The sequence below is a fragment of the Diabrotica virgifera genome, chromosome 3, assembly GCF_917563875.1.
Source record: "Diabrotica virgifera virgifera chromosome 3, PGI_DIABVI_V3a".
NCBI lineage: Eukaryota > Metazoa > Arthropoda > Insecta > Coleoptera > Chrysomelidae > Diabrotica > Diabrotica virgifera.
Genome location: NC_065445.1, coordinates 200,044,706 through 200,105,653, shown reverse-complemented (window position 1 = coordinate 200,105,653; position 60,948 = coordinate 200,044,706). Strand labels below are relative to the sequence as shown.

At 33.2% G+C, this 60,948-nt stretch overlaps 1 protein-coding gene across 2 annotated transcripts; it reads left to right on the top strand.

Annotated features, from left to right (window-relative positions):
- The first annotated feature begins 681 nt into the window (after positions 1 to 681).
- LOC126882294 (zinc finger protein 239-like) lies at positions 682 to 22,316 on the top strand. 2 transcript variants are annotated; one of them, XM_050647157.1, is made up of 3 exons: positions 682 to 814; positions 948 to 1,164; positions 21,104 to 22,316. In XM_050647157.1, exons 1-3 carry the CDS (start codon positions 722 to 724, stop codon positions 21,841 to 21,843), a joined length of 1,050 nt encoding a protein of 349 aa, XP_050503114.1. In that variant the 5' UTR covers positions 682 to 721; the 3' UTR covers positions 21,844 to 22,316. The 2 variants fall into 2 exon arrangements, with proteins under 2 accessions (XP_050503114.1, XP_050503115.1); XM_050647158.1 differs by having other exon boundaries at positions 682 to 1,164.
- Positions 22,317 to 60,948: the final 38,632 nt, after the last annotated feature.

Here is a 60,948-nt window from a genome sequence, read left to right as displayed (position 1 = left end):
CAATTATTTGATCAAACTTGACAGTCAAACTTGACTAGTGACACAAACTATACATACTAACTGTCACTTTGTGTCACTAACTGTCAAGTTTGATCAAATAACTGTCAATTATTTGATGGTGAGACGGGGCCTTAAAGTTTGAACTTAGGTTTCATGGTGCATAATTTTTTAATAGATGAAAATACAATAGTTCCTAATTTGGATCAAACTGAAGATAATTCTAATGCAAATATTTTAGCACAAATATCAAAACAAAATAAAAACACAAATAATCAACCTCAGTCAACGTAAAATTCTGGTTAACATTAAAATGTTAATTATATAAAAGTTTATAAATTTTATAAAATATTTAAAATCAGCTGTGTCTGTAGATGCAGTACATACTACTATAACGTGACACAGGGTGACAAACAAAATTTCGACCAATCACGTGCCGAATTTCATACAATTTTCGATACAAGAACTTGCATAGTGTCATACAGGGCACAAATGTAGGTACAAGAAATGATACAAGAAAATGTATACAAGAAACGATATCAGAAACGATATTAGAAATGATACAAGAAAATGCATAGTGTCATACAGCCTTTAACAACAAAAGAATCGCCGTTCGTGTCGGTTCTTCGCAAAGTGTAGTATCGTGAGAAACAGTGTAGACACGGCTTAACACATGTAGACATGGCTTAACACATGTGACAGCCGTCAGCCGTTGGACTTCTTTATGGTGGTTTCACGTTTCAATTTCAATGTTTTTGTTTTGTTTGCTTGGTTCTTGTTCTTGGTCTTCTTGTCTTGCATACTCCGGTCTACTCCGGTAATACTATATATTATTTATCTATATATGGTCTTCTTGGTTCCCTGATAGGCAAAAAGGCAAATTTTGTACTTTGTAGTGATTTCACGTTTTTTTTTTATGTAAAATTATCATTGGAATACATAAAATAAAGTGTAATCAAATGGAAGTCAAACAAGAAATTAGCGAGGAAACGTGTAAAATAGAAATAGAGTATAATGATTTGGATGATACTCTTTTGGATAGCTTTAAATGTGAAATTCAGGATGAGTCTAAAAGGGCAAGTACTCCTGGCACCTATGATTCTTTACACTTTGAAGAAAACTACATTGCAACAAACCTATTTGAAGAAAATCAAAAAACTGAAAAAGGTTAGTAATAACAAAATATTTAGTAGTACTATAAGTAGTATAAATAAGAATAACTTTCAGTTTCACAATGCTTTTGGGTTTTTTGTTGATTTAAATGTGTTGAGAGGGAGGCATTAACAGACAATAGCATTGACTATTATTTACCTAAGTATTATATGTATATCATTTCCTTACTTCTGCTGTCTCAACCTATTATAGGCCAGCGTCATATTTATAGGATACTAAAAATTTAATTTTTTTCAACCATTAAAATTTATTTAAATTGTAAGAAAAAATTTACCCTCTATATTTTATGATGTAGTAAACTGATTAATACATAACAAGTATTTCAAATGTTAGCTGAAATATATAGTCTCCCACAGTTTCGCCCAACATTACCAAAATTTCATATCAGCACTTTTTTGTCTCTCAATGGGTTATTATTGTTGAGTAAGGTTTATTACATCAGATAGTCATAAATAAATCTCGTAAAAATACATTGCTGAACATTAACTCTATAAAGTTTGTTTTATCCTCCTAGAAGTAGGATGCTGGTACTTAGCGATATCAAAATATGGAACAATTTTAGTATTGAATTTATCTAAATCTGCACCGAAATCGTTGGGGATTTTTAAATTTTGTTTATTGCAATTTGCATAAAAGTTTTGTATTTAATCATATTTGGGGAAGATATAAATTTTGAACTGTGCCGAAGTAGGGTATATTGTTATAATTTTGACTTTTATACTGGAAAAACAATCGGTAAAAATTATCATGAAGATGTAACCTTAGGATCAAGAGTAGTAGGTACTTGATCAAAAGTCAAAGTCAAAATTTTATTTACGCATATAGCATTTACAGAGTAAGTAGGTATAAAACAACAATAATTATAAAAGTACAAAGGATAGTTATAAGTATAACCTATATAGTCTTACAAAGTTAAATCATTAGAATATACATACAAGTCAAAATATATTAAAAGATTACTATAACAATAACAAGATGTCGTTGTGACTAGATTTTTTTTCAATAATTATAAAAACACTGAAACATATATATATATATATATAACAAAAAGTTTGGAGGTAATAAATTTGAAATCAGATTACATATTTAATAAATAAGACACATTTTACCATAATAATTTTAACATTAATTTGATAGAAACTTTTTTATTTTACCACTAAATTTATTTAAACCATCATTAAATAAATCCAAATCACACTTTTGTAACATTTCATTTGTTAATTTGCTCATTCGACAAATAGGCGAGTTAATGCCATAATTGGTTCTATGAAACTCAATGTTAAGTAGTTGGCTATTTCTGGAATTAATAGATGGAACACGCAGGCCAACAGCTGCCAGGAGATCTGGGTCATCAACAATAATATTATTTATGATTTTATATATTGTACAAATATCTAAATAGTTCCTTCTGGTTTCCAAAGGGGTTAAATTCAAAAGCCTCATGATGTCATTAACATTTATCTCTTCATAAGGTATTTTTAGTTTGTGACCTATTCGTCCCAAAAACTTTCTCTGAACTCGTTCAAGTTTTTCTTTGTGCACAGTGTAATATGGATGCCATATAGGTGCTGCATATTCTAGAATTGATCGCACTAAGGAACAGTAAACTTCCTTTAAAACAAATATATTGTTAAAACATTTTAATGTTCTAAAAACAAACCCTAACAACCTCATTGCTTTATTTGTAATCAGATCAATATGGTTTGAGAAATTTAATTCACTATCAAACCATACACCAAGATCTTTTATTAGGTAACATCTTTCAAGGCCTACCGAATTCAGAGTGTAATTGAAAAGAATAGGCTTTTTTATTCTGCTAAATGTAATGATTTTACATTTATTTATATTTAATGTTACATTAGTATTACACCAATTTGAGAAGATATTGAGTTCTCTTTGTAAGTCTAGACAATCATTTGGAGACTTGATGATGTTCAGTATTTTGACATCATCTGCGAAGGCCTTGAATAAACAGTTAGTAAAAACATTCTTGATATCATTAATAAATACATTGCATAATAAACTTGATAAGTGACGACCCTGTGGAATTCCAGAAGTAACAATGATTTCAGATGAGATAAAGTTCTTCATTTTCACAACTTGTTTTCTTTCTTTAAGGTTACTTTGAAACCAATCAAACATTGATCCATGAATGCCCAAGGCAGACATTTTTCCAAGTAAGATATTCTGATCAATTTTGTCGAATGCCTTAGAGAAATCGGTATAAGTTACATCAACCTGGTACCCATTCTCCAAGGCACCTAACAAGATATGCTCATAACTTAAAAGATTAGAAACTGTTGACCTACCTTTGGTGAAACCGTGCTGTTCAACAATAATAATATCTCTAAAAAGTGGATTTAATTTATCTGCCACCATTGCTTCGAAAACCTTTGGAATAAGTGAAGTCTTAGATATAGCTCTATAATTTTTAATATTTGACTTATCTCCATCCTTATAAACGGGTGTAACAAAAGATTGTTTCCAAACAGCTGGAAATTTTCCAGTTTTCAAGGATAGGTTAAAGATTTTACACAAAACTTCTGAAAGGACATATTTACAGCTCTCTAAAAACAATACTGGCAGATCATCCGGACCCTTACTTAATGATGGTTTCAATTTGCTTATTCTATCAAAAACATCCAACACAGAAAATTCCATACCACCAATATCTAAAAATTTTTCATATCTAAAAGACATGTGTGTATCTTCATATTCCGAGAAAATAGATGCAAAATGTTCAGAAAACAACTCAGTTATTTCCTGGGGATCAGTTGTCTCTCTTTCAGAAAAGGACATACACTGTGGATACTCCAGAGAACCCTTTTTTGAATTTACAAACCGCCAAAATTCTTTTTTGTTAGATAGTTGGGACTCTAAATTTTTTAGATAGTTCTTATATGATGTTTTTGATAATTCTCTACATTGAGATCTTATGTAAGAGAATTTTAAGTAATCTTCATAGGAACTTGTGCTTTTGTATGTTATATGAGCTTTTTTCTTTTCAATAATAAGATGTTTTAATTCGTTATTCATCCATTTTGAGAATTTTGGGGATTTGTATCTAGATCTAGGTGTAACAATAATATAGAATACTATGTCATAAAATTGAGATACAACAATATCGACATCTGCTTCCTCAGAAATGAAACTCCAATCCACACAAGACAGATGATAATTTATTTGTCTAAAATCAGCACATTTGAAGTTATAATAATAATAATCACTAAGCAATGGTATTGAAGCATCAGATAGAACAAAATCTAACTCAAAAGCTGGGTGAGGGTCATCCAATTTTAAAACAGGTTTATCACTTATGACAACATGTACATCCTTATGGTTGGAGAAAAGTAGATCCAAATAGTTGTTATACCTGTTTGGAATTGTGCCTGCTATTGCATTACTAACAGCTTTACTCACCTGACTGCTTGTTATAATGTGGTGCTTGATATTAGATTGCATTGCTAAACCCGCAAGTCACTGGGTGTTTTTTGAGAATTTATTTACCAGCAGAGATTTGTTAATTCATTTACAAAAATGTTGATACCAACCAACAGGAACCTTGCGGGAAAATAGATTACTTATCGAAGTTTCCTACACAATATACAAGATACGAAAACCCGTAGGAAAGAAGCTCGTGGTTCATATGATTTTCAGTGTGACATAAATGGAAAAATACTTTTTGTATGGAACGATAATGAGTGTGTTACTATAGGATCTAATTTTGACAACAGGGCTTTTCATCCATTGTCATTTGTTTCGAGCTACTATGATGTGTCACATAATATTAATATATCTACGCCATACATATTTGGTTTGTATCATTGGTATATACCAATAATGTACGACATAGACATATTAATATTATGTGACACATAACAGAAGCTCGAAACAAATGACTGTGAATGAAAAGCCCTATATAGAACATCTCGCACAAGCTAGTAGATGGGATCACAATCTCAAAAGAACACATTTGATTTCTCAACAACACGTGTTAAAAATTATCATAACTACATGGAAGACCTGGACCAACAAGACTGGTTTGTTGGAAAATATTGTTGGTCAGAGCCAAGAAGTGGTATTCTCTACAAATTAGTCAATAAGTCAAATATTACTTTATTAGATTTTCGTTGATCTGTAGCAGTTTCCTACCTAAAATTGGCTCGTAGTTCAAAGAGTATTATAAAAAGATAGAGGACATCATCAGCAAAAGATTTTATGGGTGTAAGATTAGATGGGAAAGGACACTTCATGGAACAACATAAAATGCAGAGACGATGTCAAGGTGAAAATTGTAAAGCCAAACCACTAACATACTGTAGAAATTGTACTGTAACATTGTGTAAAAATTGTTTTATACAATATCATAAAAAATAAACGTGTTTTTATTAGATTTAAAAATATTTTATTGTTTTAAATTCATTCATACATACCTTCAATTATGATAACCCTAATGCCCAGCGTCCTACTTATAGGACGGGTCATAATTAAAAATGCAAAGGTGTAAATTAATTTCATGAATATTTCCTGATTAAGAACAAGATTACTGATAAATTATGTATAACCAAAATTTTGAAATTTGAAAAAGAAATAACTTGGGCGTTAATGGGTTAACACTCCGTTGGATGATGGTGGTCTGTCAGGGCAAGGCTTGGACATAAAACGTTATTTTTAAAAAATAGTCTTCATTATCAGTACCTTTCATGTTCATGGACATGAACACCTATATGTTACACTATAAGTACATACTTATTTTACAAAAAATCGAGTTTTTTTTTTCAAAAATAATTACTTGATCCTGATAAACCACCCTTGTTTGTTTATGTACGTTTTTTCATATAACCTAATATATTCCTAACCTAACCTTAGATTTTCTGAGCTTAAAATAGGTCGATTTAAGCTAACTTACAGTCGGAAAAATGAAAGAATACCCATGAACGATCATATCAATCACATATTATTAAGATAATTAATAATCTATCTCTTTCGTTTTTTATTTATAAAAAAAAACAGCAAATACAAAATATGTGATTGTATGTGATTGATATGATCGTTCATGGGTATGTTGATAATAACAGAAATAGAAGGTGTCAAAGTTAAACTTTTATTTTATTTATTCTTAAATATTTCCTAACAGGCATGGGATAATAACACGAAATTTGGTAAGTGGGAATTTTTTGGGATGAAAAATCTAAATTCGCCACCAAAAATGATGTATTACCTCACTTATTACCCTCACTCTATATACCTTTTGAATCAAAACTTTTATTCTCTTAATATTCTTACAAGACCATCCCTACATAATTCACAAATATTTTACGGCTATCCCTACTTTTTCTGTCTTTACACGGCAAATTACGTGTAGTAAAATTCGCAGTGGTATGGATATGTAAACATTACTAGAATGTCATTGTACTTGAAAATGTCATCATTAACTTATAGAGATGGCTTTTGAATGTTCTTGGATAACTGATATTTGTATAATTGCAAATTATTAATTCAGTTAATAAATGTGATTATTTCATTCATAGGAGATTCTGACCAATAGAAAGCTACAGAAATAAAAATTAAACTGATTATTTCATTCATAGGAGATTCTGACCAATAGAAAGCTACAGAAATCTGAATTAAATCGATAATTTTTGATAATCTCCCGTCGTTAAGTATATTACGTCAGATGCCCTTCATTGCTACGAAAAAATACATTCAGTGACATTAATGACAATTAATGTTTTAAAAATTATAAAAGCGATGACTTTCAATCGTCAAATATTTATAAAAACTGTGTGGTTAATGGTACTTACATAAATAAATTACAATAAAATTATGGTTTTGAACAGTGTTATTCATGAAATAATCGCAACAAATTGCACTTGACCTCTGAAATTAATATAGAATTTTTGCTCTCGTGACACTTTGACATAATTTCACTCGCCTTCAGCTCGTGAAATTAAAACTGTCAAAGTGTCACTCGGGAAAAATTCAACAATTTCAGAGCTCTTGTGCAATTACTACTGATAATTTTTGATAATATCCCGTCGTCAAGTATATTACGTCAGATGCCCTTCGTTGCTACGAAAAAATACATTCGGTGACATTAATGACAATTAATGTTTTAAAAATTATAAAAGTGATGACTTTCAATCGTCAAATATTTATAAAAACTGTGTGTTTAATGGTACTTACATAAATAAATTACAATAAAATTTTGGTTTTGAACAGTTTTATTCATGAAATAATCGCAAGAAATTGCACTCGACCTCTGAAATTAATATAGAATTTTTGCTCTCGTGACACTTTGACATAATTTCACTCGCCTTCGGCTCGTGAAATTAAAACTGTCAAAGTGCCACTCGGGAAAAATTTAATAATTTCAGAGCTCTTGTGCAATTACTACTGATAATCTCCCGTCGTTAAGTATATTACGTCAGATGCCCTTCGTTGCTACGAAAAAATACATTCAGTGACATTAATGACAATTAATGTTTTAAAAATTATAAAAGTGATGACATTCAATCGTCAAATATTTATAAAAACTGTGGGTTTAATGGTACTTACATAAATAAATTACAATAAAATTTTGGTTTTGAACAGTTTTATTCATGAAATAATCGCAACAAATTGCACTCGACCTCTGAAATTAATATAGAATTTTTGCTCTCGTGACACTTTGACATAATTTCACTCGCCTTCAGCTCGTGAAATTAAAACTGTCAAAGTGTCACTCGGGAAAAATTCAATATCAGAGCTCTTGTGCAATTACTACTGATAATTTTTGATAATATCCCGTCAAGTATATTACGTCAGATGCCCTTCGTTGCTACGAAAAAATACATTCGGTGACATTAATGACAATTAATTTTTTAAAAATTATAAAAGTGATGACTTTCAACCGTCAAAGATTTATAACAACTGTGTGTTTAATTGTACTAATGTGTACTTACATAAATAAATTACAATAACATTTTGGTTTTGAACAGTTTTATTCATGAAATAATCGCAACAAATTGCACTCGATCTCTAAAATTATTATCGAATTTTTGCCCTCGTGACACTGACATAATTTCACTCCCCTTCACTGTGTGTTTAATTGTACTAATGTGTACTTACATAAATAAATTACAATAACATTTTGGTTTTGAACAGTTTTATTCATAAAATAATCGCAACAAATTGCACTCGATCTCTAAAATTATTATCGAATTTTTGCACTCGTGACACTGACATAATTTCACTTCCCTTCGGGTCGTGAAATTAAAACTGTCAAAGTGTCACTCGGGAAAAATTCGATCATTTTAGAGCTCTTATGCAATTACTACTGATAATTTTTTCACTAACTATGTATTCAGTGATTGTAATAATTTATATGTACAACATAAACTAATACTAAATCGAGAAAAGAGGAAAAGTGGTAAAGTGATTTTTTAATAATATATTGTTACTATGGAACGCTTACAATTTTGAACATCTTTAACAACAAAATACTTGGATCACAGAATATATCTTGATGTATTCTCTGCTTCTATCTTCCATAAATAATACACAATAAATAACTTTTTATAAAGTTCACGTCTTAAATCAATTATTTATCAAATACACTATATATCAATATTATTTAATCAACAACTCAAAATATTCCCGATTCATGTCAAATATTTAAAATTGTCACTGATTGTCAGTGTCTGACTGACAATATTCTATTCGACTGAGTGCGTTGTATGACAAAGAAAGATTTGGAAAATATTACCACGGACATTGTGTTCATTTTTTTCGAATCCTGAAAAAACCAATAAGTAAATATTTTTGAAAAATCTAAACACAGAATGAAAGACTAAATTATTACAGAGGGCCGAAAGTCCCTTAGAATAAATAAAAAGTTTATTTTGAATGAGATATTTGAAATTAAAAAAAAACACTAAATTTTCTCTTAGTTTTTCACCCCTGTAACTTATTAAAATAAACATTACAGAAGTTCTCAGGGACTTTCGGCCCTCGCTAATAACGTAATCTTTCATTCTGCGTTTAAATTTTTCAAAAATGTTTTATTAGTTTTCTCAGGATTCGAAAAAAATGAATCCCCATTTGAATAGCATTGCAGCCGATAATACGTACCCATCCTCTTAAATGAAATAAGTTGAGGATATGTTTGGTGAAATTGGGATTAGAGTAGTAACAAAAAATATTGGCATTAGATGCATTATATGGCATTGTATTTCCATGCAAAGTTTCATAAGTAGCTATTTTTTTGTTTCAAAGATATTTAGTTGGTCCCATACTTCATCCCAACGCTGTATACTTTTAAAGTGTCATAAGTTACATGAGTAAAGGCAATTGTAAGAAACATATTGAGCATGTTATAGTATCAGAATAAATGCTGTAAGTGTAATGAACTACTCGTAGTAAACCCGAACATCTTTAACTTATTTATTTCATTTATTCCTAAATACGTTTAGGGATAAATGATAATATCTAAATAAATTACGTTTAAGAATCAAGGAAATTCGTAGACGACCGAGTGGAAGATAATATTATCGAACGTATTACAAGACAAAATCCAGATATACCAGCAAAATTAATCAGATTAACAAAAATGACCCTGGATGGATCTCGAGCTAAAGTAACAACAGAAGAAGGTAGCACAAAATCAATTGCAATAGAAACAGGAGTGCGACAAGGCGATTACCTGTCAACCACATTATTCAACATAGCAGTAGAAGGAACAGTCAAGGCCAGCAAAATTAAAGGAACTATAGCCCACTCCTCAACACAAATAGTTGCATATGCAGATGACTTAGCTCTTATGGGAAGAGACAAGGAAATATTAAAAGAAGCAGTAACAATCCTGACAAAAGAAGCACGGAAAAGAGGTCTAGAAATTAACGAAGGAAAAAAATATCTACTCTGCTCTAGAAGAGAATATAACAGGACGAGAGAAATCAAAATAGAAAACTACACTAAAACTACACAGAAAGAGTCCAGCAATTTAAATATTTGGGAGTAATAGTTAATGGCCAAAACAAGAGAAGTGAAGAAGTAACGGAACGAATTCTAGCAGGCAACAAAACATACTGGAGATATCTTAGGCTTCTGAAGGACAAGAACTTATCCAGAAAAACAAAACTGAAAATATACAGAGTTACAATCAGACCAGTAGTTACGTACGCAGCTGAGACAATGTGCCTCACGAAAAAAGATGAAGAAAAATTGAGAATATTCGAAAGGAAAATCCTCAGACGGATTATGGGCTCGATAAGAATGGACAACGGAAAAGTGAGAAGAAGAATGAACCATGAACTAAGAGACATAATGAAGGGAGAAGATATAGTTAGATTTATTAAAACACAGAGGCTGAGATGGCTGGGACACATAGAGAGAAGAAAAAACGACTACTGATTAAGAAGATCACCAGATGGAAACCAGAAACTGAAAGACCAAGGGGAAGATCCAGAGAGAGATGGGAGGACCAGGTCATGAGAGATATCAAAATTCAGGAAGTGAGAAACTGGAGGGAACTATGCATATATCGAAATGAGTGGAAGAAAATTGTAACGAAAGCTAAGTCATACAACAAACTTTGGCAGCATACAAGTGGAATGCGGAGTGATTCACCGCAATAAGCGAATCCGAGAGCTCTAAATAAGAGCGGCAAACATTCCACCCGGAATGAAAAGCCCTGATAATGATGATTATACAAGACAAAAATAAAGATCGGCGGGGCATGTTGCAAGAATGAAAGACGACAGGTGGACAAGAACATTGCTTGAGTGCAGACTACGGGCGGACAAACGAAGCTGAGAAGACACCCAACGCGATGGACCAAGGACTGCAAGAGAATCGTGACCAAACGGATAGCAGAGGCGCAGAACAAATGAATATGGAAATATCTGGAGAAGGTCTATGTTCAACAATAGTCAAATCAGGGCTGATTGATTATGATGATCCGTAAATACAAAACGCTGTTATAGACCAGTGAGGATAGCATTTGACCTTGCATTACGAGCTGCCTCAAATTTTATTTTTCTAATCTTTAGGGGGGGGGGGCTCAATAGTAGTGTAAATTTAAAATCTCGACTGAATTCCGCTGTTGCGTTAGCCACCATCTTGATTTTAAACGAGAACAGATTTTGCTCAATATCTCCGCCATTTTCAACTTTTAGACAAAAATTGTAACAACTAAAATTGTTGAAAATATGATTTTCTATAATTTATTTTATTACAATTTTTTTGTGCAGTCGATATTTTCCGAGTTATGGCGGAAAATAGTGACAGTTAGAACATAATTATTGAATTATCTCATTTATTATTAGTTTTACGATGAAAATATAGTTATAAATAGAGATAATTAAATTATACATAATTTTGATCTCTTTTATTTTTTTGCTAAAATCAATATTTAAGGTAGTACGTATGCAAGACCTGATTGATTTTATAGCAATTGTTTTTGTTCAATATCTACGCCATTTTCAACTAAAATTGTTCCAGATATGATTTCCTACAATTTCTTTTTAACAATTTTTTTTTCATGCGGTTGATATTTTCCGAGTTAAGTGGGAAAATAATAAAATGTGGTGGGGGGAGCACAATTATTGAATTGAATCTTGTTTCCGAGCTGCCCCAAATTTTATAATTCTAACCTTTAGGGGAGATAGCAGTGGTGTCATGGTGTTCCAGAACTGTCAACCGCGTTCCGGCACTGGTTAAAAAAAGAAAAAAAAATAGAGAATTTAGGTTTTGTAAATAAAATATAACGTAACTTGTATTAAAAAAACAGAGTAATATTTTACTTGTAAAAAAGTTAATGAAACTGCGTACCGGCACTGCTAATTTTGCCATGACACCACTGGGAGATAGATAGTAGTGTAAATTTAAAATCTCGACTGAATTCCGCCGTTGCGTTAGCCGCCATCTTGATTTTAAACGAGAATCGTCACTCGATCTCTAAAATTATTATCGAATTTTTGCCCCCGTGACACTGACATAATTTCACTCCCCTTCGGGTCGTGAAATTAAAACTGTCAAAGTGTCACTCGGGAAAAATTCGATCATTTTAGAGCTCTTATGCAATTACTACTGATAATTTTTTCACTAACTATGTATTCAGTGATTGTAATAATTTATATGTACAACATAAACTAATACTAAATCGAGAAAAGAGGAAAAGTGGTAAAGTGATTTTTTAATAATATATTGTTACTATGGAACGCTTACAATTTTGAACATCTTTAACAACAAAATACTTGGATCACAGAATATAGTATCCTGATGTATTCTCTGCTTGGATCTTCCACAAATAATACACAATAAATAACTTTTTATTAAGTTCACGTCTTAAATAAAGTATTTATCAAATATATCAATATTATTTAATCAACAACTCAAAATATTCCCGATGCCATGTCAAATATTTGTCTGACTGACAATATTCTATTCGACTGAGTGCGTTGTAAGACAAAGATAGATTTGGAAAATATTACCACGGACATTGTGTTAATTTTTTTCGAATCCTGAAAAAACCAATAAATATTTTAGAAAAATTTAAACGCTGAATGAAATACTAAATTATTACCGAGGGCCGAAAGTCCCTTAGAATAAATAAAAAGTTTATTTTAAATGAGATATTTGAAATTAAAAATCACACTAAATTTTCTCTTAGTTTTTCACCCCTGTAACTTATTAAAATAAACATTATAGAAGTTCTCAGGGACTTTCGGCCCTCGCTAGTAACGTAATCTTTCATTCTGCGTTTAAATTTTTCAAAAATAGTTATTAGCTTTCTCAGGTTTCGAAAAAAAAATGAATCCTTATTTGAATAGCATTGCAGCCGAAAATACGTACCCTTCCCCTTAAAAAAGGTGTACTACATTCATCTCGCTAAACGCTGTTTTTCGAGATAAACTCATTTTAAATCTGCGATACAACATATTTTTTTGCATAATACCATTGTAGTTACACCCGAAAAATTAATTTGAAACCATAATAATTGTGTTCAAATTCCATTTGAAGAAATTTGCCATACATTTTTGGAGATTTTTATGGTGTTAAGTTATTTTTCGGGTGTAACTACATGCAAGAAATTGAATTCACTTCAGTGCCCAAAAATGAAACAATGAGTCTGGTAAATTCACTCTTAACCAACAACAACATCCAACCCCAAATCATTTCACCGATTATAGATATCCTTCAAATTTGTCTGTCACAAGATTTTTTCATATTCAATAATAAATTTTATAAACAACCTGATGGTTTAGCAATAAGCAGTTGCTTATCCCCCTTCTTAGCTGATGTTTTTATAGATAATTTAGAATCCAATTATATCATGAAAAACACTGAAATCTTACACTGGTTCCGATATGTTGACGACTAACTCGTTTTTATCTTAGGGAATTCCGATACAACTAATCATCTTTTGTCTAAAATTAATGAACTCCATCCCAACATTAAATTTACTATGGAACTAGAGTCTTCTAATGCCATCAACTTTTTAGATCTGTCCATTACCAGACTCAATAACCAATTCAACTTTGGTATTTATCGCAAGCCTACAAAAACAGATCATGTTATTCATGCATCCTCCAATCACCCCCCCTCCCATAAATATTCAGCTTTTAGAAGTTTCATACATAGATTATACACTATTCCTTTATCAACTCATGAATACAACAAAGAACTCAATATAATTAAACAAATAGCTATAAACAATGACTATAGCCCTGACATCATTGATAAACTTATCCGTAAGAGATAATTCTAACCAAACCCTAATTCAACCTCCTTTATATAGGTCATTGCCATTCCATAATTCATCCATCTCTGAAAAGATTAAACATTCATTCATCCATCTCAGTAGCTCTGACAACATTCACATTTCAGTTAAAGTACATAACACTGTTAGTAAAATCTTAACCAACACCAAAGACCCCATCCACTATATGAATCGCAGTGGTGTTTATAGATTGTCATGTTCCGACTGTGATGCCACTTATGTTGGCAGAACTTTTAGATATCTACAGTTCGAACTTCTGAACACTCTAAACGTGACAATACTTCTGCTTTTTCCCACCATCTTAAAATAAACAAACATCATCTTAATGTTCCAGAAGGGGTGCCTCTGATTCACAACATTTAAGATAAAAATATACTCCGATTAGATTTGTATGAGGATTTGGAGATTGTCAAGGACATACGTTCCAGCCCTAATTGTGTTAACCGTCAAACTTCGTTAAATCGTGACTTCACTCCTATTCACCGTCAATTATTCCCTTAGTCTATAATCAATCTATTTATCTCATATCAATTTCATAATTTGTTCTCCCTACTCTCTTTATTCTTCTTCGCATATAATATTTATTGAGGATCATTATTCTGTTATGTCCAATTTTTCCAATAAATGTAAAAGACATTCACTTCATTTCTAGCTTCATTTGATTTATTTTACTCATCTGTAATTACTCTCTTGATACTATAAATTATGAAATTACATCTATTCTTATTTCCACAGTGTCCATGCTTCACATGATACAAAAATTTTTCTTTTATGACAATCTTCATTTTTGTCATTCTTGACAACTTGAATATGTACAACGAATTACCATATCTTTGCATGTGATTTCAATAAATAATTTCACAAATCTACAAATAATTTCCAATACAGATTTCTCAACCATTTTACCTTTCTATTCTAATCATATACAGGTTTTTTATCGTGGCTTTGTTGATGGTGGTGATTGGATCGTTCTCATAAACAATCCGTTAGTTTACCTAAAGCCCAAATTTTCCATTTTGTCAAGATTATTATTTGTGATCATTAGGCTGGCAGATATAATATGTGTGCCTTTGCGTGCCTCCTATATCTTGTGGAGGTAAGTTTAGGTACATATGCCTCAGTTGGTCTATTGACCACATACATACTCATTCTGCTTTATCTTAGCTATGTTAAAACAACTTTACCTATTTTATCAATTTAATTTCTGAACTCTTTGCAAGACCTTATTTCACTCTAAATTTATTATACTATCATTCTTTAGTTTACCCAAAGCCCAAATTTGCCATTTTGTCATGATTATTATTTGTGATCATTAGGCTGGCAGATGTATGTATGCGTGCCTCCTATATCTTGTGGAGGTAAGTTTAGGTACATATGCCTCAGTTGGTCTATTAACCACATACATTCTGTTTTATAACTTTATTTTATTTTCTTTCCTTTATTATTTTTAATTTCTCTTCAGTTTAGAGAACCAGTAATTCAAGGTAGACATGTTTTATTTCATAATGATACATTTCTACTTTGTTCTACAACCCTAGCCTTTTTTCTTCTTTTCTAATTTTATTTTCATAAAAATTCAGACAACCATTTTGTACTTCAATCTTATTTACTTCACACCATATTTAGTCCTGTCGCCAGGGGGGGGGGTACAACGGCCTCCTTAATTCAGATGGACTTACCCAAGTTTTTTATGTATTTTGACCCGTAGAACACGAATTTTTTGGGTAACAGTTGATCCGGATGTCGATAAAATTGTTATAAACAAAGAATTTGAGGAATTACATAACAGCGATTCCTCGCAAAACAAAACTTTTTTTTTATTTTTTGGGCGATTCTAAACAAAAAATGTCCTTACAACTTTTTTTGTAGAATGCATAGTTTTCGAGATAAACGCGGTTGAACTTTCAAAAAATCGAAAAATTGCAATTTTTGAACCCGAATAACTTTTGATTAAAAAATAAGATAGCAATTCTGCTTACTGAATTTGAAAGTTCAAATTAAATTCTATCGGTTTTGAATATTTGCATGGCTAAAAATTAATTTTTTTATTGTTAAACAAAGCTATAAACACACAGTGTTTCCCGTGCCCAATGCATGCGTTTTAATGCATGTACGTAATCTACGTAGAAATTGTCTGTATGCGCGCCTACTCGTTCGATTTTAAATTAGAAATGCATTGAAAACATCATTCAAGCACTATGTGTTAATAGCTTTGTTTAACAATAAAAAAATTAATTTTTGGCAATGAAGATAATAGATAATCAAAACCGACATAATTTGACTTGAACTTTCAAATGCGGTAAGCAGTATTGCTATTTTATTTTTTAATCAAAGTTATTCGGGTTCAAAAATTGCTTTTTTCGATTTTTTAAAAGTTTAACCGCGCTTATGTCGAAAACTATGCATTATACGAAAAAACTTGTAAAAACATTTTTTGCTTAGAATGGCCCCAGTAATACAAACAAATGTTTTGTTTTCCGAAAAATCGCTGTTATGTGATTCCTTAAGTTCTTTGTTTATAACAATCTTATCGACATCCGAATCAACTGTCACCCAAAAAATTCGTGTTCTACGGATTAAAATACATAAAAAAAACTTGGGTAAGTCCATCTGAATTAAGGAGGTCATTGTACCCCCCTGGCGACAGGACTAATTAACGTACTCTTATTTTTGTTTTTATTTCCCTTTCAATTTACATAAATTCAGGCCACCAGTTATACTCCTAATTCTATTCATAGTCTATCATTTTTAAACTAACTGAAATTCCATATCATAACAGTCGAACTCCATATTTATTAATACTTTTACTTTATATTCATTTTATTTAAATTTTTCTTTTATTTTACTTCTTTTTTTCTTTATTCTTTTCTTTTTGAACAAGTGACGTCATTACCTTGTTGGCAAAATTTTCGCTTTCAATATTCATAGAATTTGTGACGATAATATAATTTTATGGTCTAGGTCTAGAGTACGCCAATAAATTAAGTAAAACGTGTTTTTGTACCGTCTTGGACGATATAAAAGTCGGATAGAAAAACCTAGTTGATCAGAGGCGTGCGGTCCATGGAAGCGGGGGAAGCGCCGCTTCCCTATTATATACTTCGATATAACAAAATACATTATTAACTAATATTTAATTATCAAAAATTTTCCCCAATCCCAGTAATCTACATATTATTACCTAGGCAATAGGCATTGAAAAATATTAAAAATTAATCGCATAGGAAGGAATTCAATATGCACTATGCACACAATTCAACTACTCGGTCCACCCCTGACAGAAGCGCATCTCAAAATCGCCGCTTGTCATGCAGTTGTCCCGTATAAAAATTGGTCAGGGTTCAATGACGGCACCCACTAGTCGCGCGAATTTTGGTACCCTGCAGAAGCGATCGTTCGATCGCCTTCCAAGAGTGGGATGCTCTGACTGTTACTGCTTCTAAGGGGTGCTTAGGTACATACATTCGCTTAGAGAATATTTCGATTTAAATTTTTTGCAGAGATTTTTCCTTTTACTGATCTTTTATTTGACATTTTACAGATGAAGTCAATTGACATTGCATTTTGTATAAGACAAATTATTAATACGATAATTAAAAAACGAGAGCAGTTTAAAAATATTTGGGATAAAACTGAAAATATGGGGTTTGAACATGAAAGAAAAAGAATGAAGATTGATAATGTCGACAACAGAACCATTTTAATAACATTCTACAAAAAAATGAATTTTCGCTTTCAAAATTTTAACGAATTAAAATTTGTAGAATTATATAATATATTCTTATTTAATATTTCTAATTATAATTCATAAAAATTTCCCACAGAGGAATTTATTTCACTACGATTAAATAATGAAAATATTTTGATATATGCCAGCTTTGCATTAAGTATAAGTTAAGTGTTGTTTATGAAACAACTCACAAAGATATACTCAGAAATCTGGGTATTTCTTATAACTACTGGTTTAAAAAAGTCCCTGTGTGAAGTGTCCAAGTTGTGTGAATTACTACAAACTATCCCAGTCACAAGTGCATCAGTTGAACGAAGTTTTTCAGTATTAAAATGCATTAAAAGTTTTACAAGAAATTCAACAAGCGAAGACAGACTTTACACGTCCATTGAAAAAGACCGAATTCAACAATTATCAGAAGTTGATAGGAGAATAGAGCTCAAGTATAAATAAGTGTCATATTGTTGAAAGTTGTGTGTTGTGGAAAATGCCTCGGAATTAAAAAAAAAACATTTAAATAGATATCTTCTTTAGGAAACGAAGCCCGGAGCGAGGACTTAAGGCCCGAGCAAGCAATACAGATCAATGATAGGTCACTATAGTCACTAGAAATAGCGGCAATAGAGTGCCTCACGCATGGATCGGGGTAGGATTTAGTGTGTGACTCCTTGTACCCAGGACGTCTCACATAAGCACTTTGCTGATAGAGATCCCCTATAGCGCATCAGAGTGTTATCAGGTGAGAAGTGGCTCGACCCTCTACCCTTAAGAAAATATTTTTATATCCTTATTGAATCGCTTCCCCTTTAGAAAAAGTCACCGCACGCCACTGTAAGTTGATTATTATTCTTGGAGCGTTGATCGAAGAATAATAAACAACAGCGAGGTATAAGAGGTGAGTTTATGTAGGTAGTATTTCCCGACCATTTTCCGCTGTCGTTTTGGCGAGCTGAGCGAATCCGACAGTTTTCCTCTTGCCTTATACGAGCGGTGATCGTATATCCCTAATATGTCTTTTCATCTGGCGAGCTGAGCGAGATTCCCTTTCTTCCCTTTCCTTATACATTCATGTCGTATTAATAAAAGCAATTCCTATTTCACGCGATCGTCAAAATCATTCATTCATGTACAAAATATCGTCACATCGGCCCGAACAGAAAGCTCGATGCGTAGATTATAAATATATTTTATTAACGAAATTAACGAATAATTAAGGCTAATTATCTTATCTTTTGTATGTTTTGATTCCAAATAAAAATGTCTTAAAAAGCGAACTCTTTTCTTCAACTGATTTAGTTACCTTATTTATTTATTTAATAGTTAATTAAATTCATTCATTTAGAATTTGTTTGCAATTTTTTATAATACAAAATAACTTACATACATAAAATCCCCTACTTAGAAGGTCTTGTCAATAGTCTTTTAATGTCAAATTTCAATCAGTCTGTTTCCTACTGTCTTCAACATAAGCATGTAGTTTGAAGCCAAGATGAAGACTCCATTATGGTTTAAATACACCTTATTCCTTTAACATCGACTTATTGTCGCTCTCGATGTAGCCGAGATGGCTAATATTTTATATTGGTAAGGTCATTCGACCTACCTCAGTAGCTAGTTTCAACTACTTTGGATCTGGAGTAAGTAACCACATGTCTTAATTTTCCCCTCTTTTTAACAGTCAAAATTTCAACTTTGTCATTTTTATACAGTGGTTTACTTGTTTTAGACTTTAACCTGATGATGGACTGCTTAGTCCGAAAACGTTTGTTTGTATAGTACTAGTGATGTACCCACTTTGAGTCCAACTTAAATCTGTTTTAAGAAAAAAAAATTAAATAAATTATATACCATCTACAAGGGAAGATTTTTACTTCTTTGGAATTTTTATTATGGTATACAGCCAAAGAGAGGCATTCATTCATTTTTATAATAATATACAAATATAAATAAAATGACTGATAATGAGCAGTAAAAGATCGCAGTAGACGGAACTCATCATCTCACTTGTTCGTATACACTAGATTATAATATATCGCTGCTGGTACCTATGATTAATGTGATTCCTAATACATTTTCAGTGGAAACAATAACTCTTTGATAAGTAAAATAATAAAATAAGAAAATCTACGGTTTCGTTTTGATTAAAATCTGTCTTCTTCCATCCCCGATAGTAATATTTCTAGGTCTACCTGTTTTCAAGGAGGCTCTGAGGAAGACAGATTTTTACCATCACGGCCGTAGATTCTCGATATAAATTAAAACAATTTATATCGCAGTATGGTTAGAACGCCCTCTAACGGGGAATAAGCGAAATGAATTTCGACTCGATTCGAGTTCTCTGCTTAACCCAGGTATAAGAATACCAACAGGCACCGCTAGGAAAACATTCCACTTTGCGGTTCAGAGAACCCATATGAAACGAGTCTGTGTACTCTATACAGAGTATGGCATTAGTAAAATAATAAAATAAGAAAATCTACGGTTTCGTTTTGATTAAAATCTGTCTTCCTCCATCCCCCGATAGTACTATTTCTAGGTCTACCTGTTTTCAGGAGGAAGACAGATGTTAATCAAAACGAAACCGTAGATTTTCTTATTTTATTATTTTACTAATGCCATACTCTGTATAGAGTACGCAGACTCGTTTCATATGAGTTCTCTGAACCGCAAAGTGGAATGTTTTCCTAGCGGTGCCTGTTGGTATGGTTATACCTGGGTTAAGCAGAGAATTCGAATCTAGTCGAAATTCATTTCGCTTATTCCCCGTTAGAGGGCGTTCTAACCATACTTCGATATAAATTGTTTTAATTTATATCGAGAATCTACGGTCGTGGTGGTAAAAATCTGTCTTTATTATTTTACTAATGCCATACTCTGTATAGAGTACACAGACTCGTTTCATATGGGTTCTCTGAACCGCAAAGTGGAATGTTTTCCTAGCAGTGCCTGTTGGTATGGTTATACCTGGGTTAAGCAGAGAACTCGAATCGAGTCGAAATTCATTTCTTTGATAAGTGTTGGCGATACAATTTTCTTTATATGCGTGTCCGCGAGGATTATAACTCCCAAACTATTTATGACGAAAAGATTTAGTTCCTAGTAGATGCCGACGAAAACAATTATTCCCCTTTCTGTTCTCGCAAAGAAAATAATTCCTGGAAGATTTACAGCGAAGGAATAATTTTTCAATAAGTGACCGCAAAAAAAAATAATTTTGTTAATGTAAAATTGTTTTGAAAATATTGATTTTTTGCAAAATTGGTTTTGCATTGGTTAAACAAAATTGTTTAAACAAATTGGGACCACTTTTAGCGTGGGCGACTTCTTGAACCTTATTCTGGGGTGTATCACGATTGTGATTATGTAAAAAAATCTCATCGGAATATTTTTCCAACGAAGCCTCCGTTTTCGCTTTGTCTAATAGTTGGTTTGTATTTTAGATTATCTCCAAGATGAAATCAAAATGGAAATTATGGAGAAACCCGTTGAAGATTCATCTTACAAAGGAAATGAGATGAGTCGACACATTGAAGGAAAATCATTAAATAAAAATATGAAACTTGTTACTGGAAAAAGACTTTATAAATGTGAAATTTGTTTTAAGCAATTCGGTAAAGCAGATCATTTAAAAGGACATTTGAGAGTACACACTGGAGAAAAACCGTTCAAGTGTGAAATTTGTTTGAAACAATTTTCTCAAGCATTGACTTTAAAAAATCATTTAAGGACGCACACTGAAGAAAAACCTTATAAGTGTGAGATTTGTTTTAAGCAATTTAGTCAAGCAGCTACTTTGGAAAAACATTTAAGAGTACACACTGGGGAAAAACCTTATAAGTGTGAAATTTGTTTTAAGCAATTTAGACACGCAGATAATTTAAAACAACATTTGAGAGTGCACACTGGAGAAAAACCTCACAAGTGTGAAATTTGTTTTAAGCAATTTAGTCAAGCAGCTACTTTGAAAAAACATTTAATAAGAGTACACACTGGGGAAAAACCGTATAAGTGTGAAATTTGTTTTAAGCAATTTAGTCACACAGATAATTTAAAACAACATTTGAGAGTACACACTGGAGAAAAACCGTTCAAGTGTGAAATTTGTTTTAAGCAATTTAATAAAACAAGTCATTTGAAAAATCATTTAAAAACACACTGGAGAAAAACCATAGATGTGTGAAATTTGTTTTAAGCAGTTTAGTCAAACACGTACTTTGAAATCTCATTTGAGAGTGCACACTGGGGAAAAGCCTTCCACTGTGTGAAATTTGTTTTAAGCAATCTAGTGAAGCAAGTCCTTTGAAAAGACATTTGGGAGTTCACACTGGGGAAAGCCCTTACCAGTGTGAAATTTGTTTAAAACAGTTTATTCAAGCAAGTGATTTGAAAAGACATTTGAGAACACACACTGGTAAAAAAGTGTGAGAGTTTTTTTAAGCAATTTAGTCAACATAAATAAAAAAAATGGATCCTGGTCAGCAAAACTGCAACGTTTAAGTTTTCTGCATGTAGAATAAAATGGATACCACCAAATCCCCGTCTACTTGTGAATTTTTATCGACACCTGCGAGTAGAAGATGATGTGAGCTCACATCAAATTGAGTTCCCACGCCATGGTAAATTTTCTTCGCGCCAATAAAGCACTTGAAGAAACTGTGTTTTTTAAATCTTATAGCTTACAAGCCTCAAATGTCAAGGGTTTTGTGGGAATATCTCTTCTATTTCTCACAGATTCTAATTACTAAGCGTCGTTCCCCCACTATGGGTATAAATTGGAGCATTCGTATCAAACAAGTCCTGTTTTAGTCTGTTATCCATGCAAGATGCATTGCGACGTTGATTTATTGTGATCAGTATTTAGAATTATGAGTTTCTACGGCACGGTCAATTCTACCGTACCACCTAGTATTTGAGAGCCATTTCTACCGCCCGGCTTGATCTTTAAGAGTCAATTTTACCGCACGGCCTTATCCTTTGGGGCCAATTCAACAGTACTGCCCATATTTGAGGGGCTAGTCCGCTATGTACCGTGTACTTCACTTTTCGCAGGCCACATGGAGCTTGCCAGATACTCTTACTTGGCCTAGTAAGTTACTAATTATTATCTGCTTACTGTGAAGAGGCAATATGTCATTCTTGTAGCGTGTGTAGTCTAGAGAGACACCTTTTTGTGTTTATTTTACTGATAAAGTTCATTGACATTCTGAAAAGTAGGTCATTATTTTAATGTGGTTAAATTGATGTCATTATTGACTATGTTTTTATTTAAAATGGGTGATCATTTAAGTAATAGATATTCTCATTGTGTAATTTTTTTTGGTGTAATTATATTGTTATAGAAACAAAAAAAGCTTTTTTTTATTGTTTGTAAGTGAACGTTAAGATTTTTAGATTTTATTTAGACTCAACTTTTTATTTTTTTGATTAACTATGCAGTTCATTTTTTGCTAATAAGAATGGTCGCGTTCATCAGACAGAGAGCTTGGAATCGGCTTGCAATCGGATTGGAAGCTCTTTTACTAGTGAACGGTGCGCTGAATTAATCGGATTGGAAGCGCTTGCCATTTTATTCAGCCTTAAATTTATTGTGCTGTGATAGCTGAATCCCGCCAACTTTAAAATTAAGTTCAAGGTAAAATGGACAATTTAATTAAAATTGAATATAAATACAATAATTATTGTATGTAATTTATTGTAAATATTTGTAGTATCAAAGTTTCCTTCTTTTTTTTTTCTTTATAAATTTTCAAAAAAACTCAAAGTAGTACAAAAATGGCCTGTCTAAACCCTTTCAGTCATGAATTTTTGTTGGCAAAGATAAAAATTTAAAACTTGGAGGTTGAAATATATGATTTTTTAAAGATCTATAAACAACAAATTTCGCCCATTAACATTATTATGCCTAGTACAACGTACAGAGACGATGTTCGTTGAGACGATCACAGTGATTCAACGTAATGGTAAAAATTGGGAATTATCTATCCCTGGGGCTTAAAAGTTGATGTTCGTTTAAACGAACATGGTGACTGAAGGAGTTAAAGTAAACTATTATGACACGTAGGTATACATTTTTTCGTAATGCACAATAATACTTTAGGGTTCTATTTTTTAGTTATACATATTTATTTCTTTATTTTTTAGTTGAATTTATATTTCAGCTGAACAAGTATTGTATTATAATGCTGAATTTATGATATAATTTTGCTGCTGCAGCTGTCATGCCAGCTTCAAAATATGATATAAATAACTGATTTGTATCGTCACAGCAACGTAGTAAACTTAAAGACTGAGCCACATTTCCTCTATGTGAATGATTGAAATTAATGTTTATCACAAAAGTTAAACCTCTTTTTATTAATGGTGAGGTTTTTGAAGTACTGCTTGTTGCTTTCAAAAATTTAATACTTGTATTTGCCTTACAATTGAAGTTTCTAGTTGCTTCTATTATTTTGTTTCTTGGCTTATTCTTTTTTGTTAGGTGACAAACATTATATACCTTGCTAAACTCAAATCGTATAGGTGTAGAATAGCGCCTATTCATTATCAAATTTGTTTTGGTTTCTGCAGAAAATTTGTTAATAATATAAGCACACATGTCATCGTAGTTACCGGTATAAGACAACGAACAGTTACTGTTTTTTTCAAATAAATTTTGTTCAAACAACAGAATTTCAAAATCTTGCGAGTATAAATAAGAACACTTTTAAACTGCTCCATCACGTTTACATCGATTTAAATACACAACAACACAACCCTCAAAGCCAATTTGATAAACAGCACTTGCAACTAATAGACCCAGTTCTATGCATTTGTTTGTAGCATTCCAACGACACGTTTCGGTGCAAAAAACCCGTGCACATTTCGGAGGTTGGCTATTTCAAATCAACACCTTTTTGGAACTAAATATTTAAACCGTTTTGGTGTCAATTTCAAAACCGCACTGTCTTGAGATGAACTCGTAAACGGAAATACGCAGCCCGAGCGCCCTCCCTGCCATAATAGTCCAAGCTGTGGGTGAAAAATAGGTCGAGTTCAGGATATAATTCAGAAATTTTTGAAACCTCTCAGGTGTTGTAAAGGACCATGCCAGGAATAACTTCTACTAAAATGTAACCAAAAATTTTGTGCGGTTTTTTATTTACGACGTTTTTCATTTGTTAAATTTGCAATTTTTAAATATTTTTAATTTTGCAGCTTAGGATATTCATTTTAGAGAAAAACTTTTAAATAAAAAATTGTAGTAAATTAAAAAACCTACAATTTGAGCTATGGCAAGTTTAATTTCGTTAATACGTTATTGCAAAACAGCCCGCGAAATGTCCAAAATGGCCGTTTTTTGCAATTGCGTTATTGTAAAAATAACTTTTATTTATTTTTTAAGGCTTTAAAATGAAGAAAATTCAATACCAAACATAAAAACAATTTGTAGAGCCCGATTGGTGATTTTGTTGCTTAGATATTATAACTTGTTTATCAAAAGGGGTCAAATGTTAAAGGCTGTGACTTTTTGAAAAACAATCGTAGAGAATTAATCGAAGATCCACTCTCTTTCTAAAGACTTATATTTTCATATTCTGAACATTTAGAACTGAAGCCGCCCCTGTACATCCTGAGTTTCTAACTTGCAGATTATTGTTGCTGAAGACAAAATAAAGATTCAAAACAAAATAAAAATTTTCTACGACCAACTGAAGCCGAGATAATTGTTTTTGTTTTCTTAAATCGTAGTGACTTTATTTATAACAATTAAGAAATTATTTCACAGTCATTGACTAAAGAAAGACTTATATTATCTTAAAATAAAAATTATTTTAAACGAAAATTACATTTAATTATTAAAAATGATTTTTAAAGTGGAATGGAAATTTATTTTTCTTTTCGAATGTGATTTATTGTGTCGGTTACCCTTAGCAACGGTGGGCAACTTATAGTACATTGAATCATGGTTTTTGCTTTATATTTTAAAGCACCGCTTGGATTGACATGAAATTTGGCAAACACATAGATAACATGTCAAAGAATAAAAATGATATAGGGTATTTGTGTGCTTTTGCCCTGGGGGTGAGTTTCACCCCTTATTAGAAGTGAAAAAATATACGTTCAAAATAAGTTCGGAAATTGATAAAACTTCTAATTCTAAGCATCTTTTGTTCTATAGCATTTTGTCACTAAGTTAATACTTTTCGAGTTATTTTACTAGTAAATACCTTCATTTTTCAACAAAAAAAAAACATGTTTTTAGGCGGTTTTTGACAAATAACTTAAAAACTAGGTATATTGTTGAAAAAAACATTCTTAACAAAATTATAGCACATTAAAAATTGAAAAGAATGATGTATGCATGAACTCTCTAGACCCAGTAGAAACAAAATTTTTGTTAATAAAAAATAGGATCATATCCGCCAAATCTCAAAGTGAATTATTTTCAACGAGAAAAATCATTATACCTTTTTTAAAGTGTTTAAAAAATATGTGTATCTGTTTTTTAAAAAATTTGTAGCATCAAAAATAAGCATGTTACGCTCAAAATAGAGTTGGTCTCCTTTTTTTTTGTCAAAAAACTCGGGAAAGTCACCTCCTAATTAGCATCAAAAATGAAATTAATCATTTTTACCTTATAAGTTGTTTTACTCGTGTATGTAAGTCTGTAAGTTTCATCGCTTCAAAGTGCTTATTTTTGATGGAGCTGTAGTTGAAAAGACTTGAACTAGTCAATAATAACGAGTGTATGCAAATTTAGAACAGCCATATCTTGACCAATTTTTGCCTTACAAAAAAAAACAAAAAATTCGAAATATTCAGAAAAGCAAAAACAACATTTATTTACTCTTTCTAATTTTTGATTTCAAAATTAAAAATTAATACAGATTTACTTTAAAACCAATTTTTTTAAATAAGATTTTTGAACCGATGATACGTACAGATCATATAAATAATACATGGACAAAGTAACTTGTGAACTGGTTACGATTAATTTGTAAGGTGGTAATTAGGGGGTGATTTTCCCGAGTGTTTTTTGACAAAAAAAAGAAGATTGACGTTATCTTGAGCGTAGCTTGCTTACTTTTGATACTAGAAACTTTTTTAAAAAACAAAAAATAATATTTTATTAAACACTTTAAAAAAAAGTTTTAATGAGTTTTCTCCAGAAAGTGCATTATTTTCGGGTTATTTCACGTTGAAATATTCACTTTGAAATTTGACGGATGTGAACCTATTTTTCATTAGCTAGAACTTTGCTTCTGCTGGGTCTAGGCAGTTCATACATACACCATGTTTTAAAATTTTTAATGGGCTATATTTTTGCTAAGAATGTTTTTTCAATAAAATACTTTTTGAGTTACTTGCAAAAAACCGCCTAAAAACGTGTTTTTTTTTTTTGTTGAAAAATGAACGATTTACTCGCAAATAATTCGAAAAGTATTCTAAATGAAAAATGCTATAGAATAAAAGTTTCTTAGAATTAGTCGTTTTATCCATTTCCGGGCTTATTTTGAACGTATATGTTTTCACAACTTATAAGGGGTGAAACTCACCCCAGGGCAAAAGTACACAGAGGACCAATATCATTTTTATTCTTTGACATATTATCTATGTGTTTGCAAAATTTCATGTCAATCCAAGCGGTGCTTTAAAATATAAAGCAAAAACCTTGATTCAATGTACTATAAGTTGCCAACCGTTGCTAAGGGCAACCGACACAATAAATCACATTCGAAAAGAAAAATAAATCTCCATTCCACTTTAAAAATCTTTTTTTTTTAAATTAAATGTAATTTTCGTTTAAAATAATTTTTATTTTAAGATAATATGTATGTCTTTCTTTAGTCAATGACTGTGAAATAATTTCTTAATTGTTATAAATAAAGTCACTACGATTTAAGCAAACAGAAACAATTATCTCGGCTTCGGTTGGTCGTACAGAATTTTTATTTTATTTTTAATCTTTATTTTGTATTCAGCAACTAGTGTTGCCCAAAATCGGTCTTGGTCTTGCAGTCTTGGTCTTGTTCTTGCATTTTCGCAAGACCAAGACCAAGACCGCTTTATTTTAGCAAGACCAAGACCAAGACTGACCGTGCAAGACTTGAGCAAGAACAAGACTAAGCCTGCAAGACTCTTGCGTCTTGCAGTTAGGATTGAGTGTCGTTTTAGGGAATATACAGTGCGTCCATAAAGAAACGCATAAATTCATTATTTCGTAAACCGGCGACTTTAAGGAAAAATCCCGACACAGGTCGATTTTTATTTTTACTTTTCGATTTCTTAGCATATATATATCATACGAGTGACGTCATCCATCTGGGCGTGATGACGTAATCGATGATTTTTTTTAATGAGAATAGGGGCCATGTGACAGCTTATTTGAAAGGGTATTAAATTCTCTATTCCATGATATAAACATTAACATAATTATTTATACAAGGTGTTCAAAAAACATTTTATTAATTAAAATAATTTAGACAAAAAGAAGAATGTATGTAATTTATCTAATTCAAAATACGTTTTAATGTTGTCAGAAAATAGGAAAAATGTTTATTTGACAAATAAATATTGTTTTTCGCTTAAATTCAATGTTACAGCTTTCACCCACCTGCCTCTTGCCAGTTTGAATATTTCGTTTAAGCGAAAATCAATGTTTATTTTTCAAATAAATTTTTTTTTCGGTTTTCTGACAGTAGTAAAACGCATTTTGAATTAAAGAAATTACACACATTGTTCTTTTTGTCTCAATCATTTTAATTAAAAAAATGTTTTTTGGAACATCCTGTATAAATAATTATGTTAATGTTTACATTAGTGAATAGAGAATTGAATACCCTTTCAAATGAGCTATCACACGACCCCTATTCTCATTTAAAAAAATCATTGATTGCGTCATTCGCCCAGACGAATGACGTCACTAGTATGATATATATTCCGAAAAATCGTAATTTAAAAATAAAAATCGACCTGTTTCAGGATTTTTCCTTAAAGTCGCCGGTTTACGAAATAACGAATTTATGCCTTACTTTATGGACGCACTGTAGTAGTTCGGGTATATGCTTAGAGACTATGAGATGCAAAAAAGGTAAAAAAATTTGGAAAATTGGACTTATGCGCATTATGAACAATACAATAAGCATACATAGCGAATCAAAATATACATTAAAAGACCACGTGACATATTTATTTGACACGTACTCAGAGGTCATAATAAATTTGTACAATTTAAAAATAAAATATTTTATAATACATTCTTTCTTATATATAGCAGACGACGCCTTCGCTCTGAAATTCGTTGTAATTGTGTAGATTTTGAGAATAGGTCCTTTCATAAAATAACCTTGTGTTTTGACGCCGACAGTAATAAATATCTTTTGAAACTTGTTATGATGTCACCAAAGCTGATATAATACGACAGCCACTTAATTGTTTTTCCTTATCAGTTTAAAGACTAAAGACTATCGTAGGTATATAAACTTTTTGCAGAGTGTGCAATTATATCAATGGGTCAAACAAAATACCATTCTAGACAAATATTCTTTAATACAGTCAAGTTTATGCCCTTTATTGGATTGTTTGTGTTGTAACCATGCTTTAGCACATGTAAGGTCATTAAATGCAAATGTTTATTAAGAAACAAACTGACTCCCATGGGACATCGTAGATAGCTATAGGCAGGGATAGTTTAGATCGTGGGTTCAAACCCCACCCGATGTGAATTGTTTATATATTTATGAATTTGGTTGGTTTTGTAACTAAAGGCAACAGAATCATGAAAATTGGAACGAAGGGGTTTTAAAGAGCGATCTATTTAATGAAAATATTTTCATCTATTTCCTACTTCCGGTTATACCGGAAGTTGCTTATAACTTCATTTTTTTGAATGGGACACCCTGTATATTTTTACCTACATTTTTAAATTCTCCTCGATGTCTTCGTTGTTAAAATGTTTTGTAATATTATATAGGGGAGTTTAAAAGAGAATTAATTACATTTTTTTTCTTAATTTCGCAGCAATATTCACACCCTGTAGAATTGTAGTAGTTTGACATTCAAAACTATATTTATGTTCAGATGATTTTTAATATAATCTACTATTGTTAAGAATTGTTAGTATACCCCATTCCACGAATATACGACTCTCTTGGATTATTGCGACAACGAATATTTTACTGGAGTAAATATTAGAGAAAAATACTTTCGTACTTCTTATGTTGCGTACTAAAATATTCGTCGTCGCGATAATACAAAACAGTCGTATATTCGTGGAATACGAATACACCATATAGCTAAATTTTTAATTTTAGAATACAGGGTTGGTCTAAACTCGGAATGAGTATTTTCTGAGTTTGCTTAATTGGAGCACCCTGTATTTTAGTATTGTAATGATATAATATGGTAATTTTTTATTTCTTAAGCATTTCCTATACCTAACTACTTTAGTTTGTGAGTTATTGGTGATTCAAGCCAAATATTATTTGCAACAAAAAATATGTGAAATTGTATTAGGTTAGCCGTGAACATAAAATGTTCGCAAATAATTCAATAGGAAATAATTTTTCGGAAATAGATACATATTAATCTAGAGTCTAGAAGTCTAGACTGATCCAAAAAATTACCAGTAATATTGTTGAGCTATTAAAATACCTACGTAGTTAAGATTGTTAGTGCGATTAACAATTAAGCACAAATTAAAGCAGTTAGGTATAGAGAATGCTTAAGAAATAAAAAGTACCATAAAACATTTCATTACAATACTAAAATACAGGGTGTTCCATTTAACAAAACTCAGAAAATATTCATTCCGAGTTTCGACCAACCCTGTATACCAAATTCAACATTTAGCTACACTAATAATTTTTAACAATAGTAGACTATATTAAAAATGATTTGAACATAAATAAAGTTTTTGATGTCAAATAACCAATTCTACAGGGTGTGAAAACTGCTACGAAATTAATAAGAAAACGTAATTATCTTTTAAACTACCCTATATAATATTACAAAACCTCATATTTCAGAAAGAAGACATGGAAGAGAATTCAGAAATGTAATAATATACAGGGTGTTCCATTTAAAAAAACGAAGTTATTAGCAACTTCCGGTATAACTGAAAGTAGGAAATAGATAAAATATTTTCATTAAATAGACCACTCTTCAAAACACTCCATTCCAATTTTCATGATTCTGTTGTCTTTAGTTCTGGAGATATTTTTAATAGGAAAGTTTATCTGCCTCACCCTGTATGTTAAGTCAAGCTGAAAATGTACCTATACTGTTACGTTGTTCTAAGATCTAAAGTAACGATTAATAAATAGTAATATGCTAGTGGGCAACTGCGAGACTTGTAAGACTCTTGCTGCAAGACCAAGACCAAGACCGGGAGTGCAATACCAAGACCAAGACCAGGTGTATTGGTGCAAGACCAAGACCAAGACTCTTTAAGTCTCGTCTTGGTCTTGCATTTGGGCAACACAATAATCTGCAAGTTAGAAACTCACAGGATGTACAGGGGCGGCTTCAGTTCTAAATGTTTTAACGAAATTTGCCCCCTTATTTTCAAACCCGAAATAAGAGGTTGAAAAATGTTTTACGCATTTATTTACATCAGAATATGAAAATATAAGTTTTTAGAAGGTGGGTGGATCTTGGATCAACTCTCTACGATTTTTTTTCAAGTTATAGCCTTCGACATTTGACCCCTTTTGATAAACAAGTTATAATATCTAAGCAACAAGTTCACCAAACGGGCTCTATAATTTTTTTTATGTTTGATATTGAAAGTTCTTCATTTTAAGGCTTTAAAAAATAAATAAAAAATATTTTTACAATAAATAATGCAATTGCAAAAAACGGCCATTTTGGACCTTTCGTGGGCTGTTTTGCAATAACGTATTAACGAAATTAAACTTGCCATAGCTCAAATTGTAGGTTTTTTAATTTACTATAATTTTTTATTTAAAAGTTTTTCTCTAAAATGAATACCCTAAGCTGCAAAATTAAAAATCTTTAAAAATTGCAAATTTAACAAATGAAAAACGTTATAAATAAAAAAACCGCGTAAAATTTTTGGTTACATTTTTGTAGAAGTTATTCCTGACGTGGTCTTTTACAACACCTGATAGGTTTCATAAATTCCTGAATTATAACATGTTTTTTCACCCACAGCCTGGGGTATAAGCGCTGTATTAGCAATTAAAAGACAATAGTTTACAATAATAAAATAAGCCCAAAATACTCATCGGGAACGGATACAAGGTTTGAACTGGGCCTTGAAAATCGCCATTTTTCGTTTTTTTTTTCAATTTTAAATTGCTTATAACTTGAAAGCGATCAACTTGTAAAAATTGGAAGAGACCTTTTTTGTTAAAAATGGTCCAAAAAACCTTAAAAAAATTCGTCCGGTCCGAAAATATTGATTTTTGCAAATTGTTTAAACAAATTGGGCCCACTTTTCGCGTGGGCGACTTCTTGAACCTTATTCTGGGATGTCTCACGATTGTGATTATGTAAAAAAATATCATCGGAATATTTTTTTCCAATCTAATATATCTGGTAACTAAGGTGGTGGCTAAGGGTTCTTTTCAATGTTAAGTAGTTAAGGGAGAATGAAACATCTTACCTCGAAGAACACCAAGTTTATTCTGTCTTTTTATTATATTATTTTCAACAATCAAACTATGTTCTTGCAATCATGGTTCAATATTTAGAACATCTAATATTTAAACAAACAATGAAGGTAAATGTTAGTCGATATTACACAATCTTGAAGCAGTTCAATATTGGATATTATTTTACATCTATTAATTTATCTTGTAATACTTATGAAAATCTTTATCTCTCTATTCCAGCACACCATCCTTCCTCTGTTTAAGATTTTTTTTATTATCTGATTTATGAAATGAAAAAAAAATCTTAATTGGTATTACGGTGTGTTTACTAACAAATACTATTTTTTATACCTTGGTCAAAATTGTGTCATATTAATACTGACCTATCCAAATGAAAATGAAACTATGTGCAAGCTTGCTTATTTTACACTTTCACTTTTATACGCCAATAAAACACAAACATTACCTTGAAAACATTAAACCTAAATATAAATACATATACATAATTTACAAATATATTTATTAAACTATAAAAAAATAGTCATCGAACATCGTCTATTCTTACTTATTTCTTTTCTTATTACTCGCGAAATTCTACACTCAGTAATTATATTTTATACTTTAACTCAAAGATTTAAAAAGAAATTATAACTTTAACTGTTACACTGTTCATTTACTTTTTTAATTCTAACTCTTTTACTAGACTTTTGTAAGATAATTATTTGGATGTTCTTACTTTTTACATATTCTTTTATTAAAAATTTCTCTCTTTTTCTTCCTCTTCTTCTTGCCCGGTACTTTACTAACACAAATTTTTCTTTTTCTTTATACTTAGTATTTTCTTCACAGTGTACTATTAAACATAAATCTTCTTCATATTTCTTCATTATTTCATTTATCATTTACTTTATAGTTAATATATATCTTCCTTCATATATTCATATTCATATCATTTATCATAATTCTTCATTAAACTCATATTTACTTCATATTTTTTTTCTTCTCTAACCCATACGTGCTCGATGGGTAGTTTTCCGCCACTTTAAATCCTTAAATTTGCTTCCGGTCCTTTCTCCACGTCCTTAGTCGTGGGAAGGTTTGTTCCAAAAAGACAAAATGGATAGTTGTGCGGCTCTAAAATCTTCTACATCTTGCATCCCTAAATTCCTGTCTGATCCGAACTGCTCAGACTTGATGAGAGTCGGTTAGTTTCAAAACACGAAATGAGCATGCTAAAATCTTTTGATGTTCATTTTGTACTTTTTTCCTTGACAAGAGTTGGTTTTTAGTGTCTAAATTGTCCTTAATTAATTATGCTTCTAATAAAAAAAAAATCAGTTATCTCAATAATTCATCATCATAAAACATTAAACATCATATTTATACTAAAATTCGACTGATATTAAAAAAATTTAAATCAAAAACCTGTTATCGGCATCTAAACACTTCAAAAATCAATATTAAAAAAATCAATAGAAAGCTCATCAGCTACCATCGCTGAATACTTAATACTACGTCTGATTCTGGTTTCTGGGTACCCATTAACATATTTACCTAATTTTACATAAAACTATGAATGAGTAAACTTATAATCGATAAAATAATTAAAATTTAACTTTTGGTTCCAATTAACTACAAATAGTTCACTTTTTTCGCGCAAAAGTCACTTTTATAACGTCACAACAAAATAGTCTTATCTCTATTTCTCTGGTATTCATTCAAATATTTAAATATATTTATATTATAGGAATTTAAAGTATATTTATACAATATTTCAATCAACGTTTATACTTATATTCTACATGTCTCAAAATAATGTCTCCTTAGATACACCATTATTTTATCAATAACTTTTTTGTCATTAAATATTCTACTTTTTCTATAACTTATCCTTAGTAACTTGTCCTTAAATTTTTCATTTCGTCCAAATATTCATCGTTTATTTCGATTGCATCTATGAATGCTTTAATCAATCGAATCTTGGTTAGTCTCTGTATCTGAAAATTGATTCATTTAAAATCATATCAATTTTCAATAATTTCAGTCTTACATCATTTCATAGTTTCTTTGTTACAATTCTCCTTTCTAGGTTTCATTTCTTTGTCATAACATCGGTAAATAAAAATTCTGTCAATCTTGATTCTTAATCATTGAGTTTATTCGGGAACTCCTATTTCCGTCGAAATTATTCTTGTCCATTATGTTCGATTTTCCATTTTGTTCCAACATCTTAAAAATATTTTCTTTCCTTTTCTTATTATAATCATAATCCAAATAATAATTCCTTCTATTATATTCTCAATAATAGGTATCTTGATTTATCATAAAACTGTTTCTACACCTTTTTTCTAGGGTATAATAATACAATTCGTAATTTTAAATCGTGTAAATATCTTCTGTCGGCAAAATTCCTTATCATAGTATTTCTTGACCCATGTTTTCGCGGTCAAATAACGTCAACATTTGAAAATACGTAAATATAAATATTAGGGTGGGCCGAAAAAACTAAAATTATTTTTTTTAAGTCGTAATACCGCGGAAAAGTTGCGAATGTATGAGACTAAAAAGGGGTAAGAATTTAAAAAATATCGGTTTATATCTTCCATTCGCGCATGAGCCATAAAGTTTGCCGAAATTGGTAAAAAACTGATTTTTTGCCATAATTTTTAACAGATTAAATTTAGCGTTGATACGTTTGTACTAGTTCATTTTCTCATTCTTAATAACCATACTAACTAAATTTAACCGTGTTATTAAAATCTCTTAACATTTTTCGTTCGCGCATAAGCCGTAAAGATAGCCAAAATGTAAAATATTTGCATATTTCATACACGTTAAATCTTTCGTATTAAAAGTTTTTCCGAACCTAATAGTTCAAAACGTGCCGTATTAGCTTAAAGTAGCTTCCCCTTAAAGGACCGATTGGAGAAAACCTTATTGAATGTGAAAAACGTCCAGTAGTTGCATTCAATAGTATTGAGTGCCAGATACCTACAATTGACAGAAGTCAACTAAGCAAGGATCAGCAATATCTGCTTGATATTTCAATTGCAGTATATTCAGGGATCTGTAAAGAAGACTTGTCCATACGAGATTGTAACGATGCAGAAACACGTTAATTTCTTAAAAGAATTCCATCTCACTTGGAGAAGAAAAAAATCTCGTATCACCCTGTATGAGTGAAATTTCGCCGTGAAAAAGTTCCCAAGTAAGAATCGTAATGTTCCTGCGCTTTAGCGTAGATTGATTTGTGTGTCATTTTTCTTACAGTCTCAAGAATGTTTATGCGATATGGACTATTCGAGAATTTAGGTGTTTACACAAGTGTCTGTTCCCTTGCGGTAAACAAAAAATACGACTGAACCTTGAGTGGGTCATTAGTGTTCACCATAAATATGATCGACTTTACGGTTCTCTTTAGAGTTAATTCGTTTTCCGTGTCAACTCGCATCCAAAGTAAACATTGAGAAATTGATCGAGGTTATCCAATAGCTCTGTTTGTTGTTCGTATTACTTAAGTCAGCTTAATTAGGAATGAATTATGATCAATCTTTTGGCGTGATCTAATGGAAACATCTTGCAAATGTAAACACTTTAAAATTTATTTCTTTTCCAAACTAATAGTCGCATACTCAGGATTTAACGTGGAAGAATGACGACGCAAAAATGTAAATCGTCGTATTCTGTTCTGATTTGCTAAACATTGTGTCATGCAAAACCACAGGGCTTAGCATTGGTTAATATTTGTCATTTGAAATCACGGTATCTCATTTTTGATTGGCTGGACTAACGTTTTGTGATATTTTGGGAGAAATGGTGCTTTTCAGGGTTGTTCATGTTTCTGTAATTGGTTGCGTGATTCGTCAATTATTTCGTCATGCAAAGGACAATATTTGCTTGATTGGTTGGTCGGATCATGGTGTGTGAGCTGAAGGAGGGGTGGTATGTTTTCTAGGATAGGAGCGATGAGGAGGTAGCTAAGAGGAGGATTATCGATTAGCTAACGGGGGAGAGAGGTCGAACTTCTGATGATGTAGTGTCCAGTGATGTCTTCAAAAAACACTGGGAGAGTTTGCATTTAGGTGCAAATATGGAGATTGTGAATTTGGCTGCAGAGTTTGATGTCGGCAGTCAACGACCTTTATTTTCGTCTAGAGGACACCCCCTGTTCCTTTTGGAACACATTTCATATTAATCATTTAAGCAGTTCTTATTAATAACCATGGTGAAATGAAGTCGTGTATTTACGTCACAACAAGTTACTTAAGTTATTAAAACCAGTAAAGCATTGCTGAACTTTTCAAACTAAATACTTTTGTAAATTCGAAAATGTACCACATCAGTATTGTATTTTTGTGGTAGTAAAGTGAAAAGTGCTACGACCGTATACCTGGACTTTGCGTTGGAAGCTGCAGGACATTAAAGCGGAGACACAAAGGTACCTAATTAATGTTGTATTTATTTGTATTTGTGGACAATACCTCTTAAATGTAAAACCAGAAAGAGGTCAACTTTAACTTCTTTTTTTATAATTTTTTGTTTAATAAATAGTATTAATTTTCAATAATGTTGGCTTGTAAATAATTATCCATCTCCCTTCTCTCTGGTCAAGTGAGTAAGAAACAACCAGGTAGGTTTTATTTATCTTTTTTTCTTTATATACTTTATATTTATCTTGAAAAGATTATTTTTATTTATAGTTTATTTTTTAACCAGGAGGAGTAAACTACAAAGACAGATTCACACCCAAGAAAGTCACTAGAATAATAACCAAATACATCTTCTTTTTTGGTTGATCTAGTCGACCCTCAACGGTAATCCATAAATATTATATTAAATAATACGTCGCTAAAGAGTTCCGAAAACAACTGCCTTTTATATAAAAGCAGACTAACAATCTAAAAATTAAAGGAATAACACAGAAAACACAAAAATCGCCGATATAACTTAATTAACCTATGAAATGTCACTAGTGTCAAAATTTGATAAATGTCATTAGTGTCAAAATTTTATAACAGTGGAGTAAACTTGACTGCGGTTGGACCAATTACAAACAAGCAATACAGCGCGGTAAATTTGAATCACTCCTCTTGGTTAAAAAACAAACAATAGTTGCCTTTTAATTTGTTGTTTGTTTTATCTAAAGAGTTTTTCTTTGTCTTCCCTTTTAAAACTAAAAGATCAAAGTGGCGCCCTTTTGGCTTAATATTGATTCATTGTTTATTTAATCCTTTTGTCCATTGTGTACTAATTTAGCTCTAGTAGCTATTTTCCTTTTTTTAATTTTTTTGTCTATTATTCATATATTTCCCAGCTAATAAGAAACTATAAAGAACCACCCCACACCTCTAACCGATTCTGAGCAACGGAGCCTTCGTTCATCCCATATGTGTTGACAATTTTTTCTCCTTTCCATTTTATTGCCACACATAAAAATGACGCTGACCAACGTGGGACAAGATCTATTTTCTTCTTCTAGATCGATTTTATTATTAGCCTTATCGTAGTTAATTTTCCATCCACATTCCTGTCTCTTATGTTACGAGGGGATAACTGAGAGTTAGACATTTTCGTTGAATTTTATTCATCAAAAAAAAAATCTCATGTTTCGTCTACCCCTTTGCTTTCTGTTAGAGCAAATAATGACTAGTGTTTTCAAAATTTATTGCTTTTTTAATCCTACCTTAATTATTTAGTTCTTACGACCAGGAGAAGGGATAATAAATATTTTGTTTTTAATAGTACCTCATAAATCTTTGCTTGTACAGTGTCGTACAAATAACTGTTTTCATTGTTTTTCAATTGATTGTATATAAAAAAAAAAGACTTTTGTAGATTGTTTTGTAAAAAAAATGTTATGTAAATAACGTAATGAAAATTTCAGCAATTTCACTCTAAATAGATAACGTAAAATTTGATTGCGAAAGACTGCTATTAATTTTTTTATTTTATTTTATTTTTATTTGCTATTAATTTTTCTAGTATATATTTAGGATCTAACTGAAAAGATATCCACCTTAATTCGACTTATATCGACGTTTTCTTGTCTGTGTTTGTTTTGTTCGTTATTTGGTTTGATTTTCTTTGTTTTGAGCGGAGAAAATGGATTCTTCAGTTGTTCAATTCCTGAAAGTTGACGAGATTGACTATGAACTCTATATTAGAGGAGTCAAGACCAAGAAATCTCTTTCCGACAAGAAAACTATGCTTAGAAAACTTCTTAGGAAAGAAGGTGAAATTAATCTTCTTACAAATGTTCTAGTATTTGATACGGAAAAAGTTGATATTGATAAAATTTTGAGTGACATTTCTTCTTTAGTTGCTGAATTTGATGGTAATATTAATGATTCTGTTTATAGAAGGGCGAAAGCTCGTTTGTGTCACCTATCTTTGAGGATTGGACGATTACCAGTCGATAGTAGTGAAAATGATGAGATAGAGTATAGGGATGAAGTTTCTTCAACTTGTTTATTACTGGAAGGTAGACTTGATGAGGCAGTAGTGACTGCTCAGTCAGTTTCTTTGCCTAGCACTTCAACTGCTCAGTCGGTAGTTCAACCGCTCCCGCCTATTGTAAATGTTTCACACCCAATTAACTTAACAGACTGGAATATAAAGTTTAATGGTGATCCTAAGGCCGTGTTTTCTTTTCTCGAAAAAATACAGGACATGGCTGATTCGAGAAATATCTCTAAAGAAGTTCTTTTCCGTTCTGCAGTGGAACTTTTTACAGGTAGTGCAGCTATTTGGTTTAGAAGTATCCGTGGTACTGTGTCTAATTGGCAAGAGCTAACAACCCTTGTTAAAGCTACATTTTTACCCCATGACTTCGATGAAGAGTTGTGGAATCAGATAAAATTAAGAAAGCAAAAAAGGAACGAGTCCTTTGCACTCTTCCAGGCACAAATTTTGGCTTTGTCCAGACGTCTCACGGTTGCTCCTTTGGAGAAGACTCTTATTAAACATCTTAGACAAAATATATTGCCCGAGTATATTCCTTTGATCGCTTTAATAGATACCAATACAATAGATGAATTATCTTCGGTAATAAGAAAACTAGAAAACAATGCGCAATTATTGCCCCAAGGAAAAAAGGAACATTCTTCTAGTGTCTCTTTTGTTGATCAGGACCGCAATGTATCTAACAAGAATAAAAAGAAATTTTCTAAACCCCCAACCCAAAATCGTGATAAATCTCCTTTGCCTTCCGTTAGCAACTCTGCTAATAATAGATCTAATGTAATATGTTGGAACTGTAGAAAAATAAATCATACGTTCCCGGAATGTAGGCAACCGTTGCATAGATTTTGTTTTGGATGTGGAAAGGAAGGGTTCACAAAACCTTCTTGTCCAAGGTGCTCAAAAAACTGAACGATGAAACCTTCATGTTCGGTGGTTGTGTTTCTAGTTCTAAGTTCAAACCCGAACGTTCTCGCTTATTCACTCAATCGAAACCTAATAAAAATAAGTCTAAAGTCAGTAATTCTAGTGTACAGGTTTCTCCTGTTATTCTTTCCAAAAAGGGTGATAAAAGGCCTCATCTTAAGGTACGAATATTCTCTCAATGGTTTACATTGCTGCTAGATACAGGTTGTTCTACTACATTAGTTGGTTCGTTGGGATTGGAGTTTCTTAAGAAAAATAAGGTAAAAATTAATAAATGTGAGTACAAAGAAGTCATTCTGGAATTTGTCATATCATTAGTTGTATTGTAGTCCCATCGATACCTCTTACTTTTATGCTTGGTGGTAATTTCGCTTCGAAATTTTCCCTCCAAATGGATTTCAAACAGAATACATGGAGTGTCGATAACAGCAGTGATAGCTTGGCATCCGCTTCTTTAGTTGATTCATTTCCTTCTTTGTGTTCAGTGGATTCTTTTGGTCCCGAGCAGAGAGAATTTGCAGATCACGTTGTTCTTAGTTTCGATGAAGTAAATAATGGTTCAGGAATAGGTCGCACTGACAAAATCATGTTAACAATTGATACCGGTGATGCAAAACCCTTCAAAAAACGGCCATTCCCAATGTCACCCTATATGTCAAAAATTTTAAATGATGAATTGGACGAGATGTTACGTCTTGGTGTTGTTGAAATTTCTAATAGTCCTTGGTGCTCGCCAGTCCTCCTTGTTAAAAAGAAAACTGGTGAATACAGATTTTGTTTCGATGGTAGATCTTTGAATGAAGTTACTCGTCACGATGCTTATCCTCTACCTAATATAGATCGTATATTGTCTTTGCTTAGAGGTGCAAAATATATTAGTTCTATTGATCTCAAAAAGGCGTTTTGGCAAATTCCTTTGGACCCTGCTTCACGAGAGAAGACTGCTTTTGCTGTAATTGGGCGAGGATCGTTCCAATTCACAGTAGTTCCATTTGGCTTATGTAATTCTGCACAAACCCAACAAAGGTTGGTAGATGCAATCTTTGGTCCCGAATTTGAACCTTATATTTTTTGTTATCTTGATGATATAATCATCTGTACTAATACGTTTGAAGAGCATATTTCGCTTCTTCATCAAGTAAAAGAAAAACTCAAAGAGGCCAATCTTACCATAAATGTTGAGAAATGCGAGTTTTTTAGGACCCAATTAAAGTATCTTGGCTATATTGTTGGTGATAATTGTCTGCGTTCAGATCCAGATAAAATAGCGGCAATGATTAATTATCCGCGACCTACCAATACCACAGAAATTAAACGTTTTATAGGACTTTGTTCTTGGTACCGTCGTTTTGTTAAGAATTTTTCTTCATTAGTGGCTCCGATTAATGATCTTCTCAAAGGCAAAAAGAAAAAGGAGCCTATTTCTTGGAATGCCGAGGCAGAAAATGCTTTTATTTCTATTAAAGAGGCCCTAGTTTCGGCTCCTGTGCTAGTTCAGCCTGATTTCGCCCGACCATTTACAGTTCAATGCGATGCTAGTGACACCGGTCTTGGTGCAGTACTTACCCAGGAATTTGACGATGGTGAGAAAGTAATTTCTTATGCCAGTCGTTCTCTAAGTAGAGCTGAGAGAAACTACTCGGTCACGGAACGTGAATGCTTGGCTGTGATTTTTGCAGTAGAGAAATTCCGTCCCTATGTCGATGGTGTCAAATTCACTGTCATCACCGATCATTATTCACTGTTATGGCTAACTACCCTTAAAAACCCCACAGGACGTCTTTCCCGTTGGGCCATGCGATTAAAACAGCATGATTTCGATCTTGTTCATAGAAAAGGTGCTTTTCATAAGGTCCCTGATGCATTAAGTAGAATGCATGAAAACAAGATCGATATAGAGAAGGTGGACGTTGCTTATTTGGACGTAGACGTTGATAGAATTGACCCATGGTATGACAATCTTCGGTCAAAAATAACTGCTGATCCTGATCGATATCCACAATGGAAAGTTGAACATGATTTTGTATATAAATTCATTCCTGCTTGTCTTCCTTTTAACACCAATTCAGTTGAATGGAAAATTCTAGTACCTAAACCTCAGCGAATAGAAGTTATTCGTTCTTGTCATGAACCACCTGTTTGTGCTCACATGGGTTGTTATAAAACCCTCGCTCGTATTCAGGAACGTTTCTATTGGCCTAAAATGAGGCAGGATATTGTCAAGTATGTTCGCTCTTGCAAAATTTGTGGTGCTCAGAAAGCTCCAAATACTGCTCAGATGGGGCAAATGGGAAAACAAAAAAAAGTTGATTTCCCTTGGCAAGTCATCGCTGTAGATCTTATCGGTCCATTAACTCGTAGTAAACGAGGTTATTCTTGGTTGTTAGTTGTTGCAGATTGGTTTTCAAAATATACTTTATTACACCCTATGAGGAAAGCTACGTCTAAGAATATTTGTGATTTTTTGGAAAACCAAGTTTTTCTAATGTTTGGAGTGCCACAACATGTAATTTGTGACAATGCGTCAAATCTTAATTGCAAGGCTATGGAGGAGTTATGTGCCCAATATCAGGTTCAGAAAATATGGTTTAACGCTGTTTACTCGCCGCAGTGCAACTTTGTAGAAAGAAATAATAGGACAGTCGTTACCGCCATTCGTAGTTATATTGAAGATCATTCAGATTGGGATAAGAACTTGTATAAGATTCGTCAAGCCATTAATACGGCCAAACACGAAGTGACTCAATTTACCCCTGCTTTCCTTAACTTTGCACGTCATGTGCCCATTTCGGGTAATTATTATGGTCAAATACCTGCCGTCCCGGCAGATTTGGAAATAACACCAGGAGATCGTAATAATTACGCTTCTGAAGTTAACGGACTAACAGATGTCTTCTCAACAGTTCGTAAAAATTTAAATAAAGCCTACGAGCGCAATGCAAGGACTTATAATTTACGAAAGAGAGACATTCAATTTAAAGTTGGAGACAAGGTGTGGAGAAGAAATAAAGTTCTCTCTAGTGCACCGAAACATTTTATGTCTAAATTATCTCCTAAATATGTCTTGTGTACAGTTGTTAAAAAACTGTCCCCATTGGTTTATTCTTTAAGGAATCCTGATGGTTCCAACGCCGGAAATTGGCACATAAAGGATTTAAAACCTTATGTCCCTGAAGAAGAATCAGAAGATGATTCTGATAATAACTTTGAAGATTAATTCAATTAAAATACATCCACTAATCTCTAAATATTCCTTGTGTAAATAATTCTAATGTTTAGGAGAAAATTTTAGTTAAGTTTATTATTTATTGGTTACCATCTTGAGACTAATTTTTTATTTAGATTGGTTAGTTGAACCGAACCCATATTGAGTTGTTTTATGTCAATTAATTTGAATTTTTCTATTTGGTTTCATTTGGGGCGTATTTCAGCTAATTTAATCGTTTCCTTTTTTTTTTTGGACAAATGGTCCACAATGAGTTAATTTGTTTGATTCGATAGGAGATGGCAATATTTTTTTATTAATACCCTAAAAAAAAACTATTATTACCTTTTTTTGTTTCGCCGTCTCTTCGACTATTGGTTTAGGCTATTTCAGTAAGTTTTTAATTGCGTGTAACGAATTCGCATTCAAATGTTTAAGCGTTCATCTCTTCGTTATACGTAGTTCACTTGAGTTTATTTTGGTTATTCCCATACAAGTGGTGTTGGTGGGAGTGTACCCTTTATTTTATTTGTTCCCGTACAAGTGGTGTTGTTGGGAATATTCCCTTTATTTGGAGTTACTGGTAACAAATTCGCATTAAAATATTTGAACGTACATACTTGTACTTGTTATACAGTAAGTTCACTTTATTGTTGATTGTACTTGATTAAAAAATGCTTCGTCCTGCAAGGACAAAGTAAATCAAGTCAGCATACTACTAGCTTTGACTAGTGCGTGTGTTTTTATTTAAGTCTTGGATCCAAGTTGTTGATTTTATTGATTCGCATACCGCTGGTATGTCTGTCCCGGATACTAAAATAAATCCGTGACATTGGACATTGTTTGTGTTGATTGTGTTGAATTTGCATACCGTTGGTATGTATGTCTCGGACTGAAAATCCGTGACATTGTTGATGTAGATTTTTGAAAATTTTGACATTGAGTAAGTCCAGGTAAAATTTTCTTTGGCATCATTGCGTTTAATTTTCGATTTTATTTATTGAATGAAACTTGATACTTCCTTCGTCGTGGCCAGACAAAGTGAGGTGAGATCTACACCACTATCTTTGGTTAGTGTGTATATCTTTGTTTTTGGAGTTTGTTTATATAAGTCCTGGATGAAAAGTCCATTGGTACTTTTGTATATAGTTGATTCGGTTTGAGTTTTTTTTGTTATTAGTGGACGCACTATAACAATATTTTTTTTTAATTTAGTTTGCTTTTTTTTTGAGTTTGCTTTTGTTGATTCTATCTTAGTTAGGTTAGGTTAATATAGGTTACAGTAGGTTAGGTCTACTTGTGTTGATTATATTTTTATTGGGTAGATATTACTAAAGGTGTTCTTGACATCTACCTTTTTTTTCAAAATTATATTTTTGTTTTAACGTTTTGGTTTTAAATTCATCTCTTGTCTTACTGGGAGTTTCCTAACATGGGAGATTTTCCGATGAGATTAATCCCGGAAGATTTTCAAGGAACTTTGGCCATCCTTTCTTCTTCTTTTTTTATTAATGAGTTTCGACTTGCAGTTGGAAGTATTCCGATTGCTGGTTGGAAGCTTGATGAATTTTATTTTGATTATTGAATATACTGATTTGTTGGCCACCCGCCTATGCTGAGCTGGAAGCACTTATCTTTTCCGTTTCCAGAAACTTCAGCACTGGTCTGTTCCACCTTTTGGTTAGGCTAGAGCCATTTTCATAAAAATCTGCCATTGGTCGTTGTGCTTAAAAGCCAACGAACCTTACCTGGTGTCTACTCTTCAAGTCGAACATCCAGTTTAACTTTGTGTTATGAGACTACAGATGTTAGTCTTCTTCTTTTATGGTATCGTTCCATTTTATTTTTGTGGTGTCTATTCCGATTTCAAGCTGTGGTTTATCCCAAGTTAAAATCGTGGGGAGGCTGTGTAACGATGCAGAAACACGTTAATTTCTTAAAAGAATTCCATCTCACTTGGAGAAGAAAAAAATCTCGTATCACCCTGTATGAGTGAAATTTCGCCGTGAAAAAGTTCCCAAGTAAGAATCGTAATGTTCCTGCGCTTTAGCGTAGATTGATTTGTGTGTCATTTTTCTTACAGTCTCAAGAATGTTTATGCGATATGGACTATTCGAGAATTTAGGTGTTTACACAAGTGTCTGTTCCCTTGCGGTAAACAAAAAATACGACTGAACCTTGAGTGGGTCATTAGTGTTCACCATAAATATGATCGACTTTACGGTTCTCTTTAGAGTTAATTCGTTTTCCGTGTCAACTCGCATCCAAAGTAAACATTGAGAAATTGATCGAGGTTATCCAATAGCTCTGTTTGTTGTTCGTATTACTTAAGTCAGCTTAATTAGGAATGAATTATGATCAATCTTTTGGCGTGATCTAATGGAAACATCTTGCAAATGTAAACACTTTAAAATTTATTTCTTTTCCAAACTAATAGTCGCATACTCAGGATTTAACGTGGAAGAATGACGACGCAAAAATGTAAATCGTCGTATTCTGTTCTGATTTGCTAAACATTGTGTCATGCAAAACCACAGGGCTTAGCATTGGTTAATATTTGTCATTTGAAATCACGGTATCTCATTTTTGATTGGCTGGACTAACGTTTTGTGATATTTTGGGAGAAATGGTGCTTTTCAGGGTTGTTCATGTTTCTGTAATTGGTTGCGTGATTCGTCAATTATTTCGTCATGCAAAGGACAATATTTGCTTGATTGGTTGGTCGGATCATGGTGTGTGAGCTGAAGGAGGGGTGGTATGTTTTCTAGGATAGGAGCGATGAGGAGGTAGCTAAGAGGAGGATTATCGATTAGCTAACGGAGGAGAGAGGTCGAACTTCTGATGATGTAGTGTCCAGTGATGTCTTCAAAAAACACTGGGAGAGTTTGCATTTAGGTGCAAATATGGAGATTGTGAATTTGGCTGCAGAGTTTGATGTCGGCAGTCAACGACCTTTATTTTCGTCTAGAGGACACCCCCTGTTCCTTTTGGAACACATTTCATATTAATCATTTAAGCAGTTCTTATTAATAACCATGGTGAAATGAAGTCGTGTATTTACGTCACAACAAGTTACTTAAGTTATTAAAACCAGTAAAGCATTGCTGAACTTTTCAAACTAAATACTTTTGTAAATTCGAAAATGTACCACATCAGTATTGTATTTTTGTGGTAGTAAAGTGAAAAGTGCTACGACCGTATACCTGGACTTTGCGTTGGAAGCTGCAGGACATTAAAGCGGAGACACAAAGGTACCTAATTAATGTTGTATTTATTTGTATTTGTGGACAATACCTCTTAAATGTAAAACCAGAAAGAGGTCAACTTTAACTTCTTTTTTTATAATTTTTTGTTTAATAAATAGTATTAATTTTCAATAATGTTGGCTTGTAAATAATTATCCATCTCCCTTCTCTCTGGTCAAGTGAGTAAGAAACAACCAGGTAGGTTTTATTTATCTTTTTTTCTTTATATACTTTATATTTATCTTGAAAAGATTATTTTTATTTAGTTGCCTTTTAATTTGTTGTTTGTTTTATCTAAAGAGTTTTTCTTTGTCTTCCCTTTTAAAACTAAAAGATCAAAGTGGCGCCCTTTTGGCTTAATATTGATTCATTGTTTATTTAATCCTTTTGTCCATTGTGTACTAATTTAGCTCTAGTAGCTATTTTCCTTTTTTTAATTTTTTTGTCTATTATTCATATATTTCCCAGCTAATAAGAAACTATAAAGAACCACCCCACACCTCTAACCGATTCTGAGCAACGGAGCCTTCGTTCATCCCATATGTGTTGACAATTTTTTCTCCTTTCCATTTTATTGCCACAAGATCCAGGTCCCTTGTCGCATTCTAGGTGGTTGACAACAACAAACCGAACCCTCAGGTTATACTTAAATGAAGAAAATCCAACTTCTGATCTCAAAGAAATCGTTCAATTTATATTGAAAACATACATGCCCATGTGGTTTTGTATAAAAAATAGTAACAGCTTTACAGATGGACCAAAACTTGTACACCAATCAATACAAACTACAAGGTACCTGCCTGAAGAATTGCGTAATGTTGTTGACCCAGTTATTGAGCGTAATGCTTTTTTCGCCCATCCAGAACATTTGATGTTGGCCATGACACAAGATAACAGAAAACATATAAGAGAGCTTGGACTTCGCAGAATTTTGAAAGCTAGACAGCTAGGTAAAACAAGATCTAACATTAGAATATTCAAACCGCCAAAACTAAATTTTGAATGTCGAAACTATTCAGAAATAATTCATTGGTTAGACTTATCTTCTCCTCCATTATTAAAATATATAAATGATGATGAAATAACATTAATTATTCAGAGTGATTCAGCCCCTAACTGGGATGTAATATTAAAGTCATTTCCTGTTCATACACAGGCAGTAGAACGATGTGTAAAACTCGTAACAGAAGCCGCTGGAAAAGTTTGCCGAGATGAGAATCGTGACGGCTTCATAGGAACAACATTGTTATCAAGGTCTGCAATGCCGGACTTTACACAGAAATCACAGTTCAAAGTGCCTTCTACTATGTAATAGCAAAACGGTGTTAAAATAATATAACATTTACTGGACGGACAATGGACTGGTGGACATTGGACCATATTGTCGAATTGAAAACTTGCATCTCGTAAAAAAAATTGGTTTTTTCTATATTCACAAACAATATTTTTAAATAATAGCCTACTAAAGTTCTGAAAATGATGTGTTAAAAGTGTGTTTATTTTAAGTGTTCTCAATACAAGTTTAACCAAATGTATATGTGACTATTATTTTCATTCAACTAAACTCTTAATTACGAAAAATTAAATGTGTATGAAATATGCAATTTTGTCACATTTTGACTATTTTTATGCCTTATGCGCGAACGGAAAATGTTAAGAGATTTTAATAACACGGTTAAATTTAGTTAGTATGGTTATTAAGAATGAGAAAATGAGCTATTACAAACGTATCCACTCTAAATTTAATCTGTTAAAAATTATCGCAAAAAATCAGTTTTTTACCAATTTCGGCAAACTTTATGGTTCATGCGCGAATCGAAGATATAAACCGATATTTTTTAAATTCTTACCCCTTTTTAGAGTGCTGCAGTATTGCTAAGAGCAAGACTAACTGCAACACGAAAGAAATGTGCTGGCAGATGCACTTGTATGCAAGCCAAAAAAACGAAGTGGAAGTGGAAATTCTTACCCCTTTTTAGTCTCATACATTCGCAACTTTTACGCGGTATTACGACTTGAACAAACTATTTTAAGTTTTTTCGGCCCACCCTAATAAATATACCTTACGCAAAAATAAAAATCTTTAAATAGCATATTTTTGCTTCATAGAAAAAAATTGGTAATTAATCATTATTTTTACGCATAATAATAATTATAACAATAGATGCATTCTCTCTATTAAAAAAATTACAAAAAAAATTCTTGTTTTCATTAAAAATAAAATTTAATATCACTTATCAATGTAGTTAAACAAAAACCATCCAAATTATTGAATATTATACTTCTATACTTAGTAAACATACGAAAACTTGACCTAATTTAATATTAATTGTATTCAATTAAAAAAATTAATTCTTATGTTAGGCTATATGCAATATGATAAATGGTAAAACAGTAAATACAATATAGTCAAATTACTCACACATCACATATTTTTTGTCCTTGTCCACCACTGTCCATTTCGTGGATGTGCGTCCTCCTGACGCCGCGCCGGCTGGTTCCAGAATTCCCAATTTTCGTCCATGTCGACGTGTCTCCAATGTCTAGTCTGGTGGGCATTGCAAATTCCATCTATCAGCTAATGAGTAATATCTATGGGGATGAATACGTTACCCCAATTTTCTTTTCTTCTTCCAGTTCCTCGTCGCTCCCATTATTTTACTTTACATTTACGTAACGTAACTTAGCAGAGGTTGGGGCACCTTGGCCTGGGAAAATTTCGTATCTCAATAGCACTGTAAGCTCCGCCCACCACAAAGCCACGCCCACCGACCAATGGGAACAAAGCCACGCCCACCGACCAATGGGAACATAGCCACGCCCACCGACCAATGAGAACTTAGTCCCGCCCACCGACCAATGAGAACTTAGTCCCGCCCGCAGTATCGCCCAAGGACCAATGAGATCAAAGTCCAGCCTACCGACCAATGAGAACGAAGCTACGTCACAAAGGTCCGCTCACCAAGATGGCCGACTCTTCATCTAGCCTGTCTCTTCTTATAATACACAGGATGTAGTCAGAAAGTCAAACAAAGTGTCCTCTCATTCTCATCAACCTACCCAAGCCATCTAGCACCTATCTGATATCTTCGTTGTTATTGGTCCGATTACTACATGTAAGACATTAAACGAAAGGGGGATATGATAGCATAAAAAAACAAACGCAAAGACGTTTCCACAAAGGCGTTACAGTATATCTCGTTGTTATTGGTTCGATTACTACACCTATCTGTCATCGTAGAAAGACACTCCTTCAGCCTATCGCCTCTCTCTCTCGTTCTCTCTCACACACACGAAACAATTTATGAAAGATACAGGCGAGGTGTCGCTGAAAACGATATACGGTACAGCAGTGTATTACTAGAAATAGAATATGATTAATCAAAGAACGTATACCGTTCTTAAAGTATGACCAAACCAACAAACATCCTCGATATAATCGTCTCTGATTGAGTACTACTTTACATGGATCTCCCTCCAATCATACACCTGTTCATGACAATGAACATATACCATTCTTATGGTGTGGCTAAACCAGCAAACATTCCATATACAAGTCTTTTCTGATAGATTACTGCTATAAATAGGCCTCCACTGAACGTACAGTATTATAAACCGGTATTATTCTGTATATACGTATCATTTTTACGAAAATGACTGATGTATTGTGAGGTGTATACAATATCATTTCTACGGCAAGTCAGGTAATATTATTTTTTTACAGTTTGATATTAAACATCTGCGATAAGAAAGAGAATATATGTTGGTCATAGACGGTTCTTCAATAGCCATCAGGCAACAATTTCCCTTGATCATGTTTATAAAACATACGGAACGCACTGTATATACTAACCCAAGCTGACAACATACTTTGCAGGTATGGATTACGATCAGCTTATAGGTTTATGTACAATTCCCTTCGTGGTACATAGGCGTGCATCCGTGCGGGATAAAAGTCGACCGTCCTTTTTATACTCCAAAAGGAGGACCATCAATTATTCAACGTTAATATGTGTCAGATATATTGAGAAAAAATTATATACACTTAGAGTATACCTAGGTAGAATATAGACAAAAATAACTTATGTTAATGTATAAAACATATCTAACAGTATTGTCGTAAAGAAAAAGCACGTCGTAAAGGTCTTCACGTTAAAGCAAATAAATAGCGTAATTTGGCGAAACATGTGATAAATCGTTATAAAAATCCAACATAGCTCCAAACTGCGTGTTGATTTTTCACGGATAATCTGAAACAAAGTTTACTCGTGTTGATTTCCAAGGCACCCATGAGGTACAACACATACCTCGTTGGTGTTTTATCGTGGACACCATCCCCTAGAGGCCTACAACCACCAAATTTCCTCAGAGGAATCAAACATAAATTTGATGTTGATTCAATATATATTTTGATAGCATAGAACAAGCGATTGTTGCCCCACCTTCTAGTAAGTAACGAGCAAAGCTGTAATGATGTTACAAAATCACAAAGTGGTTCATAGCCGAAAACTTTTTATTATATTTTAAAAATACAGGAAATGGTTCAGCAGGTATCTTTTTATTAACATTATTTATAGTACATTTTATCAAAGTAGAGCAAATATCTTTTAGTGACCTTAACTGAACATCTTTTTAAACTAGACAAATCTTTGTGGTTCAGCAGGTATCTTTTTATTAACATTATTTATAGTACATTTTATCAAAGTATAACGAATATCTTTTAGTGACCTTAACTGAACATCTTTTAACAATATTATGGTTCAGCAGACTTCTTTTTATGATCTGATTTGCCATCTTTTTTAAAATGAGCGGCTACACGAGCAACTGACTTAACCAGAACGGCTCATTAATTTGCCAGTGGGTTATATCTGATATCTTTTAATGGTCTTAACTGAACATCTTTTAACGATCTTTTTTAATCATGTAGGACAAACGACAACTCACTACAGCTTTTTAGTAACCCACTTTTCAGTGTGACAGGCAATCGCATGTATCGCAGAGGAAAAAGCATCCACTGTTGACAAAACAAAAGTAATCTATTAATATATAACTTACTAATTAAAAATGTTGATGATTGTGAGTGTTAAAAAGGTATAGTGTTATAAAATAAAAAAGCAGAGTCTGGGCTATAGTTTAAATTTTAAGTTTTTTATAACCAAAAGGTACGGATGTAAAATCTTCAAAAAAATTTTCTTTTTGTTGAGTTTGGGCTATATTTTTTTTCAAGGGTTTTTGTGATAACAGAACGATCCTGTGTCCTTTGTATTTGTTAGTCACCACATAAACAGGATCAGTCCTCATAAGTACCATCTTCCTAATGGTGTCAAAATTAACTAATTTAGATGTCTCATAATTTAGACAAATACCTTTAACCTTACAACAAATTTTTTCTTCGCCGTTAGGCAAAGTGTATTTATATGCGTAATTTTTAGGCCCTCCAGAAACAAACTCTGAAATATACCCCCACCCAACTCATCAGTTAAGTCACCTATACACTCACCTGTTGGGAGATCAGGTAAGCCAGCCTTGGAAAGGTAAATACACGAATCTGTGTCGTAATATTTTGCCCGAGACCCAATAATCTACAGATAAGAGTACAATTTGAGACGAGCCAGAGCCGTAACGTATGATGCCAGAACAACATTAACTGTTGACGACATTGAGTACGCCTCCTCCACATACTCCCACGTAACAACCACTGTGTCCTCATTTACAGGAATCACCGTATTAACATGAATGGAAGGATTAATCAACATAGCAAAAAATTCTCCAGGCTTGTTAACAATGGACGTTCTAGGAAGATTCTCTCGCTGAGCAAACTTATCCCAGAACGAGTTAAGCATTAGCTTAGCCAACGACCTCAGGCCAGGGTTCTCCGTTATTTCGGAAAACTCCAGCCTGACATCTTCTCTCTGGAGAAACTCCTCGATGTATCGGTTCTTTTCCTCATCGGATACACATCCTCGCGGCCACCCTGAAGCCTGTTGTTTGACCTTGATAAACTTATTCATCATATCGGAAAACAGGCCTTTTTGAGATGTTGACAAAAGGATTGTATCATAATTCCATACCTCGTACATTTCCAGCATCTTATATCCTTTCGATAACGCTTTTATCACCTCTTCCGCAACCCATGTTCCTGTGAGAGCCCTCTCTTCAGCGGAGTGCTCACATTCTCCTTGAATAAAATCTTCGCCACACTTTCGGCAGAGGACAAACATACATTTACTATTCATTTTGGCAGGAAGAACAGGATGATAGAGGTTGTTAGGTGTTAATATCTTACACCTGATTAAACCTGACACAGAGGAAATATCAACATCGTTACATTCTTCTCCGACATACACTTTAGGGTGGCCTACCGGAAATTTCCCGTACTTACATACCCACGGATAAAGTAATACACTCTTTACACTTGTAATACTCTACAGTGTTGCCTGTACGACCACCGTATAAAGCATCTCTAGGATTCAAAGGTAAACTAGCCATAAGGGGATGTCCCTCGGTATACGACTTTATCTCGGCCGTCAGCATTTTACGGAAGTGACATTCCCACATTTCAACCACCTCATATCCCAAAGATTTGATATGTTGAATCTTGGCAACAGTTTTATCATGACGATTCTCCATACAATCGGAAGGATCATCATAAAGAGGAGCCGTTCTATTTTCGGGGTAACAATGAGGACAACCGTGATAATAACAGCCCTGAAACTCGTAAACTGTCCTCTCGCAAAGTCCATCAACTTTGCAATTACCAACAAGACCTTCATGGCCTCTTGCAGCGTGCTGAATTTCAATACCGCGCTGTTTTTCTTCCCACAATAACCACTGCAAAGCTATTTTCGACTGATTATCTTTGAATCGATAACCACCTCTGGGAATAAGGCCTATTGTGTTTGGTTGTAAGAAATTACGCCTAAATACTTTGTTACACGTCGATGCAACAGTTGTTGCCTCGAAAAACGGACAGACATTTAAAGTATCCATCAACTGTTTTCTGAAAGTGAGACAAGCCCCAGTCAAAATCTCTACATCGCTAACACAATATTCAACAATTTCCTTTTGAAAATCAAAGACATACTCCTCAGCAACTCTATCAGCGTGCCACGCCATTAACTTGTCACGTGCATCATCCTTTAAATTATCGGGGTCGTAAAATTTAAGATCAGGCATAGGTCCAACATAAGATTGATTTTCCTCCCTGTTAAACAGATGTGGAAAATATCCCTTTTTCAACTCTGTCGACCCAAAAGCTTTAGGTAGAACAGAACGCCATTGGAAAGTAATTAAGACTATCGAGAAAACGAACGTTACCACAAGCCATAGACACCAGTTTCGTACCACGCATAATGAGATCGGGGGTTAAATCGGTTTTGGAAGAATATGATTCAACACAAATTGATGATCGAAACCTCCTCCATTGTGAGCTAACACGACAACATCCTTGAATTTTTTTCTAATTTGCAGAATATGATTCATAAAAAGACTTATTACGTCAAGGCCTATCAAAATCTTTTGGCGAAATCCGCAAGTCTGACAGAAAGCTAATTTGAACTCAGGGAGACATTTGTAACAGCGTTGATTAAACACACAGAGATTCGGCTCCTGAAGAAGCGAGTCATCGTGAAAAACTTTCTCTTGACGAGTTTCCAGATCATAGAAAATAAAAAGAAAATCCTTAGATAGAGGAGTACCGGAATCGGGCTGCATATAGCAGAGATGATTGTTGGGGCATTTCTTTTTACAAGTTTTACAGAAGACCTCACCACAGATATGGTTTTTTGTGCAGATCTTGTAACACTCCGTACATCTTTTAATTTTATCGCATACAGACCCTACGTGAGCATTGAAACACGTCTTACCGTAAAAGTTTCGACCACATTTCTCACACGGAATTTTAACAACATCCTTGGAACAAGCTGGTGAACGACGACAAGCAAGACACGTACCACCACAACTATGTTCGTTTTTATTGTTAAACGGTTGATGGCACTCCTCACAATAATAATCACAACAAAAAGCAGCTGTCAAAGAGGTGATTACGTTGAAGTGTCCCTCGTGATAAAGTAAATTCAACGAAGGTCCAACACCATTACCTTCAAACATGGTATCACGACCTTTGCTACCATAACTATAGACCACGATTTTGTTATCTTTGAGATATTCCTGAAATTTCTGTAATTCCGGAATACCAGCGCCATCTTCAGGGGTAGTTACACATGCACTTTCCAATAATTTTAACGTCCTTTCTCGTTGTATTTTTCCAATATCCCGGCGTATTTTTTTCAATTCTACATCCTTGTCTACGTGGGCTTTAGCTACAACCAGAGCTCGAGGAAGGCAAAGGTTATCATTGTTTTTGATTACAACAATACCTTTCCTACGGGCACACTCTTCGGCGAAAGAGTTATAATTGTAACCACGACCTTTACCTGTAGGCAAACGCACCGTCGTAATACCAAGACAAAATGTTTCAGTATTGAGGCCTGCAGAATTTGACTGATAAATGGAACTAATCTTATTCCATATATCATCAACGGTCACTTCAGAGGCAGGTTTGAACCTCATCCAACCCTGACCTCTGGCAAAGTCTTTCGAGCAAAATGTGAACCCTACCTGGTCATGAGGCTGAGTATTTTCTGTGCCCTTATACACAATATCCTCAATCGCCTCCTTTACCCATCCAATAGGTTCTACACCGTGAGGTATATCCCTTATCTTGAACTCCAGAGTTCGTCCCTGGACGCCAAACTTCCTGATTTTATTAACATTATCTTTAAGTATCAGAAACTTTTCCATTATGGCCTTATAAAAAATATAGACCAAATCTGACAATGGTAAGTAGGTAAGAAAATAGATTAATTTTCAAAAACTCAAAATTTAGAATGCAAACTCAAAATATTTATAAATTCTTCAAAAACAATTTCGAAAATCAAAAAATTTTCGAAAAGTCAAAAATTATCAAAATTTAACACTCACCAGAGCATAGATTTAAACTCACCAGAGGACGTCTGAACGATAGGAATATCTGAAACAGAATGAAGAAAATGTGATAATGTAGGGGTATTAAATATACTTTTAGTCGGGCGGAAGACTGAATGGTAGCTCAAAAGGCCCCTGAAATGTGTAGATTTGTTCTTGTCCCTCCATAAGGATCAATGTAAAAGTGCTGCATTTAAGACATTTATTGAACTTGGATACATTTTTCCCTACTCATGCTACGAGAGATACATGAGAGAATCAGTACTACCAACATATTACGGATACGACAAGTACTATAAACACTGTATAAAAACTTATATTAAATTTTATATGGAAACACCTAAAATTCTTGATTACCCCCCACCACTTTCATCACTAACACACTCGATAACACAACAAGGTTTCATTCTTCGAATAACCGTCAAAGCAGACACAGCAGTTGCTCCAGTATGGAACAGCACATTCAGTTAAACTTGATTAAGACATGTATCGAGCCAGCTACGCAGGCGCATGTTTACCGGCTAGTTTAATATTTCATGAAGTTGCCAGGCAGCATGGGATAACGACAAACATGGTAGTAGGTTCAAAGTTCTACTCAAATGGAATTGTAATTACGCCCCATTTCTGGAATGAACATAATGAAATAGTATACGACCCAACAGATGCAATTACAAAACATCATGTACCTCATCAAATAGAATTTACGATGAAAAAAGGAATGTTTACGTGTAAAAGTGGTGAAGACGTAAAAATGCGGAATATTTATCATGATTTTAAGAAAAGCAAATCGACGACTGCATATTTTAAAGAAGCTCCGGCAGGTCTGCTGGAAATACGAAAAAATATTTTTATTACTTACTCTATAAATTTAAGATCAGGCATAGGTCCAACATAAGATTGATTTTCCTCCCTGTTAAACAGATGTGGAAAATATCCCTTTTTCAACTCTGTCGACCCAAAAGCTTTAGGTAGAACAGAACGCCATTGGAAAGTAATTAAGACTATCGAGAAAACGAACGTTACCACAAGCCATAGACACCAGTTTCGTACCACGCATAATGAGATCGGGGGTTAAATCGGTTTTGGAAGAATATGATTCAACACAAATTGATGATCGAAACCTCCTCCATTGTGAGCTAACACGACAACATCCTTGAATTTTTTTCTAATTTGCAGAATATGATTCATAAAAAGACTTATTACGTCAAGGCCTATCAAAATCTTTTGGCGAAATCCGCAAGTCTGACAGAAAGCTAATTTGAACTCAGGGAGACATTTGTAACAGCGTTGATTAAACACACAGAGATTCGGCTCCTGAAGAAGCGAGTCATCGTGAAAAACTTTCTCTTGACGAGTTTCCAGATCATAGAAAATAAAAAGAAAATCCTTAGATAGAGGAGTACCGGAATCGGGCTGCATATAGCAGAGATGATTGTTGGGGCATTTCTTTTTACAAGTTTTACAGAAGACCTCACCACAGATATGGTTTTTTGTGCAGATCTTGTAACACTCCGTACATCTTTTAATTTTATCGCATACAGACCCTACGTGAGCATTGAAACACGTCTTACCGTAAAAGTTTCGACCACATTTCTCACACGGAATTTTAACAACATCCTTGGAACAAGCTGGTGAACGACGACAAGCAAGACACGTACCACCACAACTATGTTCGTTTTTATTGTTAAACGGTTGATGGCACTCCTCACAATAATAATCACAACAAAAAGCAGCTGTCAAAGAGGTGATTACGTTGAAGTGTCCCTCGTGATAAAGTAAATTCAACGAAGGTCCAACACCATTACCTTCAAACATGGTATCACGACCTTTGCTACCATAACTATAGACCACGATTTTGTTATCTTTGAGATATTCCTGAAATTTCTGTAATTCCGGAATACCAGCGCCATCTTCAGGGGTAGTTACACATGCACTTTCCAATAATTTTAACGTCCTTTCTCGTTGTATTTTTCCAATATCCCGGCGTATTTTTTTCAATTCTACATCCTTGTCTACGTGGGCTTTAGCTACAACCAGAGCTCGAGGAAGGCAAAGGTTATCATTGTTTTTGATTACAACAATACCTTTCCTACGGGCACACTCTTCGGCGAAAGAGTTATAATTGTAACCACGACCTTTACCTGTAGGCAAACGCACCGTCGTAATACCAAGACAAAATGTTTCAGTATTGAGGCCTGCAGAATTTGACTGATAAATGGAACTAATCTTATTCCATATATCATCAACGGTCACTTCAGAGGCAGGTTTGAACCTCATCCAACCCTGACCTATGGCAAAGTCTTTCGAGCAAAATGTGAACCCTACCTGGTCATGTAGCAAAGATACTTAGGAAAAAATAAATCAATTTTGAAGTAATTGTTTTTTTATATACAACTCAGTTATTGACAATGATCTACTTATCTATAAAAAATTAGGTTATATTGTTAATCTCCGAGATCTCAAACAAGATATCGCTAGTCGACACTGTATCAACCATGCCTTTAGAAAAGAAGGTTGTGAAGCGTGTGTGATAACGGAGAAAGAGAATATCGCTAGTCGACACTGTATCAACCATGCCTTTAGAAAAGAAGGTTGTGAAGCGTGTGTGATAACGGAGAAAGAGAGAGATTACTAAATAGAAAAATAACGCATACATACAATAAATGTCACATCCAGAATCCTCAAGATTTTACGACAAAGGACAGTCTCAACTATAAAAAAATATTAGAAGTCACTGGTGTTCATAGAGATTCCTGAGGATTATTTGAGACATCAAGCATTCCCGGATAAATTTAATAATAAAATCATCAAACCATTGTTTAATCAAGCTAGTAACAACATCTGAAGCCGATAGGGAAAACAATAAGTGAGTTTTTATTTTTTCCAATTATTATAAGTGGCATAGGGGCCATCATCCCTCACCACTTTCTTTACTAACTACCGTACCTGAGACGTACATACATCATCAGAGATCTGCTAACAGAATTCACAGACGACCACTGAGGGGTACCTGAAAGGTAAAGACGTCATCAAAGACACGCTAACAGAAGGCACAGGTGACCACAAAGGAGTACCTGAGACGTAAAGACGTCTACAGAGACATGTTAACAGAAGACACAGACGACCACAAAAGAGTACCTGAGACGTAGAGACGTCTACAGAGATATGTTAACAGAAGACAGACGATCACACAAGGGTACCAGAGACGTTGAGACGTCATCAGAGACACGCTAACATAAGACACATATGACCACACAGGGGTACCTGAGACGTATAGACATCATCAGAGACACGCTAACAGAAAGGTACAGAGGTATAAATACAAGCATTTAAAGTTGAGACTTCAGTTACCATCATGTCTTCAAGTAGTGCAGTTCAAGTAAATAAACTCGCAGCAATTGTGAGAGAAAAGTACAAAGCTCTTAGAAGAATGCAAGCAGATGAAAAAGAACTTCTACAGACAACGTTTAAGCCAATAACTACACCTCTTAAAGAAATAGCCAGTTATGTGAATGACAATGTTCCTAAGCCTGGTGTCAGCGAAGATGACTCACAACTTAAACAATCATCACAGACAAGTGGGGTCGACCCTCTACATACGCTAACATCGTACAACCCTTATTTAGAAACATATACACAAGATTTAGGGAATATTGACCCGATATTTGGTCCCAAATATAACTGGGAGATGGGAGAATGGACGATTGGTAATAAAAGAATTGAGTTCGGTAAAGATAACATTCAAGATTCGCACATTTTTAAAGCTACACCCGGCCTGTACGAACTGATCTTCGCGAAAGAACCTACACAATATACTCTAGACGATCAAAAAATTTACAAAACTCTTCTAGACGAATCGGAAGTACATAAGGATGGACGAGGGCGCCTGCGTCATCAATCTCACACATCAAAATACGAAAAAATTATTAAGCCAATGTATCCAGTAAAAAGAAAAAGAAGACCACATGGTACTGCAAGACATGTCGAACCCGACGCAGAAGATACATCTGACATACAAAAACAGTGTAACAGGAAACATATATCACAGAAGAACCAGGAAACAAAATACATGCAGATGCAAGGTTCAAAGAAAAACCGTAGTGATGTTCCCACAAGATCTGTTGAAACAAGGGATCTTGATATAGCAAAAAAGCAGATACTTGATGAACTGGAAGAGATATGGTGTCTCTATAATGAACATGGTGACCCGAACATTCTTGTGAAAGGCCTTATAATTCTTGCAGAAGCAGAAGCTTTAACCGGAAAAGAAGCAGCGACAATTATAGAAGAACTAAGGTACTTAGATATTATTGACTAATAACAAACACGTACTTTAAAAACAAGAAATTTTAGAACAACCGAGAAATTTCAGGATTTAAGTTCATTTTTTCAAATAGCAGATAAGCCGTATGATAAGCGGACAGATATAGAATACGAGACACCATCGTTTAACCGCTATGCCGTTAGATCCATGGATGAAAATTTTAAAATAAATTGGCTAGGGCATATAGTTTTGTTAATTACTAACTTTACCAGTGTATTCTCCTTTTCATGAACATTTTTCAGTGCGTCACAAATTATAGAAAAAAAGGTAAGTCCGTGATAATACATATTTATGACATTTATTCTAACGTGACATTTTAGTTAAATCTGACAGTTGTCAAATTTTATTTTCAATTTGGAATAAAACCAAATCAATTGTGTCTATTGCATTTATAAAATGGTATTTTCTTTCATTTGTATAGTCTTATAAATTGTACAGATTATATTGATAATATTATTATTTTATTTAATAAATAATTCTTTTTTGATTATGGCGCCATCTATCGACAACTGGAATAATCACCGAACTAGAATAATTACCGAAGTATTCCCAGACGTGCCTTTTTTTCTGTCACATACAATTTAATGCGTTAGAGAGAAATCGAAAAACTGTGACGCACTGAAAGATGATCATGAGAAAAAGAATACTAGTATGAAATAATTGAAATAAAAATAATAAAAATAACGCATAGTGTTTTCATTTACTGACCCAATGCAGCACTATGATTGCCAATTCATTTTTATAAAATAAAAAATACGCTAGGATGTATATAAAATGCAACACGATTACTGTCATACTGTATAAAAATAAGTATCAGCTATGTTTGGTCGTATATTGTTGAAAAGCAGAAATACGATAGAATGTGGCATAAAAAGCTAATATTTTTTAAATAAAACATAAAATTATTCAGAAATATACGGACAGGTGTTGCATCATACATGCTAGAAAAAAACATGAAATAAAAACATATTTATAAATCAAATTAGAAAATAAAAACTAAACGGTAAAATAAAATACTATTATCCTAATGCAGATAACAAGAAAAATGATAAAAGAAGACGGACTACTGTGCTAAATGTATCATAAAAAGCTACTATTCTTGAAAACGAAAGTGTCCGGGAGTCGGCATACCACCGATTCTGGGCCACGTGCCGATTCTAGACCACGAAAGTATTAGAAAATAAGAACTAAATGGTAAAATAAAATACTATTATCCTAATGCAGATAGCAAAAAAGCTTTCCCAATTCTCTCGCATAACAAGAAAATGATAAAAGAAGACGGAGTACTGTGCTAAATGTATCATAAAAAGCTGCTATTTTTGAAAATAAAACATTAAATCAATTAAAAAATATGAGGACAGGTACATAATACATTTTTGGAAAACACAAGAAACACAAATTACAGTGGAACCCCGATAAGTCGGCCCCCGATAACCCGGAACTCCGGCTAACCCGGACCGATTTTTATCAGACAAACATTTCAACAATAAAAATGTATTGCTGTTACAAAATCTCGTGAACCTAATTCATTCATTTGGTGACG

Bases quoted from the DNA above. Each gene is read 5' to 3' on its own strand.
- LOC126882294 (XM_050647157.1), top strand. From the start codon at position 722: ATGGTGGTTTCACGTTTCAATTTCAATGTTTTTGTTTTGTTTGCTTGG. The intron at 815-947 runs GTAATACTATAT...CATAAAATAAAG, and splicing joins GCATACTCCGGTCTACTCCG to TGTAATCAAATGGAAGTCAA. The intron at 1,165-21,103 runs GTTAGTAATAAC...TTTGTATTTTAG, and splicing joins AAATCAAAAAACTGAAAAAG to ATTATCTCCAAGATGAAATC.